The following is a 72,089-nucleotide window of genomic DNA, read 5'->3' as shown; positions in this document are numbered from 1 at the left end:
ACTTTTGCTTTGAAGCTTAAACACTTGATAGATGAGCCCAGCACTGAAGAAAATGCCCTTTTTTTTATGCACGAAAGCTTGGTAATTGCTGCAGAAAGATACTTAGTGGCTCATAATATTCATGTAATCAGATTAGTTGTGAATCCTACCTCAGCGGAGGATGTTGGAATAATCCAATTCGCGCCTGTTTACCTTGTCTGTGTGAGCAGTACTTTTTCCCAATCATTTTATCCTTTCTGTTGGCCTTAGTGGGTGCTATCAACAAAGCCACCCCAGTATCTCTGAGAAGTCAATTGCCAGAAGAGAAAAAAAGAAAAGGAGAAGATTTAAATGTTGGAGGAAATGTGGGTTTTTGTTTTTGTTATTGTTTTTGGCTTTCTTGGTATCAGTTGAAACAACCCTGAGGCTCTCAACCTATGCTACTAAAATTTTGTTGGGCAGTTAACATCTCAATTCATGGACGACTGCCTCATGACCAATCCTCTCTGAGCTTTGAACATATGGCTGTGTCTGATGGCTTCGCTGATTTCACCAGGGAGAGTTTTATAAGATCTCTATTTGAGGGAGCAGCCACTATACAGATGAGTGATACACTCCTGGAATTAATTATAGCTTGCCAAGTTTGAGGATTGATTCATTCTAAACCCAGAGCCAAAAACTCATCTTCAAGCTGGCATGTTTTTTATTATCTGGGTCCAGCTCCCCTTTCCAGTCCCTCAAACCCAATGCCATTTGTACTTTGCTATTGATAGTGGACTTTGTACTTGAAAACTCCTTAGTTTGAAATTCACTTTCTAATCATAAATACGTAAATAGAGTGGGGGCCATAGATTCCCAGGGACTGATAATCAAGAACTATTTTACCTTGCAACTCCAGGCTTCCTCTTTTCTGTGAAGGCTTCCTTTCTTCCTGAAATGAAAGTGGCATTTCAGCCATCTGGCTTAGGCTGCTGTCAATAAAAGAATCCAATCACATTTACCCACATTATAATGCATGAATAATGAGCTCAGTCTTTATAAATAAATATGTGCTCCCTAGAATATAGGAGTGGCCTCCAGTGTTTCTGATCTTTCCTCAAAGAAATAATACTTGAACAAATAATACATCAAGAAAACAACCTAATAATTCCTGGGATCTAATGGGAGAAAGTAGCATGGATTACTGGTGATAGCTGCCTGTCAGTCTTGGAAATCTACCTAAAGGCATGTCAGCCGTGTGAGGTTTTCTTCTTACCAATGTCTCACTATCAGGACAGCTCACTTATGGCTTGATTAGCTGCTGTTTCTTTCTTTCTTTCTTTCTTTCTTTCTTTCTTTCTTTCTTTCTTTTTTTTTTTCTTAAGGCAGCATGGCTCTCTACTCTTTTGGAAGTAAATCCTAATGGGTGTTCTCCTAGCTTTCTCTGGGGAAAGGGTACAGGCCAACTTGTTTCATTTTGTGTTAGGACTTCAAAGTCTGACATTTTCAATTACCTACCAGACCTGGTATTTTCTTTGAATAAAACACTTACCAAGTATCAGACCCGCTTTTTCTACAGTTCCTAATACAAAGAGTGCCCTATTAATAATTTGCTTTGTATAGATTGCCAACATACCAAGTTTCAGCATCTACTATAGCCAGGTTTGCCTGTTAAATAGAATTAGTCTCCTATTAATCAGAAGAATGAATAAAACTATTTCCTATTCTTTATGTTTAGCTTCTTTGAAACTACTGACAAGTCTTTTATTTTGGAAGCATATTTTATAGAGGAGAAGCCTTCCTAAATATGATTTAATTTTTTTTCTTCCCTTCAGAGAAATAGGATTTAAAACTTTTTGCTTGTACCCTCCAGAAATGGCTCAGCCAAACAGTCAAAATATCCCCACAGTGAAAAAAGAAAGCTGTATTGTTTCAGAGTCCAGATCTGCCTCTTGTGATAAAGAGATTTAAATCCTTACTGTTCACCCAGTGCAAGCCAGTCTGAGCCATGGAATATACTGAAATGATAGAATGCTTTCAAGTTTAGCATTTTTTGTGCTCTATGGTTGGAAATTCTGTTGGAGAAATATGGTTAGACTATTTTGACAATTTTTAACCTGCTTAAATTGGATTTTTTAAAGTGCACAAATTGATGTTCTGCCTACTTGGAGAATGTTTTAAAGATACCAAGACTTCAAAGAAAAACAGTGAGAGTAAATCAGATGCAAGCATCCCTGTATCCATCCTAGAAAAATTAGTTTAGAATTTCCTAGGGCAATGCTAAATTAGAATGATTCTCAGGCGTCAGGGCAAGTACCACTGGTAATCATCTTTTTTTTTTTTTAATGGGGGGGCAGTTGTTGGCTGAGAAAAGGAAAGATATTTTCACATCTTGTGAGAATCGCTAAATGACATCAACTTTATAGACATTTTTCAAGGATGCAGTTGGGAATTCTTAGTGTCTCTGCTACTACTGCCATGGAGAATTTTGTCGGTTTCTGGTCCATTAGAATTTGGGGTGTCAGGTAGCTTTTCTTGTCCTTCCTATTCTTCCCTGCCTTCCTATTTGGTCATCAGATATCTTCCTCTTTCTTACTGAAGGAGAAATGAGGTCTCAAAAACAGCAACATGTATTAGCCACGATATCAGCTCCAGAAGCTGAAAGCATTTTTTTAAAATGAAGCCAGAGAGATGGAGTGATCTGCTTGATAATAAAGCTTAGCTTTAATGCCAGCTCCATGCTGTTACAGCATATTACTAAACAGCAAGAAATGTGGCACAGATGTTGTGGCGGCCATATTTTACACCATCCAAAAGGTCATGTCGCTTGTTATTACATTCAGAATCAATATTAAGTGAGCGTTCCAAATTTCAGCTGTCAGTTGAATTTATTGCTGCAAACCAAAGCTGAAGGGTTCTCGACTGTGATTCAAGCAAGCTAACAAATTAACTAATATAAGGGCATGCCTAGAAGAAGCAGGTGACCCACATGCCAACAGCAGAAGCTGGGTTCTTACATGGCTGCAAGAAAGGCTGCCCCACTTGCCAATCAGAACAACTGCCACCTTGATATTTTTAAAAGAAAAGGAAGGGAGGAAGTTGGGTTCTCAAGTAGATAAGATCTGCTGAGACCAGCTTCTTTGTATGAAATGTGTTATATACATATCTGTCTGACAGTGCTCAGGATAGTCAATACACCTTGGAGATAACTTGAATTTCATTGCCAGGTATCCAAAGTTTACTCCACCTAAGTTTACTCCATAGCCATCTTTAGACCTAGCTGTAGAAACACCAAACCAGGTGCTAATTGGGCTGTATTCTTCATCTTTCCACTTACCATCTCAATAGCTACATCAAGGATAGTCTTTCTTAGCTTTAATCAGCTCTAGGAAAAGCACAAAAACACCTTATAGGTGGACATTCCTTTAATTAGTACAGGGACAGCCCCAATTGCCTAATACAGTATATTAAAGCAAATTGGGGAATTATAATTTATTGAGAAGAAACTCTAGGTAATACCCAATCATTGGATCAAGAGGGGCATACAGAGTCTCAGAAATGCCATGTCAGTGTATTCTGCACAGAATGATAGGTGAGTAAGTGGAGGATTGTTGGCTGTAGTCTGCAAGCCTGTAAATCCAGACACCCATGATTTTCTCTGAAATTACTTCTAAAACCTATCTTTAACACTGTATGTCTGTGGTAGTCTCTCCAGTGCATCTGTTGAGAGAATGAATGTTGCCCAATGAGCAAGTGGTCCAAAGGACATGCTGGGCCTTCTGCACAATTGAGACCTCATAAGGTCTCCTCACCAGGAAAAGTGAGCAAGAGGAAACCAGGTTGGGTAGTCCCTTGGCAGATGAGATTTCTATCCTGAGAATTTCCAGCTCTTACTGGAAAATCTCCTGAGATTTTAGATGCTTCAGTGAGTTTCCAAACTGCTGGTAACTCAGAACTACATTTAACCAAAACCCTCAATGCATCCTTGACAAAAGTGGTACTCACTTTTGGATATTTTCTCTTATCCTGCCTTCTGTTACAAATGCAAGTAATGATTTTTAATTGACTTTACTAGGAGTGTTTAGGAAAAAAAAAATCTGTAATTCTAGTAAATAAGTACTTCAGTCAAGGGCTATTCATTATTCAAGATTCAATAAACATTTTTTGAGTACCTACTCTGGGCACATTCTGTGTTCAGTGCTGTGGGATAAAAAGATAAACAAGACATGGTCCCTATTCTCAGGGACTGGGAGGCAAACAGGTATATTGGAGTAGGTATAATGCAGTATAGCAATATATAGTTTAAAATTCTGTTAACTTTTGACCCAGCAGGTTTATCTCTAGGAATTTATCCAAGAAAATGGTGTGCAAATTTATATTAAATAGCTATTAGTTGTTTAATGGTGACTGGCAGTAAGCAAATTCTCAATGACTATTCAGTGAATAAATATTTTGAATTACTTATAAGAGCAGAAATAGGAAATTCTAAAGGTGCAACAAAGAGAATAGGTTAAATATGATACCTGTACATTAAAAGATTTTGAAGGAGTTTTATATTTTGTAAGAATATTTGATGGCATAGAAAATATTTTCTAAATATATCATTAAGTGCAAGTGTACCAAGGAATATACGTAGTATGTTTCTAGTTGTGTGAAAAGAAAACACACACGCAGAAGAGAAACCTTCATATCCTTTATGACCACACCAAGTGATTGATGGTTTAAAGCAGTAAAGCAAAGAGTGAAAAAAAATCAATCTGTACATACCTAAAAATTTAAAACATAGGAAAGTATTTTTTTCCAGTGATCTTAAGGGGAAGGCCAAGCTTTTTCTTAGAGTATGGACTTGTTTCTTTCTTACATCTACCACTCCCATTATTCAGCATGTACAATTCATTTTTCAGTTCTTCAAAATAAAGCAAAACAAAATTAAAAGGCTTGCAAAGAAGTGTGAATCCTGAATCCTTCTAGATGTTTACATATTCCCCATCATTTTTTTTCTGTTGGATCCATAACTAATTTGACAATATTATCTGTAGCAATTTGCATGCATGTTGTTTTTTTCAAAGCACAGAACTTAAGAAAACACTTTATGTTAACACTATTTTATTGGTTCATGCTATATTTAACTGAATTGTGAAATTAGATTAGAATGCAACTGGCATCAATAGGTTTGGGACAAACACAATTTGCAGGCGCAAAAGGGGAGAAAGTTATTACAGAGCAACCTACAAACTACATGCTGTGGTATGTTGGTTTGATGTACAGAGGAGAGAAGAGGATGGGCTGATCCAGTCCAAAGCAAGCTGATCAGGGAAGCTCCACGTTGGTCCTTTAGTAGGGAGAGAGATGGAAAAAATACTACAATGGGAATAATGCTTGTTGCTGGAAGAGGCAATGATACATTTGTATTCTTTTTCTCCATTTCTGTATCATTCAGACTCTTTACAGCAAATACATGTACTTTCATAGCAGGCCGATCACTCATTAAATTAATTAATTTTTAATAAGTGTTAAAAATAAAAGAAGAAATGTGCCTGTGTTGATATGACATAATCCATATTTGAGAAGTGATAGGACAAATTTGTTTGCAGCATTGTCTTTGCACTTGGGCTCTGTGGCTCTGAATCTTAGCCCTGCAACTTTTTACACGTGCAACTTGAGGAAAACTCACTTCAAGCCCTCTGCAGTGCCCTACTTTATATAACTGCAAAATATAGATAATAATAGAATCCAACATCCTGGATTGTGTGAGGATCCAGTAAAGTGTACCAAGATTTTGGAAGTGTGTTTCATACAGAGGAAGCACTTAAACATGAGCTTGGTCTTGCTTTACTATTATTTTCCTATGTCATCAAGGGGCTTAATTTCTAAATTGTGAACCAAAGCTCAGCTTTATATGTCATTCAAGGGAAAGTGCACGTAACTGAATGTTCGAGAGCATAGGTATGTTTGTCTTGATGTTGGACGGCAGGGGTTGGCCCATGGGACAAATCTGACCTACTGCCTATTTTTATAAACACATTTTTCTTGGAACACAGCCACGCTATTCATTGACTTACTGTCTGTGGCCCCTTCCAAGCTGCAACAGACAGAGTTGAGTAGTTGTGGCACAGACCACATAGACAGTAGAAACTAAAATATTTACTATCTGGCTTTTTATAGAAAAAGTTGGCCCACTCCTGCTGTAGAGTCCATTGAGGATAGTATTGTTGTAGGCTAGAGGAAGAAGAGAAAACTTTGTGAGCTAGAAAGGGTGAGTGAATGTGGATACTCAGATGTGCACCCATATCATGTATGTGAGGAATCTGCTGAAACCAGTAAGTTTATATTTGGAAGACGGGTGTTCAAAAGAAGAAAAAAAAAGTTTGGCTGAGTAGAGTAGAACCAATGTGAAGATCTTTGTCCATGGCAACAAAGGTGTTTAGAGCTAGCATGCTGGGCAAGAGGGAGCCATTACAGGCTGTTGAGCAGGACCAACACATGCATAACATGGCTCAAGGGAGATTATCTGCCAGTGGGAGGACTGCAAAACGTGAACTTGTAACTGGAGAGTACATAAGTATCTGTGAGAATAATGTGATGAGGAAATAGGGTCTCAACAAGAGTGTGGTGGTGAGAAAGAATAGAAAATTAAGTTTCACATAGTTCTTTAATCCTTATAAGAACTCTCTCTGCCATTCTCACAAAGAAAACACTGCAGGTTTCTTTGCAAGGAATAAGCTCAGTAGTATACAGTCTATAGCATAATTTATCAACATTAGCAGAATAGCACAGTCTTTCCTACAAAAGGAGTTAAAATAATAATTCCAAAATGGGATATTGAATCTGGATAAAAACCTACATTAGACTCACAAGGCTTTTCTTTAAAAGTCATATATACATATATGTGTTGTGTAGGCTACATAAGCTTTAGCGTATGGAAATGGCATGAAAGCCATCTTATTCCATCTGATTTCTGTGATGGCCCAATCTGGGTGCTTACCTGGCCAGTTATCAATGTCTAATGTGACTTGCACTCAACTTAGCCCTTAGCTAATGGTTTCAACAGTGTTAACGCATATCAGGCTGTCACCCAGAGTTTAGGGTATCTTTAGAGTCCTTTATTGTAGTACTGAATATCAAAGTGGTAATGAGGTGGAAAGAAGAAAGTTTCCATCCTAAATGTAAAGTGAAAAGAAAGCATCCAGCATGCAACCTTGTATATGCCAAGTAGACCAGCAGGGGGTTAGGTGACAGCACTGCCTGCTGGCTGGAGGGGTTTTTGTACTGCATCTCAGAGGTCCTCTGTTAATTATCAAAGGCTTCATTGACAAAAGGTCTTTAGCAACCCGGAACCAAGCAACAGCCTAACAGTAGAGATGATGTTAGAAGAAATACTCACTGCCCTACCAACCAAGGACCTCTCTAGAATTCGTTAGGGGTGGGGCATAAAGGTGGACATGATCCTCCTCAGTAGCCTAGACTACACATTGTGAAATCACAAATGTACTTTCTTCATTGTCCAAAAATTCCCAAGATTGGGTGGGCACTTGCACTGCAGACTCAAAGTGAACACGTCTTATTTCCTATTGTACTAGATACAGCGACTTGACTAGCACCCACCCTTCTGTTGCAGTCCTGGCACCGGTAGACTTAGAACAACGTTAAGTAGGGCAGGAATTACTTGAATAACTGAGTTTTAAGAGATGTATTAGCCAATGCCCTCTTCTTAATGCTGGAGTCAGGTAACACACCAGGACAAATGTGGCTTAGATAGATTTCTGAAATGCTTCATAAGCCCTGGCATTACAAAGATCTCTTACGATCGCTGTTCACAAAATCTGTCCTGCTCCCAGCACAATTTGATAGAAGGCTGCATCGAGCTGGAGCTGGGGCAGCAGGGGAGGGAGGGAGGGAGGGAGTAAGGAAAGAAATATAGCTACCTTTATACTGTGCTGTGAAAGGTGGTGAGCTACCCTTCAGTGTTCCAGAGAGGCCAGGGCCAAGCTTCAGGAAACCACAGAAGAATCTCAAATATCTCAGATTTATAGAGATGTGGGAGAATCTCCCAAATCATGAAACAAGTACCAGTGGCAATACTCCAGGGGAGTAGCTGGGTCACACGGTTGGCATTAAGTACATTGAATCACATGGCAAGAGTAGTGTTTAGTGTTGACAGTCTTACAGCCTTCATTATCTCAAGGAGAAAACTTCCATTTGATACTATCATGCCTTGGTAATATAGTTGATCTTTATTACTCATGGATTTCATACTTGTAATTTGCATGCTCACTGAAATGTATCGATAACCCCCAAATCAGTACTCAGTGGCACTTTGATCCTTAGGCTGGGTATGTGCAGAGCAGTGAAAGATGCCTTAAAATGACCCTGGAAGGGCACCTGGGTGGCTCATTCTGTTAAGCCCGGCTTAAGGTCATGATCGGTTCAGGTCATGATCTCAGGGTTTGTGAGTTCAAGTCCCCCATCATGCTCTGTGCTGATAGCTCAGAGCCTGGAGCGTGCTTCAGATTTTGTGTCTTCCTGTCTCTCTGCCCTTCCCCCATCTCAAAAATAAATAAACATTAAAAAAAATTTAAGATGGCCCTTGAGTGCAGAGCTGGAGGGCTATCTAGCGATCATAAGCACAAGAAGGCTGGGGTGTGCCTTATGGAGAAAACACATGTGGTGGGTAGGCTTTGTTCAAGCAGGAGTCACAGTGCTGTTGGCCATGGGTTCAAGGTTCACAAATCAACAATATCTATTAAATAAGATGTCTTTAAACAGAAACACACATAAAACAAAACTATATATTGGTAGGTTGTTGAAAATGTGGTCATCAGAGACTGATTTTTTTTTTAGCAGAAAACAAAAATTTGTGCTGAAATTTTATAATGTCTTGAATAGCCTAACTTTTCCATGAGGTTTTTTTTTCTTTTTCTTATAATTGGGGAATTATGGCTTATAATTAGTGATAGCCCCCAGGAAACATGGCAGATCTAAAAAATATATGATGAGAATATTTTATTGAGATCTAAATTTCTATTGAGCCTAGTGATGGCAAATTTGGAGGACAAGACTTTTCAGAAGATGTTCTGTTCTATTAAGCTTTTTTCTTTTCTTATAATATAGACTTTAGAATTAGCAAATTGACCCTGATAGGAGCCATGTTGGAAATGTTAATGCATTTGAAGCACATGAAATAGTTCCGGTTTAATTTTAACTCTAACCTAGAATTTTAAGAACCAAATTTAGGAGTAAGAAGTCCACTGCACAGTTTTTTTCTCTTTATCCCAATAACCATTTCTATTTCTATATTGTATTGATAAGTATGGATGAAAAGTTACTTATTTATTTTTGAGAGAGAGAACAAGAGAGCACAAGCAGGGGAGGGGCAGAAGGAGGAGAGTGAAAAATGGAATAATATACTGGTGAATAGCAAGGACACTTTTCCTGGGTTTTGTGAGCTACTCTAATAAATTCATCAAACTCTACAAGGGGGTCATAGGACCACACTGGGTGTAGAGCCTGACACGGGGCTCAATGTCACAACCGTAAGATCACGACCTGAGCCAAAATCAAGAGTTGGACACTTAACAGACTGAACCACCCAGATGCCCCAATTATGTACTCATTTTAAAACTTATTTCAGTTGTAGCAAAAAAAAAAAATCTTATTTCAGTTGTATTTTCAGCTTATATATAACTTAATCCATAAAACTATAAGGTGTCTCATTTGTAAAAGGTGAGCCATATATATATATCATATATATATATTATATATATATATGATATATATATATCATATATATATATATCATATATATATATACATACACCCACATACACAGTTTCCTTAGAGATAAACACATAAGAAATAAGACGAGGAAGGGCCACATCTGGGGATTATACAATTTAGCTCTGTGGCAGCCACTGTAACATCTAAGAAAGCAGAAAGACATGGGAATAATGAAGGAAGAAACAGGGTACGGTCTTCCCATCACTTTCTGTGAATTGAGGCCAGTTGTTCTGATAATCAGCCAGCAATAGCATTTTGTAAGATATTGTAAATACTTTGCTTTCCACTTGTTTCTCATACTGTATGTTGGGTTTTGCTATTACCTTCTATTTATGATATAAATACTATTGTGAAACTTCCTTGTGTTATAAAGTAGCAATATTGTGTTTTTCTCAGATAAATTTATTTAACTGAAATAACTGAGTTAATTTAAGGAAGAAATATTAAGTAAATGATACTATGTACTAGGAAATATGGTAGTAAATACACACCCAAAAAACAATGTGCAAAAGAGGTAGGCACAAAATAGGTTCTGGAACCCTAGAATGGTGAAGGCATTGATTCTTCTCCTTTCCTACCTACTGTCTCCACAGAGTCCAATTCTGTGGCAGATGGCAAAATTAACAGAGGTACTCTGATGTGGTTCTGTGGGAATGCAAACAGTAAATGGAAGGGTCTGAGTAGGTGGCCAGTCTAAATTCACGTTGAAGCCTCCACAGTCTGGGCAGTATTTGTGAAGATCATAGATTAGCAGTTTTCTATATTGGTACTAAGTTTTCTTATAATTTAATAGGAGGCTTCTGAATTACTGTTAATAATATTTAGCTCACCAGGATTGGCCTTTGAAACACGAATTGGCCAGTGGCCCGATCAAGCTGGTTCTCCCACGTGCAGCCCTGGGAAGAGAGTGAGCTCACACCTTAGTAAGACATTGAGATCACTTCCAAGTTCAGCTCTTTGCAGCACACTGTTGTGTAACTTGCTTTATCGTAAATGCAAGAGAAAGGAGGTTTTTGGCACTTGGAGCAAAAGATGTAAAAACAAAAAAGTACAAGGGAGCAGTCAAACTGAAATGAGAGCAATTAAAGAGACAAGAAGTCCCCTTAGCTGCCTTTTGGGTACTTTTTTGATCTTTTCACCAAGGAATTAGTAGCTTTTAATTTTCCCCACCTCAGCTTAAAATACTGCTGGCGGAAAAGAAATGAACATTATGGGAAAGCTGCTTTGGATTAAAAAGCAAATGTTGGTGAGTCAATCAAGTAGCTGTCAGATTCCAGGAACACAGGGTCTGCTCACCTAGCCCCCAGACCAGCTTTATGCTGGACAACAAAAATCTCTAATACGGAGCACTTTTCTTCACCATATTTCTAATCAGTTGCATGTCTCCAGTTGGCTTGCCTTGTGGTGTTTTTTTTTTTTTTTTTTTTTTTGGTTTTTGGTTTTGGGGTTTTTTTTTGGCATCATGTGATTTGCAGTTTCTGCCACTTAAAAGGAGGAAAGGTGATTGTTTACTTTTCAAAGTAAGGGGAAGGACAGTGTTTGTGAAATTGAATGGAAGCTCAGGTTCTGTTCCCACCATGGCAGATGAAAACATTGATCGGCTCCAACTACAAACCGGAGGGGTTTTTTGCTCTCTCTCTTGCTTTTGTTTGTTTTTCCTCATTCCCCCAAGATAGTTTTGTTCGCCAGTACAAATGGGGTTCAGCTCACCCAGGAAGTCTACGAGAAGGGTCACATTAGTCTGGGGGATGGTGAGGTCCAGGCCTGGGGCTGTGCAGGGCAAGAGCAAGATGTGTTTATGGATGACCACTGGATGCCGCAGGGCAGGTCCACACGGCACTGGCAGCAGCTCGCACCGATGGGAGCCAGAGCACATCATTTCAGAAGGAAGGGTTTCTGAACTCCAGTTTAACAAGCCCTCCACAGCATCATTTCCAATCCCCAGGAAACTCATTAATTCAGTTGGATGCCATGGTAGTGTGCACTTATGATAGAGAGGAAGCATAGCACTCTTCAGCAACACCAATGCCAAGGCAGCTCCTCCATTAGCCCAGCCTCTTCCTCCACACTGACCTGACCGAGAGATGCTGCTGGCCTTCCCAGAGCTAGCACAGGTGTGATTCCAATTCACTATGTTGTTTGTAATGTTACAAGAAGGGCTCTTTGCCTGCCAGCATATCTCCTGGTCCTGGTGAGAAATCATACAGATTTAGCAAGGCCTTGGTCAAGCTAGTGGTGGTTACAGTAGTACATCCGACATATAAAGAGCATCCCTGTGAGTGAATGGGGGAGAGGAAGGAATTCTGAGAGAAACTGAGTAAACCACAAGGCAAAATTAACTGGCCCATCAATTATAGCTTTGTAGAGTTTTTAAAAAAACAAATTGAAGGTTAATTCCATAGAGAACAGCAGACCAGAACCGCAACAGTGTCATAGTTAGAATAGTAATTATAAGAATAGATGCTAGAATCACGTCTTCAAATTCTGGCTCCACCACCTGATAATTGTGAGATTTTGGACAAAACTGTGTCATCTCCAAAGCCTCAGTTTCCACTTCTGTAAAAGGGGGAATAATAGCAACTTGAAAGGTTTAGTCTTTGTTGCCAAGGGTTGGGGGGGGTGGCTTGTTTTGGGAAAGAGATAAATAAAGCCATGTGTGTGAATACAGTGGACACAGAGCCTGGCCTGTAGAACGTGGTGGAAACTCATTGCTTGCTGTTTCCTCACCTACCCCTTCTGTTTTTCCTTCTCTTCCTTTGGTTAGATCATTTGAAGAAGGAATTGTGCTGTTGATGGAAATCACTCACCCTTCCATTTTAGGCTAAGTGACATACTAAAGTAATATGAATTGTGATCACAGGTGTATCCATTGGCCAAAGGATGGCATAGATCCTATCTTGTGGGAGTTTACATTCTGAGTACTCTCTGATCATCTGCTTTTAACCTTCTCCAGAATGAGGAGTTAAGTGAGTTTTGGGTGCCAGGGAAATATAAAACTATGTTTTTCTCTCAGCCAACCACTGAATACAAGATTGTGCACATTTGCATTTGTCACTGTAATTCTTTTGTTCCAAAACGGGGTGAAAAGAAGGTCAAAAGGGATGTCGTACATTGGAAGGAAATATCAAAATGTGTACCAGCCTCTCTTTAGAACATCACACAAAATTGAGAGTTTGTGTTATTTGGGTTTTAATTCAAGGTAGAGAATCTAAAATACCAGCAACAAATGATTTGTGACTCCTACTCCATTTATTCAACTCCAAACTATTTCAATAAATCTAGGAATTCATCTATATCCTGTTAAATTAAGGTTTTTCCATTTTGAAGGAAATAGTGCCAAATTGATAAAGTCTTTTGAATTATTCTCTCTAAATATGCTTAATCTTCATTAATGCAGCCCTGCATGGTATTTTGAGCCAATCTGAACTAACAGGAAAATTTTTCATGTATCTAGTTCTTAAAAAAGACAGGATTTCTTCCTCCTCCCCCTGCCCCTGCCAACATACAGTCTGCCCGAGAATGCGTGTATAGAGATTTTATGTACATACAGAGTTTTTGTCTCCTGGTCTCCTGTCTCAGCCCACCCTCATTTCTGGATATCATATGATATGGTTTAATGTGGTCCCAGAATTTGCTTTATTTTCCCTAATTTTCCTCTCAATTCCATGGGAAAATAAATCAACTATCTCTTAACATGCCCTTCATTTGGGGAACTCATTTAGGGTAGTTTGTTTCTTTCCTTTTGTTTTTATTTGCTGATGTGGCTAATGAAACTATATGCATTTCAATTCCCAGGCCCCCTGGATTCAGACCTGGAGAGTAGCTAACACACAATTGATTTCCAGCCCTGCAGGAAAAGGGGAAGCAGTAGAGAAGTCAGATGGATTGATCGCTGAGATACAGACCCTGTGGGATGCTTCTATATCATCCACGTCTTGAATGTATGAACAGTCCTCTCATCAATAGGAAAATCCCCAGGATAGTAACTTCATAGGGTTCAAATAGAAGTTTAATTGGCAGGTGTGCTAGCCCATGTTCAACCCTCTTCAGATATGTCCTACCATAATAAACTGCCAAGTTTACAAATTTCAGACTTCAGAAATAGGCAAATCTGAGGTAGAAACATTGAATAGTGGTGCTGAAGTGCCCTAAAAGGGCATTAGGAGGGATTGCAAACCCAAATATCTAGGAGTACCAGGCAGGCAGATGTAAGACAGTAAATGCTAAATTACTGTTATTTTTAACTAAGCACAACACCTATAAATACCTGCCTGCTTACTTTCTTAAAAGGCAGGCTAGAGGTAAAGGAAATAGAATAGCCAAACAAAACCTACTCATAGGTCATCTTGGCCTATAGGCTGCCAGTTGTGACCACCGAATTAGTCTCACTCATCATTTTACACAAGAGAATATTAGAACCCAGCAAGTGAAACCCCTTACCCAAAGTGTCACACTCAAAAGTTTCCAAACTTGTCACACACTCAAAAGTTTCCAAACTTCTCACTTTTTTCTTTTTTTGTCTCTCAATGTTATAACCAAATGCCATGCTTAAAATTCAAATTGTAGCTTGGAAAACTATCCCCTATTCCTCAGGTCCAAGCTCTCTGGAATGCTGTTTGCTTACATAATTAGAATTATGTCCCTTTAAAATAGGAGCGAGTGAACTTCACTTGGTTTCAGCAAAATTTTAAGGGAAATGTGTTGCCTCACACAACAAGGAAATTCCAGTTAAAGGCACTACTGATGGATGGGTTGGGGGGTTCCTGGGTGGCCTAGTCAGTTAAGTATCTGACTCTTGATTTAGGGTCAGGTCATGATCTCGTGGTTCCTGGGTTGGGGCCCCACATTGGGCTCTGTACTGACTGCACTGACAACATGGAGCCTGCTTGGGATATTCTTTTTCTCTCTGCCCCTCCCCTGCTTGCTCATGTGTGTTCTCGCTCTCTCTCTATCACTCTCTCTCTCTCTCAATCTCTCTCTCAAAAATAAACAAATTTTTTTTAAAAAGATAAGGTTGGATCCAGATGCTCAAATCAGCTTAAGACACATTCTTTCCATCTCTTAGCTCTTCTCTTTTTTTCTGTTGGCGTCATTTTTAGACAGACTCCATGTATAGTAATAAGTTCCACTAGGTCTAGGCTTACGTACCTATCTGTATAACAACCCAGCCAAATTATAGTAGAGCTTCTCTTTCCTACTGGATATAAATAACAAGATCCTGAGATTGAATCTCATTGGAATAATGTGGACCAAGGCTCTTCCCTGAACCAATCAGTATGGCCAGGAGAAAAGAGTACACAAATTAGCCAGAAGGTAAAGTCTCCCCAACGACCCTCCTGTCCTGGGAATTAGTTGGAAAGATTGAGACAGTGTTCCAAAAGAAGGCAGGCAATGCTTCTCTGTTCAGAGCTTATCTCCTGCCCATGTGCCTGGAGTGTAGGTGGTTGGAAATTGTAGTGCCATGTCTTAAAGTCCCCTGAATGTTTCTGTCAGAAGGCACTTACTAGGGATAAGTACAATTCCTAGTGAGTCAAATGCAAAAGTTTAACCTAAGAATCTTTGTCTCTATTTTCTCCACTCTTTTCTTAAACATATGTTATTAAGCACTTACTTAATATCAAGCACTTTGTCAGATAGTATCTCACAACAATCTCACAAAGTAGAAGGGTGATTATTCCCAGGGGGAAATAGGGAGCATTTGGTGTTCAAGGTTGTCTATGGTGTTCTAGTGAGTCATGAGATTGCATGTACAGGAGGGGCTGGGAGAATAGATGGGGTGGGTCAGTAGGCCAGCCCTGTTTCAATCACAGCAATTCTTTTGTCAGTCTTCTATTTTTAAGTTTTACATACTAATTTTTTAAAAGCCATTGGCGCTTAACCTTTATTTTCCTGAAAGTCACTTAGCAAGTAATGAAGTGATTTTACTGCTATTGATATGATTACAAATGACAGAACTCTCTTTACTCGAGAGAGAGAGAGAAGAAAGAAAATATATTGACTGAGATGATAGGGTAGAAAAGTTCACGAAGGGCTGATTTCAGGGGTTTCTATCTTGGGTCATTTCTGTTCAAGATCAGTTCCACTTTTGGACTCCATGTAAAAGCAAGATGTATATCTGTCATGCTTCCCTTTCTCACTTTGTTTAGAGTCTGACTTTTTCCAGGCATTTCCAGGTACTCATCTCATCTTTTAGCTATCTCAATAAAGACAAAGTGTATCTTTTGCAGTAGTTCCAAGAAACACCCCATCATTGAGTCTTTGAGTCTTATTAAATCTGTTTCACCCTGCTTCCATTGCATGCCTATTCCTGACATCTGTGACCAGAGGAATTCCATGCTTTGTTTGGCTGTAGTGGAATCAGGTGTCCACCTGTGCACCTGGGAATGGAGGCAAGGCTTTCAAACTACATGGGTCCAGAGCATGGGAGAGATGGTCTCTAAAGGGAAACCAGGGGATTGTTAGTGGAAGGGGGCAGGCAAGAATGTTCACCAGCACTGCAATAGATAGAGCTAGAGTCATAGACCTTTAATTTCAAATGAATACTCTTTCTAATATATTGTGTTGTCTCTCTTTTGTCATTAATTTGCCTTAAAAGTGTTGGCATGTATGTTAATTTTTTGTTTAACCTTTTTTTTTTTTTATTTTCCCATGGCAATCACGGGGATATAAATAATCTGTGGCAGGTACATGGTCCATGGAGATACCTGTTTTGCCAAAAGTGGGTTCATATTATTCTTTACTACACTGTTTGAGAAAACACAGGTATAGTAGATGTCAGGTAATGGATTCAGATCCTGGTCACTATTGAGTATCTTTGTATGGTCTTGATTCAATGCTTCACTCCAGGTTCCTCCAGGATTTTTGTAAGAATACATTGAAGCCATATATAGATGTGTGTGTGTGTGTGTGTGTGTGTGTGTGTGTGTGTGTGTGTGTATCTTAGTGCAGTGCCTAGCTCATGGAAAGTATTGCTTTTCTCTTTTTCAAGTGATCCACCCCCACCCCCCAGGGATCTTTTAAGTTAAAAATGCCTTAGAATATGTGAAACCTAGATTAATTTACAGTAAAGGAATCTGTTAAAATATTTCCTAGATTAAATCTGTTTCATCAAGAAAAAGTCATGGGCACCTGGGTGGCTCAGTCGGTTGGGCAACTGACTTCGGCTCAGGTCAAGATCTCACGGTTGGTGAGTTCATGCCCCACGTCGGGCTCTGTGCTGACAGCTTGGAGCCTGGAACCTGCTTCTGATTCTGTGTTGCCCTCTCACTCTGCCCCTCCCCTGCTCACAGTCTGTCTCTCTCTGTCTCTCAACAATAAATAAATGTTTAGAAAAAAAGAAAAAGTCACCTGACTGATTTACTGTGATGAGAGTATTCTTAGTAATTGCTGGCAGCATATACAAGCAAAAAGGAAATATCAAACAAGATCTTGAAAATAAGGGAAATATGTAGGTCTTCTGAGAGTCAAAATAGTTCATCATGGAATAGACCTTCAACAACACTTTGCTTATAGATCATGTCTTAAGGTAATGGTAGCTATGGTAGCAGAAAATATTGCATCCTCCTGGTTGTTCAACTTAGAAGAAAAACGTATTTATTCTCATCACAGTCCAGTGGATTATTCAGGAAGCCAAAATCCTTCTAGCTGGTGTCTCTGCCTTCACTTGGATCGTCAGCATCCTTTCCATTCAACCATGGGAAGTACCACTGTTTCTTGATCAGTGACCCATCACTTCCTCTCTCTTGACATTAATAGTTATGTGGCCCTACCTAGATTCTGGTAAAGCTGACTGATGGTGTCCTAGGAGCAACTCTTGACAATGGAATGGGAGGCACAAAACCTTTATGAAGCAGCTGGCCCTGCCACCTTGTATCCCACTGCAAAGTACAATGTCACAGTGCATGATTTTACGAGCATCTCAAGGAAAGTGCTGTGTCTCATTTAACATTGCATCCTTGTTGCCCAGCATAATACCTACATAAATGTCTCCTGATCGAATAAAGGAATTAATGAAACAAACTGGCAAATAATCAAGATAGGCCTTAAAAATAATTGCTAGGCAAATAATTGCAACCATTTGAAATCCATATTTTCATCTTCCTAGTCTCCATTCTACCTCTGTTTGGAGATAAAAAGTATAATTATAACCTTAATAGCATCCAACTGAATCAAGAGCTACCCAGTGCAGGAAGCTAGAACCACTTGTATGTCAATGACCATTTTAACTTCCTCCCAACTCCTGGCCTTTCCACAAAGCTAAGCCCCCCTCTTTCTTTGGTTTGTGGAAGACGAGCCAGAAGTAATCCTGAGCAGGTGGAAGGAGCAGATTGCGGTGTTTCTCCTCTGGACAGCCCAGCCAATTTTGGCTGCCCCTGGCCATGGGTCTGTCATTTTCCAGGCTGGTTGGACATTTTGAATGTCTTGTTATGAATGATTATTTTACCATTAACATAAACTAATTTGGGTTATCTTTGTTCCTTTTCAATTATGTTGTTTAGATTCCAGCCAACTACTTTAAATGAACCACTTTAGTGTGTGCTTTCCTTTGTTTTTTTCAGGGCCAACAATGTTCTTTGGTACCCTTACCTGTGAGGCAGATTTGAGAGGTGGTTAAGAATATGCTATCTACTGTCAGACTGCCTTAGTTCAAAATCTTGGCTCAGCTACTACCAGAAGGGTAAAATAGGACTTTAATAATAGTTCTTACCCTAAAAGGTTATTATATTAGAAAAAAGTACTTAGTACAGTGCCTAAGATATAATATGTACTTAATAAGTGTTAACCAGTATTATTTTATTGTAATTATGTAGGTATTCATACTTGAACATTTTTAAAAGGGGACTAGATCCTATTATAGTTTACAGATAAAAGAAATAACATCCTGGAAGTTCAGTTTCTCATTGCCTGGTTTCTTGATTTAACCTCTATCTCGGCTCTTTGAGTGTATTTTTTTGTTATTAACAGACAAAATAAAAAGAAGACTTTTTTTTTTAAGATATGATGAAGCCATGCCCTGGCTTTGATTCCTGCACAGAGCTTCCATTCATGTCAGTGCGATTTCTCTGCATGGATTGATGGCAGAATACGGTCTGTTTCTAAGACTGTTTAAAGCAGGGCACAAAAGAAATCACACTGGCAGGGTCCACAGCTGGCAAAATGGGAGAGACTAAGCCGGTGAAAGAAGCTGTTAATACAGACCAGAAAATTTTTAAGCTAAAAAAAGGAACATGCCCACTGAAAGTCTGAAAGCAAAAAGTTTTATTTGGGTAAAGCAATGTTCGACTCTGCATGATTCCTACTTAGAAAATGCACACGCTTGCCTTCTCCAACTGCCAGAACATCATTTTTTAACACAGAGGAACCAAAATAGAGAAAGGAATAACGGGCTTTCAGATAGTCCATGCCCAAAAGCAAACCTAGAAACATAAATGCTGAAGTGCCTGGACCCGTCAGAATGTAAAAGAGGGGGTTCCTGTAACCCCTCTATCACAGAGATTCCTGGTACAAAGAAGATGGTTGTGAAGAGGCAGTCCTGAGGTTCCAAGCCTCTTGTCAGTGTGCCTTTCTCTATCCTCATCTGAGCCCTGCAAAGACCTTTGTGCCTGAAGTCCCCAAGTGACAGTCCATCCATCAGGCAAACATGGTCTAAAAACACAACTTCTCCTTCAAATGCTTTCCATATTGAAAATGTCTTGCCATCACTGGTAGGGCAGATATTCTGCAATCAAATTGATTCTCCCTTTTTTGTAATCAGTGAAAAATATAACTTGGCCTTTCATTTTTCACTCTAAACCCTGGAATAGGACTTAGGATTTCATGGCCAGTTACATCTCTGCCAAAACTTCCTATTTCTGTGTCTGTACTTTATCAGTAACTGCCCACAGGATGCATTTGGCTGCATTGTAAACCCCAAGTGTGTAAGCATAGTCTGTCAAATATCCTTAGACTGTATCAAGCAAAGCATATGTCTTTATTAACAGTTCTCTAGTGGTGCTTTAGCTGTCATATCTCAATTTTTGCATAATCTTTATTTCACTTTAGTACATTGTATACTAAAAACATGCATTATATCTTATATGTGTGCACATGGATGCATTTTTGTATGTCTCTGTATTTTATGTACAAAGTGATACACACCCTACATGTGAGAAAATGGAAATGATCCACAGAATATAGCCAACTGCTTTACAAAGAGTAAATTTTCAGTAAATATGCATCAAATAAATGAATGATAATAATGATTGCATAGCACACCGGGGAAGCAATTGGAACCCTAAAGATGACCAATAATTCTCAAATTCTGCAATTAGGAATCAGGAAGAGAGTTGTAGTCTTGATTTCCACCCTCTTGTAGTATGTAAGGGAGCAAACATATTTGTTGTGATGCACACGGTGCTTAAGACAATTTGGAACTCCTGGCCCACAATTAAAACAAACATCTAGATTTCCAATTACTTATCTTGCATTTTTCCTTTGAGGACAAATTAGAGGAAGTTCATGATGACCTCATTAGACCCTGCCCAGACCATCTGTATGAATCAAAGGTCAGACACACACTTCTGGCTTGAAGGTCACTATGGTGTCCTGGGGGCAACTTGGGGATGAAGGCACAGCATGGTGGCACATGTTGGAAGGACACTCCACTCCACCACCAATTCCCCGATGTTGTTCATGACACAGGTGCAGAGACATGTTTGGAATGCATCCCAACCAGAAGCATGCATCAGGAGATGAGACTGTTCGTGTGTGGCTCCAGGGGGTTGCTCAAGACTTGAAGACAACATGTTTTGTCTACCTCACTGACTATAATAGTTCCTTGGGAGCCACAAAGAGCAGTTGTCTACATCCTTAAGTTTAGGGACTTCCTCCAGAGCTAGTGTTTCACACAGTAGAACATAATGACTCCCTGGGAGTGGTTACCAGAGGTCATGTTCATCTGCCTGGAAGTCTGTAGTGCCTTTTTGTTTTTCTTAAAGGTGGTTCATTTTTACCCCCATGAGGCATTGTTCTGTTAACAGGTATTTACATGATAATATTGATGTCAACGTGTGCAGGATCACAAAAAGCATTTTGCTGTATGTCGAGTAACGTTTTCACAGTTTCTGCAAGAGCCTTCTCCTCTGAGGTTTCTATCCTTGATTGAGTTTTCCAATTTGTCTCCTCTTCTCTTTTGCAAGTCCTGTTGCACAGAAAGCATGCATGGGAAGTAAACCTTTAATTTTTACACATCCACTTTTCCTGGATTCTCCAGGATGTGCAGCAAATATACGTTACTGTAGGCTTTTAGAAACAGGCTGGAGAGAGAGTCTCTCCTTGCTGTTAAAGCCTCTATGCTGTTTTGTTCTACGTAGTTATAATTAAATCCTAGGCTGAAATTACATATTCTTACCTTCCCTTCTGAGCAGGTGTAGTACAACCTGGGCTTTGAGATCAAGAAAACACCAAGTTCCACCACTTTCTACTGTATGATCTTGGGCAAATGACTTAGTCTCTGAGGCTCTGTTTTTTCATCTGTAAAATGGGGATTACAATAATAACAGTTTCATGAGCTGGTTTAGAGAATTAAGGGAGAAGAGAAGTATAAGCAGTGTATAATCGTATGTAATAGGTTATGTGAATACTTGTTAAATGCCTATTATTATTTTTCAACTTCTACCTCTTCTTAGCTCTTCTCTTTCTTTCTCTTTGCTAAATGCATGTGTAAATAGGTTTTATCTCTCATATCACAGTTTATTCTTAAGAAACATCAAGAGACAAGCAAATATGACCAACTAGATGGTGCAAAGTATTATAATAACCTTACTTTCTATTATTCTTCAGTTTCACTTCTGTATCCACCTTTCTGCTCGCTTGGAGAAAAATATTAGAAAAATGTTAATAAGCCCTAAATTTGAGAAATAAGAATAGAAAAGTGATAGACAGTGAGGAATATCGCTTAGGGCTTCTCTCCCCAACAATTATTATTCCTGAATATTTAAATTCTATTTCTATCCACCTATTTAATTGAGGAATATATTACAGTAGATGTGTCACCCACCAGTCCACTCAGAACCCAGATAAAATCTTAAGCTGCTTCTACAAACACATTATACAAAAGCTACAAGTGGCACATGTTTGCCAAATAAAACACTTGTTTGAGAAAAACAAACATTTTCTTTGAGCATGACAAATTACACGTGTTTATTTCAAAACTGTTGCTTCGGCTGATGAACCTCAAGGGAAAAAAGTTGTTTTAGCCCTGGCAACTTAGGGGGAAGAGGGTTGCCGTTCAGAGGGTCAAGACTTCAGTGATTGCTTTACTAGGAAAATGGGGGCAAGGAGGAATTATATTTGGAATGAATCCTCGTCCACATGCATTTGCTACATTCCTGGTTAAAAATGAATCCGAGAATGTTGAATTCCTTCTATGTGATCATTTCGAGGTTGATGTGAGTGCATACGGCAAGGCTCTAATTAGTAGACAAAGGAGAAAGCTTGGAAGAGTTGGAAGGAAAGAGAAAGAAGTAGGTAACTGTCCTATGGAGAGATTTCACATGAAGGTTGAGTAGGAGTTAGATCCATGTCATACGGGGAAATACCAGAGAAAAGAAAAAGCTAGAAGGTTTGCAGGGAGAAAATTCATGGGGAAAGGAGATATTAAAGCAAAGCCATGGCAGTGGAAATTTAAAAAGCAAGTGTGCTAAATGCAGGGTGGTGTCCTGGATTGAATCCTTGGATAGGAAAAACTGAGCAAGTATGGAGTTGCATTATTGCTAACATGCCAGCGTTGATGTCTCATTTTTGATGAACTGACTATGGGTATCTCAGATATTGACATTAGGGGCCTGGGTAAAGGACACAGGTGCCCTTTGCACTTTTTCTATAAATCTGAAATGAAACTGATGGAAAACAAAAAGTGTATTTTATAAAAGAAAATCAAGAGTGAGGGATACTGAGTAGAGTTGTGCAGTAAGCTGACCTGGAGTTCTGGCTGGTGAGGGAAACTACCTCAACCAGGGACAGGAATGTTAGTGCCATATCAGTGGGGACTGAAATGCTGGACTGGAGGGTCTTCACCCTGGTACAGAGGAACAAGTTAGAAAGCTCTGTTGGAAGAAACTGTTTAGGAGAAAGATAAGATTTTGTTTTTCCCCCTAACATTCTGGGAATACGTTATTTGTGGCCAATAAAATATTTTCCAAGTGATATGAGGCATATGAGTGGATTTCTAGAAGACAAGGGAAATACCCACGTGGATTTGTGCTTGATTCTGCAAGGGAATGACCTTGAAGCAGTCATCCACAAACCTCCCGTTGGTAGAAATTCACAGTGAAGAGTTATAAGGGAGGGGGAAAAGCCTCAAAGGCAACTGGGAGTGAGGGGGTCCAGAAGCCAAGAGAACATCCATGAGGCTCCATGGCTCCACAAGTCAAGGGAGGTGAGGATTTCAAGGTAAGTGTGGACAATACTGTTAAATGCATCTAAATCTAGCAAGTGAATGGGAGCCATAGAAATGTCACTAGGGTGATGAATAATGGCCATCAAGACAGCTATGTCATTGAAGTATTTCTTCTCTTTGAGAAGAGAAAAAAATAGAAACAAAATGCACATCCCACCCCTATAAGAATTTTTTTCTTTAGAAAGAAAGAAATAAGATGTTAAATAATGGAAATCTGTGTATGAGTAAGAAGGCATTTTGTTGTTTGTATTGTTATTTTTGAAGTTTATTAATTCATTTTGAGAGAGCGTGTGCACACAAGTGAGCACATAAGTGGGGGAGGGGGAGAGAGAGAATCCCAAGTGGGCTCCACCCTATAAGCACAGAGCCCAACAGAGAGGCTTGAACCCACGAACCGTGAAATCATGACCTGTGCCGAAATCAAGAGTCGGGCTCTTCACCAACTGATCCACCCAGGTGGCCCTGGACTATCATTTTCAAATAGTAATTTTTTGTGAAAGATAAAAAAGAAGGAGACACTACAGATGCTAGAGAAGGTAATGAAAAAGAAGGAGTTTCCTTTAAACTACAAAAGCTAGAAAAAAATATAAACAGAGGCATCTGTAAAGGAATTGGCTTTGTCTCAACCGACACCACCACCTTTCCTCATCTGGAGCTATGTAACATCCTAACGCATCTGTTCACGTCTACTTTATCCCCCACCCCCATGTAGTCACAGTTTAACTGGAGTCTTATCATATGGTATCCCTCTCCCTCTGAAAACCCTTACACCATTGTTCTTTGGATACAGATCAAAATCCTACTAGGGGCTCTAATCTAAACTCCTGTCTGCCTCTCCAGCTTTATCTCACACCATCCTCTCTCCTCTGCTTCCAACCATATTGGCTTGCTCTCCATTTCTCATAAACACTATGGTTTCTTTTTCTCCAGTCTTTGTAATTGTACATACTATGTACTTTTTTTGTCCTTCACCTTCTGTCTTAATCTCCTCATCCCATAGATCTTAGCTCAATTACCAATACCCAAATGAGGCTTAAGTTAATTCTCCCATTTATACACTCCTACAGTCTCTTGTTTTGATTAAAAGCATTTCTTGCAGTTAGTTCAGGCTTTGGGGGGGGGGGGGGGCAGGGAGGTGCCCACAGGCACGTACATTTGCAGGCAGAATTTTGCGAAATGTTTGTCTCCTCCCATTCAGATGGAAGTCGCCATGCCTTCTCTATTCTCCACCGCCTGAAAATAGCATCCAGAACATGGAAACTGCACATCTATTGGAAGTTGATGCTAAGCTGGGTTGTCCACGTGCAAGTCTTTTGGTGGCATCTCTGGAATTCTCCTCTCTGGCCGTTTTTCAAAGTCCTAATGCAGCTTGCATCAGCCATGTCCTCCCCAAGAGTAAATTTTTTACTTCATTCTTGTCTCATTCATAGTATCAGTACAGTATTTGCCAACAGGAGGCAAACAAGGATCCACTCTCCAGTTTGTCACAACCTCCTCTTATATACCACACAGAGAAGTTATTAGTGCTGATGAGGAAGGGGAATCTCTACCTGTTAACCTTAGCCTGACGTTGACAGGTGTTTGACCATTTTGCTGTGGTGGGGACTTAGCAGTGGTTGGCATGTGGAAATAAGTTGTCGGTGTTGTCAGAGCTCCTGATTTTTTAGCCAAATTTGGCCCAGCACCCTTCAGTCAGATGCGATGGTATGTGGGAGGTGTTGCTTGACCCCTGGAATCCTGACCTCTTTTTTCTTACAGCATCCCAGTTAAAGCTTCTTTGCATTAACTAGGATCCATTCTAAATGGCATCCCCTTTAATGAGCAGAAATATTTGTCCCTTTTAACTGAACAGCTCAGAGAAGCAATTAGCATTTAGGGAATTTCTTGTTTAGAAATAATGCCTGCATCAAATTACCCATTATGGACTAATTTGAAACTGGAAGATAGATGCTCATTTTTCCTCGTGCTAGCACCTGCAAGCATTTCTGGCAGTGGGGCTTCACAGCAGCTTTATTGTGAGTCATCCTATTTCCTCCGTGATAGGAGACAGAGTGGTGGGTATGTAGAAACCCTTTAACATCAGTGTTTTCTGAGGAAGGAGATTACATTCCTTTCAAATTGCTATTTACCTGTCATTTCAGATCTGAAGGTTGCGTATGTTTCATATGTAATAATTAATTCTCTCATTGCCTTTGAGATCGCTGCCTGTTGGCCACTGTCTAGGATATGAAGAGTGATGTTGTATGTCAGGAATGAGTACCGTGTCAGAAAAGAGAAGGAGGGGAAACTTCATGCTGACAGCTGCAGGGCAGAAAATAATCTACTTTATTAGCTTAAGGAGGAAACATGGATCTCACAAAAAGAGTTTCTGACCCCACATAAGCTGAATCGTGCTTGATTTGGGTCAATGGGTGGTTCTGACACCACTTTTATAATACAGATACTTGATAATATGGATAATAGCAATAAAGATGAGTGTTGATGAAATTCTAGGGACTGTGCAAAGTCCTTCCATGGTTTATTTCATTTACTCATCCTGACAGCCCTGTGTACTGATGAGAGAATTGACGTGTAGAAGGACTCAGTTAAACACTTGAGTTTATTCAGCTAGTGAATGGGAGAGCTAGGATTTTAACCCAGGCAGGCTACCTCCAGGGCCAGAGCCTCACCACCAATAACCACATGGGTGCTAACCTATCAGTCACCTCTATCAAGACCCGTTGCTACCAAGCCCAATGTTCCTCAGCTTTCTGCAACTTAGAGATTGTAAGTGGGTCACTCCTTTGAAAAGCCCCTTGTTAACAGCAAAGAAACCACCACCAGCCACCTGCTCCCCATGCAGATCTGTGTAGCACAGAGCTCGTGTTCTGGTGGTTTAGGACACAGTCCTAATGTTTAGTAACGGGGAAAAGGACAAGAACTTCAAACTGTATAGCACAGAACCAGGCACTGAATGCCTCCTTTGATGAAAGGAGCTGACAAGGCCCACGGTGGACTGGGGACAGGGAAGCTGTGTGCGGGAAGCTCTCCCATGGGCGAGGCGTATGACCCATGCCAGGACAGAGCCCAGAAAGGAGTTAGATGGGGTGGGGGCAGTAGTATTCCCGGAGATCCACAGACTCCGCACTTTTTGCCTGGGGCCGGCCCTGCTTCAAAGTGAAACTTCCACAGGAAAACTAAATAAAGGAAAGAAAAGCCAAACAGAACAAATTCCCATTTAGTCAGCTTTTACTGTCCTCAGAGGCTCTGTGTTTATGCTAGATCTTAATTATGCTGCTTGTCAAAGACACACTAAACTCCACTGTGGTTGAGGGAGCTGTTTTATCTTTTTATCTTTACAGTCAGAAAAGGACTTAGTATGCTGAACCCTACCCTTGATGAGCTTCAAACCTGGAATAAAAGAACATTTCTCTCTCTCCTTCCCAGTTGTCCCCACCTCTGAGCTGCCGTCTGTGAACACCTAATGAGGAGGCTTTGGCGGTCTTATGAATAGGCAGAGCCTAGGTGACCATGGACAAAACTGGGAAGACCACAGGGGCTGCACAAGCGTCCTCTGTACAGCCCCCCGTGGGCGGCTCGCAGACCCCAGGCTGAAGGCCTCAGTCCTCCAAACCTCCCTCCACAGTGCCCTGAACCCAGACTTCCTGGGGAGGCACTTCCCTGGGCCCTCGAGGCAGCATAAGACTGGGGAGCACTCCCCTGGGCACACTCAAGGTAATACTGGGGGGATTACTTGAGCTTTTAAATGCATGTCCTTGTGCATGACATGACTGAATCACACAAGGATGCTATTTCCTTTTCGACCCTGTTAGACTCCTTCATTTGAAATCAAGGAGAGTGTCTTCAGTATTGTTAGAATCTTGTTTTCTTTTCATTGTATCTATTTTTACTTTTGCTTCCTGCTTTATGGCAGGTCATGCTTGTTTTACATTTCTTGCGATGATATAAAATTTTCTTTTTCCATGAACACACGGAAAAAAGTAGATTCAGGGTCCACTTAAATGGTAGATTTTGGGGCCCCTGGGTGGCTCAGTCACTTAAGTGTCTGACTCTTGATTTTGGCAAAGGTCACAATCTCACTGTTTGTGGGATTGAGCCCCTGGTCTGGCTCTGTGCTGACAGCATAGAGCCTGCTTGGGATTCTCTCTCTCTGCCCCTCCCCCATTCATGTTTGTCTCTCTCTCTCTCTCTCTCTCTCTCTCTCTCTCTGTCTCAAACATGTCATGTTTGTCATGTCTCTCTCTCTCTCTCTGTCTCAAAATATTTTTTTAAAGTAGATTGCAAGAAAAATTAAGTAAAGGGTAGTACACAAAATGTAAAGATTGCAAGGGTTCAGGAAGGACTAACTTCTGACAAAAGCTTTAATCCAGAGACCCTGACTTACACCTGCTCTCATTCACTGTGAACTGATAGGTATTGTTTATGCAAATATCTTCTCAAATGTATGTATTTTCAGAGAATCTTAAAAACTGTGACACATTCTTAATAGTAAAGAGTAGGTCTAGCGACAAGTTCAGGTTCCTAAAGGCAGGATCAAAAGGAAGGATTTTGGAGTGGGCACCTACATCCCCAGTCCATAGACCATAGTCCATAGATTACCATACTCTCGGATCACAGTTGTTTGTGGGGTATCAACCTTATGGAAGATTTTGACTTTGTTTTTCTTTACCAAAACTCAGATACCTGGGCCCCACCCCCAGAGATTCTATTTCAGTGGGTCTGGCTTGGGGCCAAGGTATGTGACTTTTAATAACTATCCCAGAACACAAAAGAGCACTCTCAACTTAGTATTTCCACTGGTAGAATTTGGCCAATGTTAGTACCCAGTGTTGTGTGCAACCCCAAATGAGGGAACACATGTGACCACATTTTGTAAAATTGCAGCTGTCCCGTGTTGAGAGCCCATACCAGTGTAAGAGGAGTAATAGTGTTACTCCTTATGATACTAAATACAAAAGTTCAACTTCCAAATTATGCAGCCTGTGTCCACCGAACAGCTAAATGGCTTGTTAATCCCTTTGGCCCCTCTTGACCCCAGGAACATTTTTTAGAAAAATTGGGATGATCCTATTTACCTGTGTGAGGTAACACATCTGACTTGGAAAGTCCCTTTTTTTTCTGCATAATGTATATGTGTCTCTATGCCCAAAGTAATCTCTTAAAAACTTTATCTTACAGAATGCCACTGATGTCATATAAGAATTTTGCCCATTCCTACTCAAGGGAAGTGTTAAGTCAGGTTTTACTTCATAGATCAGAAGAGCACCATACATCCCTCTGGTATGAACTTCTCTTCACTGAGCCTGACAAATCTGTTTACCTTCTGGTCTCTGGGAAAACCAATGGGGTTTGTCATGGAACACCCAAGTCCAGCACGTGCTATGATTCATTTCTAATCACTGACATTATCCAGGTGACTTGCTCAAGCCTGGCTCACACAGAGTTCCCTTTCAGCATAGATGTTTCATAACTAGCATTATCCTGCCATACGCAAAGCCTTGTGAAAATATTTTCAACAGTTAACAAGCAGAGCCTGCAGTTATAATATGCTCATTAGGCTGCCTGTTAGTTTTCAAGTCTTGCAGCACACATAATCTGCTACTTGATTTCTGTTGAATTTCAGTTCTGTTGGGCATCAGCACAGGAATGTTGGCAGCCCCGTGGGCTTTGCCAAGGGCTGCTATCTTTATGTGTGTTTTCCGCAAGGCAGTGATGGTTGTAACATAACACACCTACCCTATTTGCATCTCTAGTAACTCTTTGGAGGTCCGTTCAATCATCTCAGGGACTTCTTGATCCCCTAGTGAACGAATTCCTTCAGGGACCAAGTTAATTTTAGATGACACTGGGAAAGTTATATCCAGTAGTCCCAGTAGATGAGTAGGCTGATTTCTAGAGTTTATTAGATCTTCCTTTATTCTAGACCTTACTTCTGTGTGTCTTTAAACTACTGCCTGGAAAAACAATGCTCTAATTCCAAATGGTCAGCTTTCAAGTAAAGGACTTGAACCAAATAAGTACAGCCCCCTTTTTTATCCTCTGGATTAAGAGTCCTGCATTAGGGGAAAAATATCCTGTCCCCCAAGTCAAAGAGTACCAAATGCTAAGGGAACTGAGAATATTTTGGCAATTTTCTATTTTGTAAAGAAATCAGTGTGGCTGCTGAAAGAATTTTTTTTTTCTTGGTGGGTGGTTATACTGCAAAAAACAGTGTTGGGGCACCTGGGTGGCTCAGTTGGTTAAGCATCCAACTTTGGCTCATGTCATGATCTTGCATTTTGTGAGTTCGAGCCCCATGTCAGGCTCTCTGCTGACAGCTCAGAGCCTGGAGCCTGCTTCAGATTCTGTGTCTCCCTCTCTCTCTGCCCCTCCCCCCACTTATACTCTGTGTCTGTCTCAAAGATAAATAAACATTTTAAAAAATTATAAAAGACAGTGTTGATTCATCTCTCAGTCAATAAGTTAGTGCCTGGAATGTGCCTGACAGGGTGCAATGACTTGAAAGTGTAGAAAGTAAGACCTGTTTCATTTCTTTTTTTTTTTTTTTTTTTTTTAACATTCATTTATTTTTGAGAGCCCGAGAGAGAGCTTAAGTCAGGGAGAGGTAGAGAGAGAAGGAAACACAGAATCCAAAGTAGGCTCCATCCAGGCTCTGAGCTGTCAGCACAGAGCCTGATGTGGGCCTTGCACTCATGAACCTTGAGATCATGACCTGAGATGAGGTCTGGTGCTTAACTGAGCCACCTAGGCAACCCAGACCTGTTTCATTTCTTAATTGAACTAACAGTGATGAATGCCAATCTTCTAAACAGATAAATACATTGGAACAAGATAAGTGGCACTGATAGAGCTAAGAAAAGAAAGAAGGGTTGAAGAGAAGGGGGCTATGACAAAGACCTCACAGATATATGAGATCTTGTATTGTGGGAGACTCAAGAAGAGTCAGCATAGAAACAGAGAACCAGAGATCCAGGAAAGCCAGAGTGATGTAAGGCAGGTTGGAATCCAATACTGGCAGGGGATGGGAGTTTGTGTCCTAGGAAATGATTATGAATGTGGCTCATATTTATGATTTGTATGCATGGACTATTAGGGACATGATGCTTCTGTACATTGATTTAGCTTAGAGGGCTGGGTGGGGCTAACAGATAGGGCAAGGGTGAGGACAATTAGGCTGAAGAGGAAAAACCCCAGTAAGTATTGGACCCTTCATTTTGAAGACTCTTGTGACCTCAATGAGGAGTGTGGGCAAGACCAATTCTATCTTCACACTTAATGAATTTCTTCCAATACATTTGTCGACCCTTCCATGACTCATCCATGAAAATATCTTTTGCTATGGGTTAGTAGGATCATTCAATGAGATGATGATATGGGATAAGCACCTGAGAGTTTAGGATGGTTAAACAACTTATTTTGACTATATTCATTGAATTTTTTTAATTCCTTAAAATGTGTGGTTTTTTTAAGAATGAAATGAGCTTCAGACTTTCCCCTCCAGGCATCTCAGCATACTTGTTGAGGCATGCTCAGCATGTTCCTTACAGCCTGAGGTAATCACATCAGTTATGTACCAGGCAGTGTATACATTATTTGAAGCTTCTAATGGTAAGTTTCTGTGTTGCCTCTTCTGATCATTTAAATGGGTCCTTCCTGACCCCCATCAGAGTAATCAAGCACTCATGTTGGTTTGAGTAAGTGTACATGCATTTTAGTACAGCTAATGATGTCTGAACAGGGTTTAGACTTGTCAACCTTCTTTTTTTTTTTTTCACTATGAGACTAGCAGTTATTTCCTGAGATGCCAACTATTAACTTGTATGAGTCCTATGATGGGATATTAACCCCGAATATTCAAAGAAAATGAAACGACTACCAACTGTAGGCATGTACCAGTCGAGACTTGAAGAGACAAAGTTAAATACCTAATGGAGGAGGTATTAGGAAGAGCCTCAAGTATAGACAAGACAAGCAGCAAATCAGCAATTGCCAAAAATCACTAGTTTGGTCTTCTCAAAGTTTCTGCCTCTTAGAGAGTCGACGTCAAATATGTTTCCCTGGGCCAGATGGCTCATAGGTGGTCCTCAAGGACTAGACAATGACCTATTGCTCCTAGCAGGGTGGTCTGGCACCTATAATTCCACCAATCAGGGGTTTCCAAGGAGGAAAACGTCCTAATTATATTTAGCTCTTTCTTACCTTGTTTTCTGTGTTTGAACAGATAAGTATTTGATATCAGATATTAATCAATGGGAGGTTTAAAGAGAGTGTTAAGACATCTTGCAGGAGTCTCAACCAGGGGGAAGTGTCTGTAATGGAGACAGAAATGAACCAGTGGTAGATTTCTTGTTTTCCACATCTCTTTATTTGCTAATGTGTTTTCTGTGTTTTTTTATTTTTTTTATTTTTTTAATCTTTATTTTTTTTTGAGAGAGAGTGAGAGACAGAGTGAGAGCAGGGGAGAAACAGAGAGAGGAGACACAGAATCTGAAGCAGGCTCCAGGCTCCGAGCCATCATCACAGAGCCTGATGTGGGGTTCAAACCCACAAACCATGAAATCATGACCTGAGCTGAAGTTGGACACTTAACTAACTGAGCCACCCAGGCACCCCTGTGTTTTCTGTGTTAATATCAGACCCTGAAGCAGAAGGCACCAGACCTATAGAGCTCCGATGGAAATCCAAATTTTTCATTACCTGGACACAGATCTGATATTTCAGGGTTTGTGAAAATAATATTACTGTTTAGAATAGAGGTATAGAATACCTAGGGTTTAGAGACTAAACCTCATTTTTCCTTTCTTCCTCCCTCCTTCTTTTTATTTTTTTTTTAATTTTAGTTGCCACATCTCTTTATGAAGGTATGATTTGCATACTAAAATAATTCACCCATTGTACGTGTACAATTTAATGATTTTTAGTAAATTTATACAGTTAAGCAGTCATCCCCCAAATCCAGTTTTAGAGCACTTCCATTGTATCAGAAAGTTCCTTCATGACTGCCCAATTTATTTTTAATTAGCATACAAAACCTTCTCCCAAACTGGCTGATAGATAATATTCTTTTATTCGAAAACCAAGGAAGCATGTTTTGTACTATCTTATTCTAAAAATGTATTTAAATTTATTTCTTTAGCTTCTCTTAGACGATTATAATTACTGTGGTATGAGAAGAAATAGAGAGGGGAAAAGGATGGTCTTTTATAGCAGTGAAGCATGGTTTGCAGAGCTGTTCCTTCCACCATAGTTTGATGTTCCATACTGAGGTTTAATGAAATGGAGCTTGTTATCAGTGGCAGGAAGGAGAAGAAACTACTTCTCGGGCTACACGTGTCTTAAGTTATTAAGCCTTTAGTTGCCAGTAAATCGGAGCAATAATAGTAATCTCTGCTACTTGTTGACCATTTTCTATGGTAATTTCTTTAAATAAATGATTTTATTTAACTCTCACCCTGGACTCTCTCCCTTTATAAAGATTAGGAAACTGAAGTTCAGAGAAGTGAAATACGTTTTTAAAGTCATTCCCCAGTAAATGGTCAAGCCAGAAATCAAACCCAGGTCTGTCTCAGTGCCCCCCGCCCTTATTTTAGAAGTTGCACTTGATCCCATCTCTGGACAAATGAATCAAGGAGCAGTCTCATTGTCAGAGCTCTGCTTCTATTACCAGAAAAGCAAAATTGAAAACATGGGCCCTAGGGGAAAAGTAAGCCAACATCACACTTAACAAACACCCAGAAATGGTGGGAATTAAGGAATGATTTCAGGCAAGAATGCTTATGGCCTTGGGAGTTCTGAGACGTTGTCTTTTGAACTGTGCAATATTTGAGGCTGAGTGAGGGGGTGAGTCTGTGTTTGGACAAGCTGATGCTTGACTCACCTTTGGTGATTCTCTACCTGGGAATGAACTTCACTTATCTGTGGTAATGCCTGGGGAGGTCTCATGATTTGGTGGCTTGAATAAACTTGGAATAGGTCATTATTATATAGCACCTTGGAGGGTGTAAGACATTGTCTGCAGTGATGTTTCCCTCACCTAACTCTTCAGTGTGTCACTATTTGCTACCTTACAGATAAACACTTCCTTGTATTAGATTGTCTTCATGTATTTGTTTTATCATCTATCCCTGTGGTTCTCAAATTTGGTTAAGCACAGCAGTTCTGGGAGCCACCTAGTAAAAGGATAAGTTTCTGGTCTCCTGAGAAGAGTTTTGATACAATAATCTTGACTAAAGGCTCAGGTACCTGTATTTTTATAAGGCTTTGCTGAGATTCTTGGAATGAACTTTATTTGGGAGTTGCTGGTCCTTAAAACTGTAAATCTGTACAGGCACTTTGTTTTCCAGTATCTAGCTAAGTACTTGGCACAGAGTCAAGTTTAGTAGCTATTTGTTGACCAGTGGAGGGAATTGATGAGTATGAGAAGTTTCTTGAGGTCAGTGATGATTTAACTTACCTTCCACAATGCTAATAAGTAGCAATCAATGACTATTTACTGACTGATTTCTTTTAAAACTGTGTCTTCTCCTATACCTTTGTTCAACTCTAGGGAGGTGGCCATAAATATGCTTTAAGTCTTGTGTTTTGAAAAACCTGATTACTCTTTAGTGAGGTGAGGTGGTGGGTATAGCATCCAGGAACTGATCTGAGTAGTTTCAGGGGTTCACTTACCCTAGAAACCCAAGGAGAAAACCAATTCCCACATTTTGCAAGTTTATTTTGCTGTAGTACAATGAATAATTGTCCTGAGGGGACTAGATGGCATCAGAGAGTATTAATCTTAGATTTTCATTTCCTGTAAAATAACTTTCCACTTATTACATTCAGTGAGAATACTTTAGGTTTCAGGAAATATGCATATTTTATCACAGACAGTCCTAAGTGTGCTCCCAGATGTATCTGAAACTCTGGCATTAATAGTGGCAGGTGCAGGCAATTGAGTGAGCAGGAGGATGCCAGTTCAGGCGGTGGGAGGACTGGAAGTACAGGTAGGACCCAGTCACCTGGAGTCAGCACAGCCAGCACATCATCATCTAACTTTTGGCTCATTAAGCTTCTAAGATTGTTTTTCAATAGGAAAATACTAAAAATCAAAATGACAGTAATAATAATAATGATTGGGCTAGCATTTATCAAGCCCCTGACTTTTTCAGTTATTATACTAAGCTCTTTCATGTATCATGCTATTTATTTTTTAATGTTTATTTGTTTTGAGAGGGCAGGGAGAGGGAGGGAAGGAGAGAATGCAGGAGTGGGAGAGTGACAGAGCGAGAGGGAGACAGAGAATCCCAAGTAGGTTCTGCACTATCAGCACAGAGCCCCACATAGGCTTCAATCTCACGAACCATGAGATCATGACCTGAGCCGAAATCAAGAGTCAGATGCTCAACCGACTGAGCATGGTGCCCCATGTATCATGCTATTTAATGGACTCTTTGAGAACCCAATGAACTAGTGTAGTAAATTACACATGTAAGCCTCTCCACCAAGACTGAGTTTAAGAAAAAAAAGAAGTATTTTGTTCATAGAACTGAAATTAAGGGGTAATCCAGGCAAGTTAGATTTCAGGGGCTCAGACCATATCATGGGACCCTTCTTTTTTTTTTTTTTTTAAATTATTTTCATGTTTATTTTTGAGAGAGATGAGATAGAGTGCAAGTGGGGGAGGGGCGAGAGAAAGAGGGAGACACAGAATCCGAAACAGGCTCCAGGCTCTGAGCTGTCAGCACAGAGCCCGACGTGGGGCTCGAACTCACAAACTGTGAGATCATAACCTGAGCTGAAGTCAGATGTTTAACTGAATGAGCCACTCAGGCACCCCATGGGACCCTTCTTTTCCCTGTTTGGCCTTTTCTGATAGCCCTCTGGCAACTCCAGCTTGCATCCTCTGAAGATCAATTTCCCATGGAAAAGAAGATTCACTCTTGCAGAGTCAGAGAAGTCCATAACACTGCCCTCACTGCTGACACCCATTGCCAAGTTCAGGGGACCCAATATCACCTTTGGTTTTAATAATTTGCCAGAAGGACTCACAGAACTCACTGAAAGCTCTTATAATGATAGCTATGGTTTCTTACAATGAAAGGATACACACTCAAGTCACCGGAAGAGATCAGTGGAACAGAGTCCAGAAAAATTCAAAAAGCAGAGCTTCCTGTCATACTCCTACAGTACAATCATGGACAGAACTAACTTTTCCTAGTAACACTGTGTGACAATATGCACTGCATATTGCCAGCCAGGGAAACAAACCCTGGTGTCCAGAGATTTTATTGGAGCTCAGTCACAGAGACATAGCTGACCATCCATGTGGCTTAGCTTTAGTTTCTAGTCCCTCCAGAGGTCAACCTAATCCACATGGTTCAAAGCCCCCACCATAAATCACATTGTTAGACTATCCACTATAGCCCAAGGCCCCCAGGCAAAGACACTAAGGAGGCAGGACATCCCCAGGACTTAGAGATTACCTACCCCTCAGGAGCCAAGGGCAAAGGTCAGAGTTCTCTTTGGGTAAAGTTAATTCTTTAGGACACAGTTCTCCAACTTTTCCAATAATAGTCCTTGCCTCCAGTGTGGACTTGGGTCCGGCCCTGAACCAACTGCTGTGTCATGGAGAGGAAATCTGCAGACGTGGGAGGCCTAGGGGTAGGACTATACAGCTGGCCCACTACATAAACCAAGACCAAGGAGTGTTGGTCCTCAGAGAAAGTTGGACATTGATCAAGCTCTTTTCAGTAGTAAATAAGAGGATGAAAGTCTGTATTAACTTATGAAAAGACTACACACAATAAATAAAACACCAAATTCCTTTTATTTTGATTTAATGGTAAGTCATTAGCAAGTCCATGGGAAAATGAACTAAAGGTGACTTAATAAATGTCGTTTTTAAAAAAGAGACAGAGGCTCTTAAAATATGACATGTGTGACTTAAGAAAGGCAGAATAATAACAAGTTGGTGAATCGGCTCTGTATACGATTGCTCATGCAGTTTCCCACCAGAAATGCATTGTCTGTCTCTCTTCCCTAGGGCAGCATGAAAACCTCCTAGAATTGTGGTTCCCAAGATTTCCGTGCATTAGGATCATCTGGAGAGCTTTTAAAATTCTAATGCCCAGGTCACACCCCATACTAGCGAAATCAGAATGGCCAGGAAAAAGGGAAAAAGGATTCAGGGATCTCTAGTTTGGTAAAGATCCCTAGGGATTTCCATGTGCAGTGGCTTGGAAACCACTGTCCTAGAGTATATTAAAACAACACAAACACTACTATTCTGAACACTAGTTTCCAGTATGGCCAAATTCACCTGATTAAATGAACACTGACCAATCATGAGTCAGAAGAACTGTTCTTGGGGGTCAGCAGGCTCAAGTGCCAAACCAGAGTTGGCCATGTCTGGGTTCACATGTGGCTTTATATTCACTACATGTTGGACCTTGAGCAAGTGTCTTAGCCTCTGGAAGTTTCAGTTTCCTTGTCTATGAGGAACCGCTGCTACATGGAACTTGGGAAAGAAACAGAAAGTGGCTGGCATAGCTGATGATCGTTCCCTTCTTTTTATTGTCACATTTATTATCAGGGAGAAAAAACACTTAGTTTTGTTGTCTTTTTTTTCCTCCTGCCTTTTAGATTTTGTTGCTTTGTGTTGTTTGGTTTGATTTTTAACATGTCTCTGTAAGAGTTTATTTTTAAGTTTATTTACTTATTTTGAGAGAGAGAGAGAGAGAGAGAGAGAGCGAGCAGAAGTAGGGGAGGGGCAGAGAGAAGGGGAGAGAGAGAATCCCAAGCAGACTCTGCATTGTGAGCGCAGAACCCAATCTGGGGCTGGAACCCACAAAACCATAAAACCATGACCTGAGCCAAAACCAAGAGTTGGACGCTCAACCAACTGAGCCACCCCAGTGCCCCCTATGTAACGTTTTTTAAAAAATTATATCTCAGTTGGGGTGCCTAGATGGCTCAGTCAATTAAGCATCCAACCTCAGCTCAGGTCATGATCTCACGGTTCAAGAGTTCGAGCCCCGCCTCCAGCTCTCTGCTGTCAGCGCAGAGCCTGCTTCAGATCCTCTGCCCCCTCTCTCTGCCCCTCCTCCACTCACTTTCTCTGTCTCTCAATAAATAAACTTTAAGAAAAATTTATATCTCAGTCAATGATGCAAAAGTTTGAGGTGTTCTTTGTTGTTAAATATATTTTTTACCTTAAGTAAGTATTGAGAGACCATGGAGGAGGTGCCCCATTTATTCAGTCATTTATCCAAACAACATTTATTAAGTATCTATGACAATATTTCATCAATTCTAAAATGCACTCACTTGCAAAATAACTCACTATTATGTATGAATAAGAGAAGAAAAACCTTTGCCAATTAAACTAGAACATGCCATCAGTTGCAAGAAGAATTCTGATTTCATAAATGTTAAAATGAGTAAGGAAATGTACTTCATAGAGTGAGTGAAATGTGGTATCCTCCAGGAACTCAGGCGTTAAGATACAGAGAGAGCTATACATGGTACAGATTCAGTCATCAGAGGCCAGAAAGGACTAAGATCCACAGATGGCCTCAATTCTTTTCTCCTGAGAAGAGAGTTGATTCCAGTTTGATTAGGAGAAAATTCTTCTGTATGGCTCTTTTAGATCATTAAATGTCATACACTGATCACTGTTTCACCTTTGAGAAATACAGTGACCTGTTTAAATGGTCCCCATTTTCAAATCACTTTTCTTTAAACACAGCCAGTTTTAAGTGGCTATACATCATCCCACCCATGGATGGGAGAGTGAAAATGGCTCATTATTTCAGCAGATCACATAAGCTGTGATACAGGAAGGCAAGAGGCAGGAAGTTAGAGAGAATTCAATTTGATGATCACATGATCTTTCTTTCTCAAACCTCCCTATTCAACAGAAGATTTTGTGTTGTGATCCCAAATGGGTCAAAATGCAAGCTTGGGAAAAAAATTTTTGAATAGAGCCCTTTGCTTTATTCTCTCTATATATTTAATACAGATATGCCCATTTCTCTCTCCTTACATTAAAATCTGCTTGCCCAGAAATGTGCCTACGTTTAGTAAGTGTGTGTGTGTGTGTGTGTGTGTGTAACTGGCTATTTCTGTCGCTGAGGAAAGGCAAGATATTTGGAGTGACAGGTGGACAATCGGTGATTCTGACTCATCCCATTGAAATAAAATCTTTGTGCTTAGTTTGGGAAGTTAATTTTTTGATGACAGAAAAGAAGTGCAGAAAAAAAAGAGCACGAGACAAAAATAATAGCCTCTTCAAATCCAAATGAGAATCCTACTAATAGCGACTTGGTGTGCCATGCTGGGGCCGTGTTCCAGTCAACAGAGCTTTTCTTTTGAAGGTAAGCAATTTAGAGAATGAATCTACTCTACTCTCTGGGAGGAGGAAGGGTGCCAAAGTTAGATCTTTAAGGAAATAATCTTATTAGTCCCTCTTATTAAGGAAGCCTCTGCAGTGTGTAGACTTTGAACCTGCCTGATAAAAAGTAGGTCTTGTCAAACAGCTCACAGCTCCTAGTGAAAAGGTTGAACTTTGTTGGTTTAGATCATCCAATCCAAATGCAAACATGTTTCTAAGCTTCTGTTTGCATACTCTTGGAGAAAAAAAGACTTTCTCATTTTCTCTGACTCCAAGGAGATGGCATCTCCCACCGAAATTACTAAAAATCGCTATGTTGATGGCATGCACAGAAAGGCAAAAGTTTCTTGCACAGACTGAAATTTAAAGCCTTCCATCATCTTTGTTTGGGACCTTTTATTTCCTTGACTCTTTTTTTTTTTTTTTTTTTTTTTTTTTTTTAATAAATCTCTTAATGGAACCTGGCCCTTGAGTTTCTCGACAATTACATTTCGGAGCTGACCCCCGTCTGAAGTTGTAAGGCTGAGATTTTGACAGCTTTGTCATTTTCATAGCTGTGAGGGTTTATGTCAGGCTTACAGGATTATTGCTCTCCAGGAATACTTCGCTGCATAATCAAGTGGAAGGTCAAGAGATAGGCAAAACAAAACAAAACAAAACCCTCTAATTAAATCAGGAAGGGCTGACTTGTGCCTTTAAAAGAAAAAAAAAATGCCTCCAACTTCATGCTTGCATCCAAGTGCAACAATTGGCCCTGATGAGGGGCCTCACTTGTCACAATAGATGAGAAAAAATTGCCACTAAAGTGAGGGGCTGCTTGAAGAACTAGCTTCATTCTTAACTTCTATGGTGCTGTTAAGGCCCTTCTCAAATCAGATTAGAGAAAGGCACTCTACCACATAGCTTGATTAGAGTAATAGGGGAGAGCAAGCTCTTGTCTGGCATCTGCTACTTTTCCTCCGAAGATGTGTGGCTTCTGGTTATTGGCCTGGTATGTAATGGAACCAGAGAGTAGTGCCCAAGCAGAATCTAAAGAAAGCATATGACTTACTCTACTATGAAGAGACTTGACAAAAGCCTGACTCCAAATTTTTGCATGAAGGGTAACTACAATAAGGAACTAAGCACCTTGTAGAATTCCCAGACAGTCAAACTGCTTTAGTCCTATTTTAGTTCAGCACATCCTATCTGAGACCTTTTATGTGCCAAACATTGGTTTGATATTAGTGGAACAACAGAGTCATTGAGCTTCATGGCTACTGGGGACAGGTGAGCAAATACTATAAATATATGATGGTAAATATGATGGTGAGGCAATACTAATAGCTTTTAAAAATTATTGAGCAGCTACTATGTACAAGCCATTGTTCCAAGTGCTTTACAAGGAACAAGTCATTTAATGTAAAGATTAGACTGTGATACCTGGAGCACAAAGGACATGAAAATCCCCTGAAAGGTGGTGTTTGAGTTGGTTTTGAAAGAAGTATAGGAATTATTTACTATTTTGAAGAAATATAGGAATGAAGGAAAACCCTTGCTAAATAGAGACACTCTCAGATATAAAGGCCTGAAGTGTGCCATAAGGTAAGGTCTTCTAGGAAATATGGTATTCCTGCAGTATAATGCAAAAGGCAGGTGGTGGGCAAAGAGCTGAAGATACTAGAACAGAATGAAGGCTTTGTGCTATAAGTGATGGATCCAGTGGAGAATTTTTAAGTAGGAGTGACGTTCAGATTTCTGCATTAGAAAAATCACTCTGGACTCCAGAATTACTTCTGTCCCTGTTGAAGTTATAGCAGCACAGATTTGCCCTGTAGACCTCCCCTTGAAAACAGCCTACCTGCTGAGAGTGGGCACTGCCCTGGGTGAGGCCCTCATGTAGAGCTCTCAGGGATCAGAATTCTGGACACTTCATTTGTTGACTCAAAATGAGAGGAATGAAGATTTTTATTTTTATTTATTGGTGAATCTTACTCATGGAAACATAATGCTTCTGTATCAAATCTAATGCTCTAGGATTCCTTAGAAAGCATTACCTTCTTCAAGCAGCAATCTGAGTGTATCCCCCTAAGTGTCTAACTATGTCTGTGGGAATGACAACCCCTGGACAGTTGGTTGGAGCACACATTAACTCCCCGATGCCTTTGCATCAAGCTTGTCTGAGGCCATCTGTGTCTCATACTTACAGGTCAAGGAAAACCATCTTGGTGAGCAATGCCTATCTCTGATGGTCAGTAGCGTGACTAACTGTCCAGGCAAAGGAGAAGGGCAGTGGCAAGAGGGGGACAGAGAAGCAACAGTCACTTGTTTATGGGTCACTCTGAGGTGTCTAGGTGGGCACAAAGACTGGTGATGGTGTCTCCAAGACTTAACACTGCAGAAAATGTAGGCCACAGGGCAGGAGATGATGAAGTTGACACTCATGTCTTCCCTAACCATTCTGCTTCAAGTTAAACTCTCCTTCATGTTTATGTAAACCAGCTATTGGAAATATAAAGGTTTACATCTGCACTGAGAAATGTCTGTGCCTCCTTGCCACCTTTGCTATGGTCACTGGCTTCCACTTGTTCTTGAGCAGGGGCTAAGCACTTCTGTCCTGGAGAATATGGTGAGCGTCCCTGTTAGTGGGAGTGGGGATGAAGTTGTAAGACAGTATATGTCTCTGAAATGTGTCTTGTAGTGAAAGGAAAGGAGTTAAACCAACCAAGTTTAATGACTGGGAAGCCCTTCGGAGACTGGAGGAACATTATATAATTGCCCAGGGTTCTGAGAGTTGCTTTACCAGAGAGCTTACCAGTTGGACACACCATACAAAACTGAGCAGAGCCCAGGGAACCTCTGTGCTGTGGTGGAGAGGGTATTGAAAGAGCAGGGAGAGTCTGTGTCTGTTCAAAACCTGGATTTTGCTACTGAGCTTACAACTGGGGCATTATTTTCCCTCTCTCTTCTTTCAAACAGTGCCATGATACAAGACAAATCATGGGTTGACAATAAGCCAGAGAATTGAGGCCCCAGCAGCAGGATTTCCAGCCAACCCCCACCCTCTGACTGCATGCCCTCACTGCACAGATTTCTCAGGAACAGGGCTCTGGCCCCCTTGGTCATTTCAAGCCTGTAGAGCCTTCATAAGTTCTAACCACATATCAGCTTTCTAAATTGAGAAGGTGACGAATTTTTAAATTCGTGAACCAGTGCTGTAATATTTCCACCATCCTACACATTACAATGCAAGAAGGCAACAGATAAATTTTCGCAGGACTGTGAGAACATGAAATATTGATGGGGAAAGGGAGCATGGCTGTGGTAGTGAGGTTCGCCTACAATGAAGGTAGCACTTCTCACTCTGGCTTCTCATTTTCCATCTCTCTCTTCTGATGGGTAGGACGAAGTGAAGGAATTCCTGGACCCATGATACCCAAGGCTAGTTCAGTGAAAGCTCGTAGAAAACTGTGCAGTGAAATCTGTATAAAAAGGTCTTTATCAAGTCTCCAGGGACCAATTGCTAATGCAGCTAATACACATTTGATCTATACAGATGATTTTCCCTTTGTCCCCAGGGGAGCCTCTACAAACACTTTGGATTTACATGGTGCCAGGCCCAAGTAGCCTGTCGGAAAATAAATAGCATTTTAACACATTCAGGCATCAGTTCCCAGGATGAAAAGTAGCATTTGGGCTCTTCTCTGAGTTTTCTATCTGGGCTATAGGACATAATCAAACTTCATTTTTAGAGCATTTCTTTTCCTGGTGACATTTCACTCTGAGGCACTGCATTCTGAAGAGAAAAGGGCACAAAGTAGAGACTTTGCTGGTTCAAAACAAAAAGAATAACATTTCACTTAGGACAGTATTTCCAAACACACGTTCGAGTATCATGTGGGTACCAATGAGTATAGGACACGTACACAAGACATCCGTAAGGGGCACCTTGTTGAATACCTAACTTTAATAATAATCTGTTTAGTGTAATACATACTAGAAATTGTGTGTGTGTATAACCACACACAATTGTGGTTATATATAGTTAGCACTTCTAAGCTGCAATTTCATAGATATTATTAGCTAGAATGAGGTAAAGTTGGAAAAAGTATCTTTCTTCAGATTGACTTACTAAGTGAACTAAAGAGCCGAGGATCAGATGGAATGGTGGCTGCAGTGGTTGCAGGGAAGGACTGGATAGTGCACAAGCCTGGAAGGCAATAGGAAAATGACTAACACTTGGGAAATGCTGATCTCGGGAAATTCCCCACCTGTCTAATTAATAGGAGAGTCAGGGCCAGCTGCCCTTCCCAGGCCAGTGGTGATGAGTGTGGATCGATGAGCCTGCATCCCCAGGCAGAGACAGACCATAACTGATTCCCTGTAGCTCAACAGGATTTGAATCGCAATTCCCTATTATCTGAAGTCCTGTTTTCCTTGTGGTTTTAAGCAGAAAATTGCATGTTCATGGTGCCTCCATCGGGTGTGTCATATCAACCCTCCTCACAATGAAGTGATACAAGACAGGATACTGCAGGTCACTGAGGAGACACGCCTTTCAGAGAGGGATTTCTCCATAAGTGGGCTCTGCCCTGGGTTTGTAAGCGCAAGAGGAGAATGTGTAACTCTCTTATGATGTGTCTGAGCCCATGATAGAAAGATGATGATAGCAGAGCCTAGCTACTGAGTCTTTAGTGTCACCCAGCCACTGCCCATTAACCTCCAAGAGTTAGGTGAGCCAGGTGCCATTATTCTCCCTGGTATATTTATGGTGGAGCTAAGTTAGAGACCTACAACAGCAAGGAGATTCAAATCCAATTTTGTCTGACCAACAGGTTGGGTTTTATTCACATGGCAAAATAAGGCGCCGCTTTCCAACTGTGAACACTTTGGGGGAATGACTGTTACCACAGCTGTGGTGCTGTTCACAATGGGTATTTGAAAATCCTCCAGAGCCTTCTTTAGAATAGTGTCCAGAATCAAACTTCCTCCTTGGAAACAGAAATCACAGAATAAAAAAACATTGACCATGATCTTTTTTCAGGTATGGCAAAGTGTGGGAAAGTGGGGGGTTGGTTGGTGTAGGAGAAAGAGAAGAAATAGAAAATAATAAATCCATATAAAAAGGAATTTATGGGGCACATGGGTGGCTCAGTTGGTTAAGCATTTAACTGTAACTTCGGCTTAGGTCATGATCTCACAGTCATGAGATAGCGTCCCAAGTCAGACTCTGCACTGACAGCGTGGAGCCTGTTTGGATTTTCGCTCTCCCCCCTCTCTGCTCCTCCCCTGCTTACTTGCTCTCACGTGCTCTCTCTCAAAATAAGTAAATAAACTTTCAAAAAAAAAAAAGGAATTGATGTGCCAAGGTTATCTTCCCAGATCCGTAGTCCTAATGTCACAGGGCCTATGATATAGTCCTAATGACATGAGGAAAATACATATTCTCCTTCATGTTTCTCCTTACCTGTATTATGAGGGGTTTGGATTAAATGACCATGTAAGACCCATTAAAACCCTTTGAATCTACATTAGGATAAATAATCTATTTTGATTTTGCCTTTGATGTATGGTGTTGCTAAAGCACTAGGGAAACCTTACCTTCACAGGTGACTCAGTCTGGAAAAGGACAATAAAGCCACATCATCATAAAGGATACCAGGAAAGTTTATATAGGATATCTCATTCTGGAGAGGTCCTGACACAGGGAACAGGGCCCACATTCTACCCGATCCCTGTTCTCCATGTTTGGACTCTGTACCAGAATCGTTGTTGCCTTCTTGCCCATGCACATACTTGGAATGTTGTAGAATAAACCAACTTTCTGAATCAGTTTCTGTATACAAGCAAAATGTTGTAAGTCCTATCCCTAAATAGCTTAACTATAACCTCAAAGAATACAATGACTGCTTTTCTTTTGCTTCACTTAAGTTACTCAGATGAGGCTTATATAGTTTCTGAATCTTTTCTGCCACTTTAACTTCTTAAACCACCAATTTGAAGATAGCCTTAAACAAGTGTTCTGCCTTATGGAAACAGGAAGTAGGTGCCCCAGGCAGTTCCTTGTGTTATTCTGGAAGCAATGAGAGTTTGTCAATTCTGCCAACAAGACACACGTAGGCCTCTTAGGTAGTCTCAGCAGTACATATTTAGGGATATTCATCATTAGGAATTGAGTTTGAGCTTCCACAGGAGGAAAAAAACAAAAACAGATTTTAAAGATCACCAAGAGTACCTCCATATTATTTACGGAGACCAAGAAAAGCCCGTGTCCTAAAACTAGCATTCTAACCCCACACATTATAAAAGTACAAATGACTCAGCAAAGTCAGAGTTAACACTCAGATGAAGTATACCTCGTTTGAGGGGAAATGTTCAACTTAACACTGGTTATTTTAGTATGTACCATGGAAGGAAAAATAAGAGAAATGTTAAGCTAATGAAGCAAAAGCATGACTTACATTAGAAACCAATTAGCTGTGGTGATCTGTGCAGCGAATAAAGCCCAGCCATGTTACAACTTGATTTGGCTGATGTGTTTCAGAAGGACTCATAATTCATGTTTCAACTAGAAAAATAGCTTCAGCATATGATGCAACATACTGCATTTTTTGTTCAGGTGGTTTGACAGAAAGCAAAAGTTCTTTGAAACTCTGAGAAAGGATCTCAATGTCTGTGCAGTCCAGCTGTTCATCGGATATAGTCACAATGCATGTGGGTATTTTTTAGCAGTGAAATGTGGTAGACCCTATTTATTTTGAAGATGTATCATTTTGGTAGCTCTTGTTTTTATAAGCAAGAAGTGATTATTACTTAAAAACAACTGCATGCTCAAGACCTCTTGAGATTGTTTATATAGAAGGAAGACATATTTACTAACTATATCGTTAGAGAAGAGATACATGGGCAAAATTCCGTATTTTTCGAAGATATTAATAACCTATGTAGCCTTTATAAATTATGAAGTTTAAAGAACTTTTTTTCTCATTTGAAAGATTTAGAAACTTGTAGCAAAACCCTCAGATGGTAAAATGGCTTAGCAAGATTTGTGGAACCTAATTTATTGAAAAACTTAAAATTTTAAGTAATCTCTTTCTGGAGAAAAAAAAATCATGAAGTGTTGGTCCTGTATGTACATTATTAAAGCAAAATACTAAACTGAGATGAAACCAACATGTTGGATGGTGAAATAGAAACTGGCCGTGAGTTCCACTGGTTTTATCTTTAGCCTTGTGTGGGGATGAGGGAGCATTTGAAAGGTAGTCAGGCCTCTGCATTCCAGCAAAGCTGTACTAGGTGACATGAAATTGAGGAAGTAACTTAATGTCTTTGGTCCTCCTTCTCCTTTTGCATTAAGATGCCAGTTTTCTATTAGATTAGAGTCTGTCAACATCTGTTCCTAGTAGTGTGAGGGGGATGGGGGCATGTAGATAAGTGGACAGAGGTTTCTGGAGGATGGGACTTCAGGCCACTTTTTTTTTTTTTCTCCATCTTGAGTAGAGCAACTTTCTTCTGGATATCAAGATTCTGAAATATGTTTAGTTTACAGTTTAATCAACAGAAAAGGGTTCAGTTGATTTTTAAAATGTTGGAATTCCCTTAAAAAATAAATCCCCTCTTAATACTCTGTTTTTATATCCTCGTTAGTTTTTATTGACCTCTGTCTTGGGGCAACTACTGTGAACACATTTATTGGAGGCAAATGATAGTGATGAGTACGGCGTTTTGCACACAGATTGTCAGTAATGATCTGATTGCTCCGGGACCACTTTGAGATGGGGCTCAGGCATCTGTGAACCAGTCATTGTAAGTTTTGTGTCTTTTAATTGATAACCTTTTGAAAATTCATAATAACCAAGGCTAATTCTGAGGTCACAGGATGCCAGGCACTGAATTAAGTACCTTATATTTCAGACTGAATCCTCAAAATCTTAGAAGTGAGTCTCATTATCTATAGTTTCCAGTTAAGAAAATTGAGGCTCAGAGAGGCTGAACAGTGTGTACCAGTTCACAGGTAAACAGATGACTGGCAGAACCTGAGGCTTTTCCCACCTTGCAGCTCTGGAGGGCCACAGGAGGGGTGCCCAGGGGATCCTTACTAAGATTTCTAGTCTGAGGTCAGCCTCTAAGTTGATTACTGCTTCGTTATTAGAGGAATAAATGATAATCTTGAATCATCTTCCTCCCAAGGAATCATCTCTGTTCTTGGCACTCTAGTTAGCTGCTTCTGAGTCCTTTCCAGGAAAAATTACAACGTGCATTGGATTCCTTAGTGGCAAGAATGAGTGGAACCACCTAAGCTGAGAGCACACTTGTACCCACATGTGGCTAAGGCCTCCTTAAGGGCCAATGGACTAGATGACCCAGGATTTGGGGTCTCAGGAGCCAATACTACAGCTTGAAATCCTCCAACAGGGCAATTTGTATCTGCTTTTCCATTCATCAGATCTTTGGGTGCCTCGGCTGGTGAATGATTGTGTGTGTGTTGTGTGTGTGTGTGTGTGTGTGTGTGTGTGTTCTATTATGCTACCTATCATCTGTTCATTACTGAGGGATGTTCTCCTTCACATACTGGAGCAAATTTCCCATTTCTTCCTTTGCTGTGTATCAAAGGGTGTATTTGCCCCCTTTGGGCTCTATTCCACTGACCTACACTGTGTTCTCTACCATACTTTCCATCTCAGACAGCAATTTTCCATCCAAGTTGTCTGAATTGGGATGGACTAAGCCATTGGAAGTGGCCATCACTTAAAAAACTGGCAAACATAGGAGTGCACATTCAAAGGACACCTTTGGAGAGAAGCAGGTTGCTTTTCTGTGTTCTTGGATGAGACAACTGACTTTGCCCAAGCTGACTTCTTGCCTAGATAAACTGACTTCACTGTGAGGTCTTGCCAAAGGTTGTTTCATTAAGCGGTGCCTGGGGCTTTCACAAAGTGAAGTCACCTCTGCCTGCCAAGCAGGGACTTTGTAGCTAGACAACAGGGGAATTGCATAGCCTTCTCACTACTCCTACAGAGGAGGAAGCTCCTGTCCTCATCCATCCTTTGCTGTGCCAGCATACCATTCTCTCTGCCTGTGGCTAATATGCCCAGCTCATAATGTGTTGTCGAGCTACTGACAAGAAGGGAAATGGTGGACTGCAACTTGGAGAGTTGTTCATTTTGCTGAAGAGGAGACGTGGGGACAGAGTCATTGCTCTACTTGGTGAAATCAGTGGTCTTCCCATCTAGTGCTCTGACTTGGATGGGACACCAAGGAGCATTTGTTGGGTGAGCGTGATTGCTCTACATCCAGCTTGAAAGGTTAGTCATGTTGCCAAATGTGCCTTACTTCCCTTAACAGCCCATTCTAAATCAATCTTCCATGAATTCATCAGAATGTTGTTTTTTTTTTTTGTAGTGTCACAACTTGGCTGCTTCCATATCAGCACCTCCAACCCAGGGCGGTCACTTGCAGGGCATGCCCCAAACTATTCTCAGAGCTTTCCTCCCTGGAGTGTCATCTGCTCACTCCAGGGAAAGTGTCCTTTCCCCCTGGCTCATTTGCCATCATGGCCATATTTCAATGCTCTCTTGGTTCCTGATAGATGAGTTGGGACATGCATCAAAGTGCTTCTGTTTCCTCTGAAAGAGGTTGAATCTGGGAAGGGGGGGGGGATATATGTGGGAATGGTTTAATTGTATCCATGAGGATTCTTAGTAATCAGGATGCCAGTGTGTGTTTTCCAGAGCCTAGAGCTGACATAAATAATGTAGCGTACCTCGCTTTGTGCAGGCTTGCTGAGGAATGCTGATGGAGAAAAAGCCAAACTGGGATCTGAAGCTCCCGGCTCCCGGCACAGCCTTTAAAATCTTTTTATTGAGTAGCCGTTTTGAAACAGCAGCCAGGGCCTTGGCGGGCTGTGTATGCTAGGAGAAGTGCATGAAGGAGTAACTTTGGAGGAAGCTGCTTCACTTGGTTTTTGGAGAATGAGAATCTAGTGCAGCTCGGGTGGCTCCAGCTAACGATTGGTTAATTTCATTTTGCCTTCCTAATCCCAGAAGGAATAGGACAGCTCCAGCAAGGCCCTGAGAGCCGGGTAAGTGTGCAGCTGTTGCTAACAAGATATGACTGGCCCCTCAAACATTGTTAAAAGCATCTTGCTAGCCTTTTAGAGCCTCTTGCCTTGATGGTAAGAGCCAAATGAGCTTTGCGGGACAGCTAACCCCAAATGAAGTCCTGCAGCTTAAGCTCATTTAAAGGCGAAGTATGCACTGGGGAGAACAAGAGGGACCACAAATGCCACAGTTCATTTGCAGGGAGGAAACAAATGTGTCTTTACGTGGGATTTTTACAGGAGGTCTGCCAAGCCAAATTTCCAATGGAAGTCTCTTCCAGAGTTTGATTTAAAGTGTAACTCAAGCCTTGTCTGGGGCACAGACGATACAAGTGAAGGAAAAGATGGCTGGGGGAGGGAACCAAAAGGGTGTTAGAAATAATCTTCTGTTGTTCATGCTAGGGGACAGGTTCTGGGCACTCAGTGAAAAAGACAGCTATTCCTTGCTTTTATACTCTGGTGATTTAGAGAAGGACCTCAGGGAACATTTGTTTTTTTGTTTTTCCTTTTGATTAAGGCATTTGGGGTCTAGAAAAGAAGATTAAAGCAGGATCAGTTTAATTTATTTAGTCTGCCTCACAGACATGAAGCTTCAGAATGGTAAGTATCAATTATGTTCCTATGGGTTGGGGACTAGCTGGGAGAAGGGTTCTCAAGCAGGCGTTCTAAGCAAGGACCTGTTAGCAAATCCGGGCTGTTTGATAGTTTTGGGCCAGTGACAAGAACCTATGTGTTGACACAGAAAGAGTATTGATGACTGGAAGGGTCTGTGCAGCTTACCCCTTAAGGGATGGTTCTTTCTGCTGTTGCTGGTGTGACAATTAGGGGGACTTCATTTGGATGCCTCATTCACCCACTTAAATCACAAGAAAAATGTAAAAATATTCAGGCACTTTCATCATGGAGCACATGCATTTTTTTGTCCCTTTTAGGTGGCTACATAATAGTGTTGACTTTTCTCTCCATTTAAAAAAGTATCATCTTAATGCCTTTTATAAAATTACACTTGGAAATTCTCTCTGTCATATGATCCTCTGGATGTGATACTAAGAACTCTAGAACTTTTCACTATCTGGCTGGACTGGTGAAAAAGAAGCACTTTATTTTATTTTATTTTATTTTATTTTATTTTATTTTACTGTTTGTCTCCACTCCATTTCATCATCTCCCTACAGTGCCCAGGTTTTGTTTACCTGCTGCTTTGAAGGGTTTCATCAAAACCTGTATTCAGCAGTCACTAGAGCCCAGCATCCTTCTCTCTGTTTATGCAAATACTCTCCCAGAGGAGAATTGTTTTGCCTTGTTTTCCTGGTCAATTTCTATTGTCGCAGATAAGGAAAAGGGGATTGAGATTTCTTTAGTCCGAGGATCTATATCAACAGTTGTCTAGCAATCCTTTCATTCTTCGGGCAATAGCATGCCCATCTGTGAAATGGGCTTGAGACCCAATTGAAAATGCTAAACCTCTGCTCTCTGGAAGCTTCTCAGTCATGGTTGCAAATGCTTGAAAAAAGTTATAATAGACAATTAGCTACAGGGTCGTCTGCCAGCTGTTTTCTGTAGGACTGAGTTTAGAAATAATTTAAGTGCCCCCCCAAAACGGGTTGCCTGTTAGTTTTTATTTATAAGTGCATTAGAAGAAAGTACATTTTAACTGAGAGAGAGATAAAATGCTTCTAATAAACAAAACTCAGTTTTTATAACCTAAGAAGTGACCTGGAGGAATGTGAGGAATTGATAGAAGGCTGTGATTCTCGGGTGCAAAGTCACGGCTTCATGTTTAATTTAACAAAACATTAAACATTTCATGTTTAATTTAATGAAACATTAGAGCACTAGGATTTGTCACCTTCATGACAGAATGTCAGAAGTGTGGGATAGTTTCAGAATATATGTTCTTTCTGCAGAATTCACATATGACACTGGAAATGTTTCACAACCGAGGATGTAGACTTTTTTCTAGGGGTCTTTTTTCCCTCTGATAAAAGCAGAAGAAGCAAAAAGCAAGTAAAACAACAAAAACAACAGCACATTAGGCATGCACTACTAGTCTAGCTAATTTTAGGGGGACTATTAGCAGGCATTTAGGCAAATCTATTAACATTTAGCATCAGCACAAACGGAATTGCATTTCTACTTTTTGTGCTTCTGACAAAATAAGCACCAGGATCTTCAGGACAAGAAAAGAATGGATGTTGGAACCATGTGTTATGTGGTCAACTTGATTAAACCCATTTGGATTTTTTAATGAACTATTTAAGAAAGTGGGGTGAGATATTTGGAAAATTTTAAGTAAATCTATCAGTGTGACAAAGATCATTACCACTGAGGAGGAGAAGCCTGCATCGCTCGCCAGGTTTTTTTCTTAGACTGGAAAATGTGGTTGGATGTTGTGCAATAGTGCTACTTTGCTTTTGGCTTGCAATGGAAAATTTTCCCTTTTTGTATTTCACAGTGCTGAAATATAGATATGCCCGACCTCTCTGTCCATATTTGGTAGATTGGTGGGACTCTTTTTTCATCTGATGCTTAAAATGTTCAGATCTTTTTGACAGGAAATAAGAAATTATGTTTGAGCAATGCAGGTGATTGCCAATTCATTAAATGTATACATATGTGGACACATGCATTTATAGACACACACACACACAAAAAAAAAATACACAGGCAAACAAAAGTTCCCCAGATTCGGCCTCGATTTGTTTGAACTATCTCCTGCACCATCTCTGGAATGCTGTATGAAACACAACATAGTATTTTGTGATGGCAGGCGTGCAAATACCTCTCTGTGTTATTATATACTCAGTCTGAATGTGCAGCTTCCTCGTGTGCCTTGAAGTGGCTGAGACCAGATGCTTCAGAGAGAGAGATGTCATATTAATGCAATTCAGAGGAGCATATGGCAAGAGAAAAATCGTTATGACAGTTACTGACCTGAAGAGCAAGTAGCTTTTTTAACCTTTAAAAAAAAATTGTTTTAACTCAATCCTAAGTAGCAGCTGATACTTTATTTAGTTGAATATTTTTTAACTCTCCTATAGGTTGCATTCTGGAATGGGGGGGGGGCGGTGCAAAAGAGTGGCCTGGACTTCTAGAGAGCCCTATTTTCTTTGGTGGAGGTGGGGGGTGGAGAATCACCCTGCTGTCTCTGTGACCCCTCTCTAACCACCAACCTGACCTGTGGGTGGCTCAGAAATGATGGAGGTTGACAATCAACTCTCTTAATTTCAAAAGGCTTCTCTGGAGCACCCCCTCTATGTGTCTGGCACTCTGACAGGCCCTGGAAGAAAAAGCAAATGAGACATGGTTCTCATCTTGAAGGAGCCCTGTCTAATGGGGAATTTCTGCTAACAAAAATGTGTAAAGCATAGTCTTGGGTGCTGTGGGGACTGAGGAAGGAAAACCTTTCCATGGCTGCAGGTACCAGGTGGGTGCTGAGGAATGGGCAGCTAGTCTCAGACAGCAGGTCAGGAAGGCTTCATTGAGGCTTTTGGTCAAAAGAGGAACCTGGAAGTTTCCCCTGGAAGACAGAGCACAGAGCCTTCTGGACCCAGAAAAATGGTTGACAGATCAGGGAACTTCAGGTGCTGAGTCCAGGAAGGCTAGTTCACAAGGAAGGCAAAGGATTGTACTAGAATGATTAACACAGCCTCCATAGTGAATGGCTTTCCATACTTTCAGTCTGCACCACCCTATCAGAAGTCTAAGGCAGCCAGGCAATTCATGGCTAAATGGATGGCAAGGGTCAGGCATCGGAAAAAAAAAAAAAACACAACAACAAAAAAACAGGGCATGGGTTTATGTGAGAGCTCCAATTTCCATGTCTAATTCGACTTAGAGAAAACATTGTGCTGGCTGCCACTGTGTGGACCAAACAATTAAATGTGAAGGTCCCAGATGAAGCCTGGGGGCTGCTAGCTTGCAACCTTTGCAAATGGATAGCAGGTCCCTGTAAAGGGATTTCTTCCTCTGGCTAACTTGCTTCAAATCAGAAAAGATTTTGGAGGAGCTTTTACATAAGCATGGACTGTCTTTGGAGAGAAAATGTCCCCCAAATTTTCCAATTTTCAAGTACCCTCACTTGAAAATCTGCTTTTGGGAAGAAGTATTAAATACGTATGTTTGTTTACATCTGGGTGTGTGTGTGTGTGTGTGTGTGTGTGTGTGTGTGTGTTTATACAATGGTGGGTGTGTTTGGATTCTTTCATATAGTCACAGCTTCTGGAGGTGGAAGCAGAAATGCAGGTTGAAACACCGACTCAGTAAAGACACACACAATTAGTCTGTCACAGCTAATGAATGCCTTTTTGCCTAGCCAATGCAGTACATGATTTGGGGGTCTTTTTTCCTTGCTCTTAATTTTTTAATTTCCTCACCAGTCATTTAACAGTCTATCCTATAGTAACAGCAGATATGTTTCCCCTTCTCTTTGAAAGCCCTACAGAGTTCCACAGGCATACCTTTGGAGAACACAGACTCCACTTAGTGTTGACTTGGGATGGTGGAAGGGAGCCTGGCAATAACCTTTTAGACCTTCTTTGCTCTGCCACCACTTGCCTCTCATCTAGCCCTAGGTCAGGAAGGGCTGCTGCTACACCAGAGCAGTCTGTGGGCAACACCTCCCAGGAAAGATTTGTCAGAGGGACCCACCCCTTCCTGTGGGCTCTGCGCTCCTGAATTGTCAGCATTTCCTTGTGAGTTAAGCTCCAGGCAGGCAGTGGGAACCCTGGGATTGGGCCCTGGCTGTCTCACCACTTTTGAGTAAGACTGCCAGGCATTTTCCATTTGCTGAAGTGACTGAGCTCACTGCCCTAACTTATCTGTCTGAAGATGCTAATATTTCTCAACTCTGTGGGAATATTTTTTTTTAATTTTTCTAAGTTTGTTTATTTATCTTGAGAGAGATAGAGACAACGTGAGCAGGGGAGGGGCAGAGAGAGAGTGGGGGAGAGAGGGAATCCCAAACAGGCTCTAGGCAGCCAGTGCAGAGCCAGATGCAGGGCTCGAACTCATGAAACTGGGAGATCATGACTTGAACTGAAACGAAGAGTCGGTGCTCAAGCGACTGAGCCACCCAGGCACCCCTGTGGGAATAATGTTAATGTGGACAAAGAAAAAAACTGTGGCCAAGATATCCACTTAAACCCCTGTTCCACAAACCAGCCACAACTTCTGTGTGTCTGGGGGGCTCCTGTGCTGAGGCTCACCTTTACTTCGTGAGGCTGCCCCAGAGCTCTCAGGTCTGATGGTCTAACAGTCCAGCAAACCTAGTGCTGTTCCTTTCTCTCCACACGGATCAAGTTGCAGGGGCTCAGCCCCTTTCCCTCAGGATGTGAAGACAACAAATCACAAACTAGCAAATGAAATCACCCACCCAAAAGCTCTATGCCAAGCAGACTCCCCTGAATGTTGGAGAAAAAGGAAAAGTTTCATATGCCAGCAGTAAAAAGAACTTGAAATATCTGATGGTCTCTTTATTTCTTACACAGTCTCTGCTGTTCAAGGAAGCAAAGTCAGTAAAGATCTATCCACTTGGGGCCCCAGATCCCTGCCAAGTTCCCTGTTGAATCTTTCTCTTCCAAACCAGCCAGAAATTCAAGTGTTTCTCTCATTGTATTTATGCAGAGCAGTTCAGCCCTCTCCACCTCTGCCCCCAAAGCCAGTGCCTTTGTGAGCACGCTGGTGGACAGAAGCCAATATATTCCTTGATTCTGTCCCAACACACTCTGCTGAAGGAAGACAATCATATAGAGATTGATTTCCCCACAGATACAAGTAATACTATTTCCCATCACCAACCTTCAAGCCAGAAGGGAAAAGTTGTTAGGTTTTTGTTTTAAATAAGAGTGTTTCTGACACCTAATACTGTATGATGTATTTCATTATTCTTCTCAATGTCCTTCCTTACATGGATGATTAATTGAATTACTGATTGATCAATTATAGAGGCACTGTGGCCAAAAGGTAAGAGCACAGACTTGGGAACCCTGCCACTTACTAGCTGTGTGACTCTGAGTGAGTTACTTAGGTTCTCTGAACTCCAGGTAAATGAGAAATGACCGTAGTACCTCCCTGACAGGGTGGTTATGTGGTTACATAATACATGGGAGAGTCCTTATCTTAGAACCTGGCATATGCAATTTGTTCTTTATTTTCAACTTGATCATTTCATTTCCTTGGTCCAAATTTCATGATAGGGTTTTTCCTTCTGTTTCCAAAATAATTTCAGTTGGGGTTGTTGGGGTACCAGGGTTGTGGCAGAGGCCAGAGCATGCCTCACCCCACCAGGGGGAAATTGGCACACAATTATTGACCCTCCCCTTCCATCCTCAACCCAGAAGGGGGCATTCCTGCTCTCTGCCTCGAGGCTGGTTTTGGGGTTAGTGTATGTTTCTCTGAAGTACCGTCCTACTGATCTTTTAATCAGAGTGCTAACAAACCCCAGTGGTTCAGAGTAACTGGAATTAGCCAAACTTTTTTTTTTTTTCCCAAGGGCAGTATTACTAGAAACACAAACAGAAATATCTCATTCATCTTCAGTGGCAGAGAATCCAATTGTTCGGCCTTGGTTTGAGTCCTCCACAATTATTGCAACTAAATTTTAATCAACAGTTTCGGTAACAATATTGAATTTAAAAGTGCCTAGCTACTAGTTAGAGCATGGCTTAGCTCATACACGGGCACATCAGTCATTCTGTGGTGATTAACATCTATTCAGAACAGAGAATGTATTATGGGTACTAAATTATCATAGGAATTAATGCAGTCTTTTTAAAGGGCTTAAAATATGTTAATAAATACAATATTCCAACACCTGCAGCTCAAGGAACCTAAGTCATTAAATTATATTTATTATTACAGGGATCTAGGTGGGGGGGAAAAAGTTTAATGAGCATGAATGAAACAGGGGTTCTTTATTTAAAACTTCTTACCTAAAGAAACTGTTCCCTTTGAGGAACTCTATTATAGAATCATCTGCTATACAAAAAGTTAATCAGACACAGTAATTTTTTAACTTTGAAGAATGAACTTCAGGTTTTCCGTGGGAACATGACAAAACTCTCTACTCTCTTCCCATTGAACTTGGGATTCAACTTCCCCCTTCCCTGCTGCTTCTCCACCTTCTCACTGATGCTCCACCCAAGAGCCACACCCTACCCAGCTCTTTTCCACCTCAGGGTCTTAGCACATGCTTTTACCTGTCCATGATACTTATTTTGCAGCAACCCATTGGTACATTGCCTGGTTTTGTCCTAAACAAATTTTAATTATTAGCTAATTTAATCCTTGTAACAACCTAATGGACTGGGTCCCATTATCATCCCCATTTTACCAATGGGGAAATGAGTCAGAGATTAAGTGCCTTGCCCTAGGCCTTGCTGATCTGAGGTGATCCTCTCTTCACCACAAAGTTCTGCCTCTTGTAGGGTCAGCTACCATCATCTCTCAGATCTCAGCTAAGTTGCTGGCCCTGACACCTTTATCTAAAATCTTCCCCACATCCTTTTTTCTCTTTCATTGTCCAGGTAACCCTTTGTGTATTAGCACAATTTGAAACAATTATACGTCTATATATTTTTAGTTGTCGTTTCCTTTCTCTGTCACTGCTATCATGTCCATGAAGGCAGCAACCGCTTTTGTTTGATGCTCTACCCTCAGCCATATTAAAGTAACTGACATTTAATAAATACTGAATAAATACTTGTTTAATGGGTCCTTGAACTCCTGTGCTCACCATTGACTGTCTGTCTGTAGCCAGAACAAATTACATTTTTCATCTCTCTGGATAGACATCTGTCTATGCAGAGAGATGAAAAATATCTTCTTTTTTTAATTTTCAAAGAGTGGGGCTAACTCTTTTGTGTATTTTTTAAGTCAATTGATTTAAAAAAATGGCATCGTAGCATAATAATTTCTATATTAAATCTAGGTCCTTGTACATAAAATGTTGGGAAATTAAGATCCAGTGTAACTCATACCAGACAAGTAAAGACTCCAAGAACCTTGGAGTAGAAGCCACTTGGTCAAAGTAGGGGAGCTGGTTAAGACAGTGTTCAAGAGCATGCCTGAGTGCTCTCAGCACATGGTCCAGTGTTGTTTCTGCCCCTTTGCCTTGCTCATTCAGTCACCCAGGCTGACAGCATCAAAAGAAAGCCATCAAAAACAGAGGAGCTTTTTCAGACTGACTTTTGCTGCTGCTAAGAACATTGTGCTTGGCAGGCTGGGAGCAGTAGATTGAAGCTCTCTTACTTTTTTAAATCTTGGGGGTGTTAGAGGTGAAAATTAACTGTCTGAATATCCTTGTGGTGGAATGCATTTGAAATACTATTTCCTGCTTCGAGGTGGAAGAAGGAAAATAAACAAACATATGTCGTGTGGAATTAAAAATGGAGGTCCCAGAACTACACATCATGCTCAGAGTGAGACACGAGCCTTAGAGAAACTGCCTTATTTTCCTGGTTTGCCAGCTTGCTGAGGACACGCTCTGACTACTAAAATCCCCAACACCATGGTTCTTTACCACTTATGAGCCATGGGCCACATTGAGAATCTGATTAAAGTTTTGGACTGTATGCCCAGAGAAAAAGAATATATACAAACGTGAAACATTTTACAGATTATTTCAGGGAGTTTATGGACATTAGTTTGTTCATTTCATAAATCTTTATAGGCCCATGGATTCTAGTTTAAGAACCCTTGGTAACATATGATATTAGTTAATTATAGTCGTAGTAGTAAGTTCTTACTATATCAGACACCTGGCTACCTTTGCGCGCGCGTGTGTGTGTGTGTGTAAATAGTTTTTACTTAATCCTCCGTTATTACAACTATTCCCATTTTATAGTGAGGATACTGAGGCTTAGAAAAGTTAAGAAACCAGAAAATATTAGAGCCTGGATTAGAACCTAGCTGATCTGATATCAGAGTGACACAAAGGCAGGTAGAGCAAGTTTGCATACAGTAGACCTTCACAACTTAGATGTAATGCCATGATAAATCTCATAGTAGAAAATAAAGGGTGAGCAAGACATCTTCAGAGTGTCACTCATAGCTACAAAGGGCTAGGGACTCCACCTGTAGGTCTTTGAACTCCTTGTGGAGATCTTATTGGAATGGTTTCAGGATATCTCCTCTTTCCAAGAACTGCCCTCTTTCCTCCTACATAGTGAGGAAATTCCAAGGAGTTTGACATCCTTAACCCATTGGGCTGTTCTTGTGGTTTTTATTATAGCCTGTATTCTATTTATTTTCAGTTTGAGAATGTCTGTTGTCAAATGGGCAGATGGGTCCTGTCTGAATGTGAAACCCTTATAGGAATATTCAGAACCAACTGGATTGTTAGCACACTTTATAAGAGGCGATTAGTGTGAGGTGTGTTCAGGTATTTCCCGCTTTCCCCAAGAGAGTGAATAGTGAACTGATTACAAGTTGCTTAAGAATGGGGGCACCTGGGTGGCACCATCAGTTATGTGTCCAACTTCAGCTCAGGTCATGATACCACAATTCACTAGTTCGAACCCTGCGTCGGGCTCTGTGCTAACATCTGGAAGCCTGGAGCTTGCTTTGGATTTTGTGTCTCCCTCTGTCTCTGCCCCTCCCCCACTCACCCTCTGCCTCTCTTTCACAAATAAATAACCATTAAATTTTTTTTAAGAAGCTTGAGAATGATCCTTTGACCATTTTTTTCCTTTGTTTTTTAAAGGAAAGGCATCCTGAGTTAGAGTTAAGAACTTTAATGGATTTATACACCTCTAAGTGTTTCTTCTTCATGGTGCTTTTCTAGTCTTTTTATCTTATAATTAATTTCCTAAGTACCTGCTTTGGCCCAGGCCCCTGGCTGGACACTGAGAATAAAAAAGTGAATCAGATAAAGCCTCTAGCCTCAAGTAGCTTACAGTCTAGTAGGAGAGCAGGATATGTGAACAAATCAGGGTGAGTGTTGTGGTGCATGGTATGCAAACAAAGGAGAGAGTGGTCAGCTCATGTTTAAAAGATTATGGCTAACTGCAAGGATAGACTTTGAGAACCAGCTAAGTATGGAAAGTGTATTCTGTAGGGGTGCCTGGGTGGCTCCGTCGGTTAAGCCTCAGACTCTTGGTTTAGGCTCAGGTGATGATCTCAAAGTTGGTGAGATTGAGCCCCAGGTCAGGCTCTGTGCTGACTACTCAAAGCCTGCTTGGCACTCTCTCTCTGTCTCCCTCTCTCCCTCTTTCTGCCCCTCCCCTCCCAAAAAATAAACTTAAAAAAAAAGTATATTCTGTAGAACAAAGATTCTCAAACTTCACTGGGTGTCAGAATCCTCCAGAGGGCTTGTTCAAACACATTGTTGGGCCCTAACCCAAATTTCTAATTTAGTGTGTCTGGGGTGGGTCCCTCAGTTTGCATTTCTAACAAGTTTTCAGACAGTGGTCATGCTGCCAGTCCAGGGAACACACTTTGAGCACACTCTTCTAGCCCTTCCAGAAGAAAGACGATAGGAAAAAACCTCCTTTCGGTTTTAGGTTTACGAATATGTTTCACTTCTCTCTCTCTCTCTCTCTCTCTCTCTCTCTGTGTGTGTGTGTGTGTGTGTGTTGTGATTTTCCTTATGAACATGTGTGTTTTGATATCTCCTTTGAAATTTGAGCTCTGTAACGTTCTATAAGCTTTCCTCTTTTTTTTTTTTTTTTTCAAAATCTGACTTTGACTTTTTATAGGCAGGATACTAAGAAAAATGATAGGCCACTTCTAGAATTAAGAGTCTTATAAGTTCTTTTGGATGTGAGTCTGTGGGTCTGTGGGTGTGCCTTTATTCTGAAGCCAATCTTGCACTGTGGTCAGCATTGTTACTCACAAGATATCCTGGACCTGTGGCTGGACAATTATATTAACAAGGTGGTCAAAATTCAGATCTGCTCTTAAATACCCTTAGGTGATCTCAGATCCCAGAAAACCTAAATTATGTTCCCAGAGGAGTGAAGAGAGGGTCAGGAGAGAAGGGGGCACTCAGGAAAGCCTAAAACAGTGACAATGTTACAGCCTCGTCATAAACAGTCACGTTTTTGGCTAAATGCAATGGAAAACATGAATTCATGTCAGAAAACAAGACCAAGTTCCTACATTAATGATTCTGTCTTTTTCTTTATTTTCTTGGTCCATTTTGCACAGGAAATAAGAACCTTGCGGACAGAAAGATCATCATTTGTCAATCCTTTTACAGCAATTTTCCCAGCGTTCTTTCAGCTCTAAATGCTTTTAGTATTTGTCAGTATCCTATAATAGCTTTAATGGGAGGGGGAACAACAGCAACGACAATAACAACTATTTGCTGCATAAGAATGAATCAAGTGCCTCTCCTTTCTGGACCACAGTGCAAATGATGGTTCTGTCCATATGTGAATTTCTACATGCAGCTGTGCGGTTATTGTTTGCACTTAGACCTTAAGTTGTCTGTAATTTTTATGTGTGTAGGAATGATGCCAATTGAGAGAGAGAATGGACCAAAAAAAAATATTTAGCATCTCGGAGATGAGACAAGTCAATAAACAGCTTGATTACTAATTCATTCAGGAACACAAATAATGGCTTTCTAAACTGAAACGACCAAATCCAATAACTAACTGTTTGTCAGGGCTGTAATAATGGTATTTGTATCTCTTTTAATTGGCTTTAACCTTTCCCTTCATGTGTGCAGTATTAAAAATTTAAAGAGGAAAGTATTTAGAGGCATAGATTTACGGCATTGCGTGGATTCCATGCTTTTAATGAGGTCAGGACAATAAACCATCTGAGCAGGACCTGCTGCCCGATGATGAATTACCCCCTTTTACAATAGATAGACTAGAGTGAGTGTGTGGGCACACACGCACGCTCACAGGCTGGTCCGCGTAGACCAAATGATGCTCGGCTTTGCTCTTGAGCTAGCACAGGGTTTCCAGTCACAAGGAGCGTCAAGAAATTTTCAAAATGCAGAGCTACCATATACCACATGAAAAAGTGAAAGTTGCAGAACAAAATGCACAATGTTCATGTACGATACAGATTCACATGTCTGTTTATGTGCATGTATAGATGTAAGGACAGAAGGAAGGAAGGAAAGAGCAAACGGGAAGGAAGAGAAGAGCAAAAGAGAAGTAAGGAAGAAAAAAGGAGGAAGAGAGGAAGAGAAACAGATAATCTGAAGGGAACACATGGTGGTGTGGTACAGACAAGTCATGTGGTCTTATAGAACCAATTGTACAATACCTTTGCCCAATTCCATCATATCCTTAGCTTGAATTTGTAGATGAGGAGAATAGTTTCTCCACAGAAATCAGCAAGTGCTGCAAACCAGAGCTTTTTGTTTCTGGATAACCATTGTTACGCTTCTACTGATGTACCACTGGACACCTAACAAACCATTCAGAATAGTTCCCTCTAGAGAGTGGGTTTACTAGGAGGAATAGGTGAAGCATGAGGGTGGAGAATGAGTGAGAAGACTTCTCCCCTCTTTACACGCATCTTTATTTGAAAAGTTCATTAAGCATTTATTACTTTCTAATACATTTAAACAGTTTTATTTTAATCTGCAAATATCGTTGAAACTTTTTTAAAAATATAAAAATAGAATTAATCGCTTTTACTTTATAAATCAGGTGCAAAGCATTTGTAGAAGGAAAGTAAAAACAATTCAAACAAATGATAGAATATTTTGGTCAAAGGGCTTTAGACTCAGCCAGAAGTATATCCTTCAATAGTGACAACTTTGTCGCTCTTGTTAATCAAAAAGAATGCAGAAACACACACAAAGGGTTAACTAGATGAGTCCAGAAGAATGGAGTGTTTGCAATCATATCCCATCCAGAAATAAATTCTAGTAAAGAAAGTCACAGTAGCATTTCCAAAGTTCTCTTCCAAAGCTCATCTCTTCCTATTGATTGGTTGACCCAAATATTATCATAGTCTTTACCTAATCAGCAGCCTTGAGTCGACAGTGGGAAACATTGCTAGTGAAGAGAAGAGTGTTCTACTTCAGATAATAGAGCTGCCATCTCACTGAAAACATACCATCCACGTGGGCCAGCAGTCTAGCACCGAGTGAAGAAATGTTGACCCTTCATTTTTGCAGCTTTCAGATACTGAGGTCTCTAGTCATCCTCAGTAAGGGGGAGGGCAAAGAGACCTTGTGGTTTCTCCTTTCTAAATCCTTGTCGTTATGTCAGTTGTTCAGTATCCATGACTGTCACCAACCCGAGGTAAAATTTTCTTAGGACCTGATTGCTCTTATTTCCTAGGATTCTTGCAGATGAAAGTCCATTCCTAGCAGCCCATACCTGACTGTTGATGACAACAAATACTTAATTGTATAAACATGTCTTCATTAGTGAACAAATATTTATATGCTAGGTGCTGAGTTAGGGATAGGGATGCAGTGGTAAACACACCAGACAAGGACCTTGCTTTCATGGAGCTGATGTCCCCAGAAGCAGAGGCAGATATGAATAGGTAAATTAGCAAAAATGTACCAGTGTGAGCAATGTTTGAAAAAACATGAAATAGGGTATGTGAGAGAGAGTACCAAGTGTTTTCTGTCTACCACTCTAGAGGTGTTGGAAGGGCAAACACCCAAGAAGTGAATGACACTATGATGTGAATGACAGCCAGAAGCCAACCACGTGTCGATCTTGTTACAAAATGTATGTTGGAAGGACTCTTTGTGAAGATTGTTCTGCTCCCACTGAGGGTTCACCCACTTGTAAGACCCAAGACCAAGAAGGACAGATTATAGATACTTTGTTTCTGTACTGATAGCTATTTTCAAAGTAAACTCATGCAGTTGACATTGCTCCAAATACTTTCTGAAAAAATGTTCAAAATTGGGATCATTTATGTACGTGAAGCTGATTCTGTGGTCTTAAATATCCCTAAGATGTTCACTGGTCAGTGTAGTGGGTAGCATCATTTCCCTGAAAGAAAGAAAAATATAGCAGAGTCATAGCTTAGCAGTCATAAACTGTGACATCCCACAGTTGTGTATGTCTGTACCATTTCAGCCAAGAAGCCATATGTTGGAGGGTAATGCATGTAGGCTTCAGATCAAGAAATATCTGGGTTCAAATGCTAGTACTGCCAGTTACTCAGTGTTACTCTGAGCACTCAGTGCCCTCAGCTGTAAGATTGGGTTATAAAAATGCCCCCTTCATAGGATAATGATGAAAAATTAAATAAGGTCATGTCTCTAAAGGTCCTGGGTCAGAGTAGCCTAGAGCTTCCTTTTAGAGAAGTTTCTGGAAATATTTCTGAACTGTGTCTCAGCACAGTGAGACTATGATTGCATGGGGACCGAAAGAGCTCATTCTTATCTTTGCTTCCTTCTTTCTGTTGGATGCAGAACTACAATTTAGATCTTAAGGTTGTATTAAGTTTTCCGGATTGGGCAAGAAAATTGAGGACACAATTGTCATTTTTTCAGCGTGATCCGTAAGAGTAGACAAAACAGACATTCTCTGCTGGTACCCAGCAAGAGAAAAATCCATGCCTTGAATCCTTGGGTTATTTAAGAGTCCTTCCCTGACTCCTTTATCCTTGTTTCTTGCTTCTTGTAGCCCTCTTTGGTTCTCTCTGAAGCACCAGAAATAAAGCTTAGAACCAACTGGTCAGAGTCCTTGAATCACATCCCATGAACAGTGCAATTTATACAGCACACTGCATTGCCTCAGAATAGAATTGTAAGGACATGCGTGAATGCTGACTGTATTCCTAGGGGTAATGGAAGCTGCATATGAATATAAAAATAAAAAAAAATCAAAAACCTTGGGAGAAAAACAAACACGACAGAAGCAGCAAGATAATGTTTTTATGTTTTCACCTTTAATTGACTAAAAATATCAATATGACATATTCCTTGGACAGTCTCCCCACCCCCTCCCCCCTTTTTAATGGGAGCAGGGAGGTGGTTGGGAGAAAGAATACTCCCTGAATTGATAAAACAATGGTTACCCTTGGGAAGCTCAAAGTAGAGGGCTAGAAACAGCTTTTTTATTTTAAACCCATTTGCATTGTTTGATTTTGTTTCAAACCAGCCTGCACTACATTTTCAAATTGAGACTATACCTTTTAAAACAACTGAGGAGGGAGAGAGAGAAGAGAGTTACTTTCTACACAAGATAGCTACGTTGTTTTTAAGTAAGTTTTATTAACAAGTAACAATTACTTTTTTATGATACATTTAAGATAGTGAATTATGAATGACTGAAAATCCCCTCCAGCCTAATTGAGAACCATTATGTCTGGTAATTGCCACTGATTTCTGCAAACAGTCATTTTTCTCTGGCCTATTAACATAATTTGAATTTTTAATTGCCCTTCATAATTGTCTATTGGAGTTAACAAACAGTCCCTTTCACCAAAGGGTTTCAGACCAGCCCCTTCCCCTGTAGACACAGTGGAAACATCTAAGACTACTTGAGGACACTGTTAGGATTTTGTGGGCTTTCCAAATGAGGTGGCAGCTACTGTAACAAATGTGACATCTTTTTAAGGCCCCACCCAGCTGTGGGCTCACACTTTCAGACTTCTGTATCATTGAGTTTGCCCACTCTGTTTTGAAGCTGCCTCACCAAAAAAGGAAGAGTGCCACACTTTAAACAATCTTAACCAGGACTTTTGTCAGAGCACCTTATCTATTGCACTGTGATAAGTGTGAATGTTCTGATAAAACAGAACATGCCTTACCATGTCCATTTCCTATAGGATTTGTGGGTGGGTGTAATTAACTTAGTGACATCAGAAAAGGGCAAGATTCCCAGTAAAGATATAGAAATAGATATAGATATCTAAATATGTATGTATCTTAATATATGTATAATTATACACACTACAAAGCACTCTGTGTTCACTTTTTTAAGTTGGGTAAGTTCAGAAAGGAATTAAGAGAAAAACATAAGAAAACCATAATCCTAGTAATAACTTGCAGTATTTTTTGTGGAAGTGCATATATATGTATAATGGCATTTATATTTTCTCACATGCCTTAATATTCTTCTGAAATACTATTTGAAGGACTATATGCAGTTGAATGTATGGATTCACTACTGGTTATTTAAGCTTTCCACCCCTGATGGATGTTGAGTTTCTTGGTTTTTACAGTAAAGAAAAAGAGATAGAGTGAGTACCATGCCCATTTCACACCCATCTCTGATAATGACCTCAGGAAAATGTCCTGTAAGTTGAGTGATTCAAGGTTGTGAACATATGGTTGAATCACTCTTCAAAAAAGGTGTATTTCAGCATATACTCTCCTGTCACTACACGAGAGTGCTGAATTTCCTAGACTTTTCCCAGCATTAGATATTACACTTACTAAAAATCCTGGTCCAGTTGCTAATTTAATTAAAAAAAAATCCATCCCATCATTTTCTAAAGTTGTATTTATTTGATTAATAGTGAGGTTAAACATCTTTTCATCTAGTTACAAATATGTGCATGGGTATGTATCTGGGAAGTTCATGTTCACCTCTACTTTGTCCATTTTCCTATTGAGGTATGTGTCTGATTTCTTATTGACACCATCAAGATTTTATGTTCTTTACACTTTTTTCAATCTCTGGAGACGGTTGTGCATCAGAGCCACTAAGTAGTCAGTGCCAAAAGCAACAGACTATAGACCACAACACACAACTTAGTTGTGCTGTTACCTGAAGGGGAGCTTTTGGTTTTCTGCCCATAGTCACAATTTTTATGCATTTGTAATAGGTAGGAAGGAGTCGCTCATCTTTCATGAAGCCATAGCCACACGAACCATAACATGAAACCATAAACAAAATTGCCTCCAAAGAGCTCTGTGGCTGTCTTCCACCTTCCAAGACCCTTTGATTTCCATCTTGGTTCTCCTGGAGAAGTTCTAGTGAAGCCCTTTGGAACCTGCACCTGGTGTTGTATTGAGGTCAATAGAAAATACACATAAGAAATACAGAATTGAGTCACTAGTCTGAAATACTAAATCAAGAGCAGTTGTCTCCACACAAGTTCATAATGTCTGAAATAAAGCAATATCTAATCAATATATGGACCAGGAATCTGAAGCTTAATGATACAATAGGAGCCACAGAGATGCTTGGCAATTCTAACATGAATATCTGAATACCAGACTCAAATACGTTTCCAAAGTTGGGAGCTCCAGGGACCATTCAAATAGCTTTAAACAAAGTTTCCAGCTGAGATATTTATGGGATTTGCTACAGGCAGCCGATTTGCTGGTGTGAGAGGAAGTCCAAAGCTGAGACATTTGTCCTAGCTTGAAAACTGTCAGCACTATTTGTATGAATGCGTTCAAAGTGGCCATGATTCTTGATAACTTTTTGGACAAGTTCAACAGGGACATCAAGGATGGGTGCTAAACTAATTCCTATGTGGAAGCATCCAATGTTCGATGTCTGCTTGTGACTCTGAGGGAGACATTTATTATAAAAATAGCAATAACTAGTTATCATTCCTGACACACTCCATGCTTTCAAATTGAAACTAACCATCTTATTATTCTTCTTTCACCTCCCAGAAGGAAGTCCAGTGATGGCACATTTTTCTGTGATTCTCATCTCAGTCTCTTATGTGCATACTCTGTTTGAAATTCCATTTTCTACCAGAGAAACTGGAAACTGTTTTCTCCATCACCTAAACAGAGTAAAACAGCATGGTAAAGATAGAAAGTAACATGAACCAGGGTTTCAGTCCTTAACTTGGCCTCCGTCTTTTTTAAAGCTTAAATAATACATGAGGACTTCTTGGAGGAAGTGTGGTTATCTTTGAGGAAATTTGTGGACACCTGATAGCTGAGAAGCTCATGATTTGGAGTCAGAAACTGGTTTGAATTCTGGGCCTGCCCCTTTCTAGCTTAAAGAAGTTAATGAGGGTGTAGGTAAACAGAGTTGTTTGAATTAAATGAAATGGCATATGTATACCACGCGTGCTCAACTGTTTCTGAATGCTGTCATTATTACTAAAAGTTGGCAAAAATTATTTTATTCAACACTGAAGACATCTGTGGATCAAGTGTTTACTTTTCCCTCACTTAAGCGGCAACATCTACGTTCCCAGCTGATTCCTGCAGGCCCAGTCCTGCTTTTGTGTAGAAATTGAGAGGGAAAATGGGGAATGACTTAAAAGATGCCAGACGAATCTTTGCCCTGAAGCCAACTGTTTACTCAGCTCATTCAACTAACAAATAATTTCACTGGTGATTTATTGTTTTCCTCAGTGAAATTTTCCTTCATACATCCATAATTAAAAAGGGTGCAGAGCAGTAAATCGGGGAACCTGTCATATAACATTTGTTAGCATCGAAAACCAAGGCATCATAGCTTTTAGGAAAGAAAAATGCAGAGGTTAGACAGAACCTGAGATACAGGATTTTTTTTTTTTTTTACAGAATTTTATTTTAGAAATGAAGGACTGTGTACACGCATGCGAGTGTGTGTTCGTTTAAAGAATCAAGAGCAAAATATAAGGTAAATGCAATACCATGTCCTCTGTCATTATGACCTAATTTTAGTGAGCACATGCAGTGTTTTTAGTTTCTCTTAGAGAAAGACAATTTTTCTTTTTTCTTTCTTCTTTTTTTTTTTTTTTTTTTTTTTTAGTGATGGGAAAATTTTCCAAGGATGGGAAGGAAACTGACTTACCTATGCAATAAGTCGAAAAATATTCTTACTTAAGGCAAGTACAACTCACCCCTTGCCTTTAGGAAGTGCCAAAAGGAACAATAGGAAAGCATTTGAATCTCAAAGCCTGATGGCAAGGAAAGACTAAAACTTCAATTTGGAGCTCAGAGCAGAAGAGATGGGACCCTGACAGATTTGGGATTTTACCCTCTAGCGTGATGCATGGACCTCATAATGATACTTCAGAAATTATGAGAGAGAAGTATTAGGAGGAATTAGAAAAAGACTAGTGTGTTTCTCCCGTACGGGTTCCACTGTAACTGAAGGTCGCTCTTTGAGAATTCTACACACATAAAAAATGAACTTGATACAAACTGTTTAGTTGATCCTGGAGCACCCTACCTCTTCACATCTCCTTTCTCTCCCCACCCCCATGCTATCTGAGAACCCAATAAATCAGCAAACAATATAGAAGCCTCATTAAGCCTCCAAGCACTGCCTAGTCTCACAAGAGAATAGCATTTTGAAGGAGACAGAGAGTAACAATGGATATAATCACGAGGAAGATAAACACCAGAATAAAAGAAACATCAATAAAATATACCATGCACCATTAAGGACCACCTCCAGATAAGATACTCAGCATCACAGTAAAAATCACGAGTGAATTAACGTCAAAAAAAAAAAAATGTTTAGTCTATCAGACTATGTCAGACTGTGTTGAAAATCATGTCTGCCTAGGGAACTGTCAAGCTTTCCCAACCTCCATTTGAGGGGTAATTGTGCCAGTGACTCTGAATGCTGAGAGAGACCTTGCCACATGACTTTCCATTGCTCAAAACACCCAATTTGTTGCAGTGACTATGTACCACCTCATTGGGCTGGTCATTCATTTCAAGAACAGTTAACTTTTATTTTAAAACTACTCTCCCTTTTGTAACTTTATTTTGGCACAACTTCAAAATTACAGAAATAGTGGAAAGAACACCTGTACACGCTTTACCAGATCCACCAATTTTATCTATTTGCTTTATCATTCTCTGCCTCACTGTTCTCTGCCTCTCTCAGTAACACTCATTTTCTCTCTCTCCTAAGAACAAAGACATTCTCTCGCATAACCCCAGTCCAGTTTCCAAAAAGCAAAGTTAACATCGATCTATGAGGTCACCCTCAGTCCATATTTAAACATCATCTGTTGCCCCAACAATGCCTGTTTCAGCTCTTGTTTCCCAGGCAAGTGTTGGTTTTAGGATCACACACTGCATTTCATTTTCATGTCTTTTCAGTCTCCTTTAATCTGAGGAAATTCCTTTTCCTTTGTCTTTTTTGATCATGACATTTTAAAGTTTTTTAAGTGTCTTATACATACAGAGAAAGGTGTACATATCGTAAATGTCCAGTCTAATGACATTCCTAGACAGATCTCACCCACGTTACCAGCTCCAGAGAAAGAAATGGAGCATAAACACAGCACTCAGTGGCCCTCCTCATTAGTTAACTTTTATTGTGCTTGCTGTATACCCAAAAGAAACTTGAATTCTTTTTGACTGAATTCAACACTTTCTTTCTAGACCTCACAGTTATGGCTCTACACGGCACTCTTCTACTGACAGCTCAGACATCTCGCCCTCTCAGACCAAGAATAAAGTCTTTTGTGGTCTGAATGAGGCCAAGTATTTGGCTTAATGAACATTAGGCAGGGAGCGGGTATTGTTTACATTCTCAGATCGGAACTTATCAAACTGTGTGTGGTGAAAGAGACTTTTATTCTCCAATTCTTGAGGAACCCTTTAAATCTGGTCCTTAGGCACATGGCCTGTGTTCAGCCTGTATCATATGTGACTCCCCATGTGAGGCTGACATCACTCAAAATGGTCTATGACCCATTCCTCCTAATCCAGCCTGTAATCATGGCCATGTCAAGTTGCTATAAAAGTTCCTAACCATTTTCTTACAACATCTGTATTTCCGTCATTGGATGCTGTTTGGTTGGGGCTCATGGACCACAATTGAGCAGTACTGGGCTAGGGTGGGCAGCTCCAGGCCGTGAGAGTTCAGCTGGCTTATATCCTAATTTCCCAGCCTTCTCGAGGCCACCATTAAGTGCCCCTACACAGCACTGCTCTCAGTTTGTAACAATACTTTTATTTTTGAGATGACTTCATTAATGTCTTACACCCTGACCTGACTCTGGGCTCCAAGAAACAGAGTCCTTTGGTTTTGCCCACCAGTATGTCCTCCATGGTGCCTGATGCATAATAGACACTCAAAGACTGTCAAATGGAAGAGCAACTTCATCAGCAATAACTTGTGACTAATGATGAAACAAAATAAGACCATCAGCTAGCTCAAGATATGTTCAAGCCCAGTGCAACTGCATTTAGTGTAAAAGAACAGGGATCATTCTTCCTGAGAATATAAGAATATCTTGTTTGCTTTTTTTTTTTTTTTTTTAGGTTAAAATGGGAGAGATCACACATTTGAAAACACTGAACTGGGTCTCATATGTAATAGTAGGCACTTAAAAAACATTGATTTCTCACTAATCATTTTGAGAGCATAGCGGTACTTTAGCAGTTAAGTTGCATGTTACTATTTTCAGGAAACTCTATATTTGTCTAACTGTATTTCTTTCTTTGAGAGTCAAATTTAGCCGGGACTCATTTCAATGTTTATTCTTAACATTTGCAGGGGTGGGGTTGCAAAGTTGTATTTTACTAAGCAACCAAGGCTGGATTTATTCAGAAAAAATATTAAATATTCAGAAAAAATATTCAGAAAAAAAAAAAAAGATTATAGATCGTGTGCAGGAAAAACAAGGTTTTCAAAACAAAACCTGTGAGCAGATTATTCTCAAGAGCTTCAACAGGCTTTGCTGCTTTCTCTCTACATTTTTCTTCTGTGTATGTAATGATGATAATAAAGGTTTAAGTTGGATACAGTATGATCTATCCCCAAAATGTCCTAAGATTCTGTCAAATATAGGACCTGGTCACCAGGGCAAATACATTAAATTGCTTGCTTTGTGTTTTCATGTTCTGATAATCAGGGGTATATGATCTGTGCCATGTGGCCCTGCCCTGACTGAGGGCTTCCTGGTGTCGGCAAGACCGTCATGAATGCTCTTTAATGTAAGACCTCTCTGCTGGCAGAGAGGTTCTTTAATAGTGAAGATCGGCATCTAAAATACACATTTCCTCACGCTTTCTCAACTTAGTTTTCTCAGTCTCCAGGTGGTTTTAGTTATGGCTTAAAACTCAAGGGTAACATTTTAGGAGAATGTTGGGGGGGGGTGGTGGAAAGAAAGATAGTGTAAATGTAAAAGATACAGCTCATTCTGTCTTTGAAATTGTTGGTGTGAAAGAAGCTGAACAGTGTTTTATTTAAACAAGGTCGGCTTCGACCTTGATTGACTTGCAGTAAATTGCCTGGTACAAGAGGCAAAAGGAAGTGGAGAGAAAAATGGCAATCAGCACCAAATGTTTCACATATTGATTGACAAGCACCAGAGATGTGCTAGAGTAAGATAAATTGGCCAACAGGGCCCATCTTGACAGCTCCTGAGATGGGAAAATTATTCTTGTTAATTTGCTGCGGGAACCTTGTCATTTACGGAATGTGCACGTGAGCGTCTCCTAATTGTGTAAACAAAGTTCAGATTCCTAGGCAGCCTTGTTCTGTTACAGAGTTTGGTAATTTTTTGGTCTGAATCACCAGAAGGCATTTGTAATTGGCTCTCAAACTAGGGAAGAAAAAGGGAAGCAGGACACCTGCTTTAAGCAGGTATTTTCAATTGAAATACAGGGAGTTACTTGCCAGATATTTCCCACTCAATAGTCGGTTTCAGGCAAACTCGAGTGTATGTGCTCTCCTTCACTCATGTTCCATGATTCCCTCCTGGCATAATGGGTCTCATTGGCTTTATCTCGCCTCCATTTGAGTTTAGAGTTTTCATGTATGTAAAAGACGTTTTAGAGATTTGAGGATGACAAAAAAAAATCCTTCTCAGTCTTTTTTGATCGTCACCTCTTCAGTGTTTCCATCTTTCACGTTTACTCTCCTTCTTTACTTCTCTAGCATCTTCTTTCTCCTCTTTCTATCCTCCTGTCATGCTGAATTCATGAATGTCATCATGTCTTAGCCAATTCCTTACAACTCTTCCTGTAAAATGGACTATATTTTACATGAAATAGTGTGAGACTGCCAAAGACATCCATTTGGAAGTCAACTTTCAGTCTTATTTGCCAATTTTTGCAAGTTAGGAAAGAATTCATTTTACTTTAAGAATATAACTTCAACAATTGTTATGGGAGTTTCCTTGTTTCGATTTTTTCAAGTACAAACACTCCCCTTCATTACTTTCTCCTCTCTCTCTGAATTTTGCAGAGAATGTCAACTCCATTCTTGATGGGGCAGAGATATTAACTTTCCTTTAAAAGGACTGCATGGAAAATAACTCTAACATCAAAGACCTGTTCATAATCACTCTCATTAATGTCATAGCTTGGATCAATGTATCACTTTCCCACTAAGAGAAAGATCCAGGATCAGACATATTGACACTTCCCACATCACTTTGTGCAGAACACTTTAATATCAAGTTGTTCTGGTCTTAGGTAGGTCACAGAGGTTGGAAACAGACTGGCCCGTGGAATAAGATGAGAAGTTGCCAGGACTAGACATGAACTGGAGAATATAGACCCTATTGAAGGCATTCAGTGTCATACCTATAGACAGTGCTGTGTAGGCTGCAGAGATGCCCAGCTTGTGATTTCCAACCCAAATTTACCAACTTTAAACTTTGCCAAAACACCATCCCCTCATTTCTGTCTTCAGAATAGTTCCCAG

The sequence above is a fragment of the Panthera uncia genome, assembly GCF_023721935.1.
Source record: "Panthera uncia isolate 11264 chromosome A1 unlocalized genomic scaffold, Puncia_PCG_1.0 HiC_scaffold_17, whole genome shotgun sequence".
Lineage (NCBI taxonomy): Eukaryota > Metazoa > Chordata > Mammalia > Carnivora > Felidae > Panthera > Panthera uncia.
This window is presented reverse-complemented; position numbering follows the sequence as displayed.